This window comes from Phaseolus vulgaris, chromosome 2 (genome assembly GCF_000499845.2).
Source record: "Phaseolus vulgaris cultivar G19833 chromosome 2, P. vulgaris v2.0, whole genome shotgun sequence".
Taxonomy (NCBI): Eukaryota; Viridiplantae; Streptophyta; class Magnoliopsida; order Fabales; family Fabaceae; genus Phaseolus; species Phaseolus vulgaris.
Genome location: NC_023758.2, coordinates 15,869,175 through 15,941,263, shown reverse-complemented (window position 1 = coordinate 15,941,263; position 72,089 = coordinate 15,869,175). Strand labels below are relative to the sequence as shown.

The 72,089-nt window shown below is 38.9% G+C and overlaps 1 protein-coding gene across 1 annotated transcript; it reads left to right on the top strand.

Moving 5' to 3' along the window:
* The first annotated feature begins 55,146 nt into the window (after positions 1-55,146).
* LOC137810802 (uncharacterized) lies at positions 55,147-60,345 on the top strand. The gene is made up of 10 exons (XM_068612245.1): positions 55,147-55,480; positions 56,230-56,625; positions 57,013-57,096; positions 57,192-57,401; positions 57,686-57,821; positions 57,950-58,112; positions 58,240-58,368; positions 58,937-59,131; positions 59,482-59,604; positions 59,829-60,345. Exons 2-10 carry the CDS (start codon positions 56,307-56,309, stop codon positions 59,946-59,948), a joined length of 1,479 nt encoding a protein of 492 aa, XP_068468346.1. The 5' UTR covers positions 55,147-55,480; positions 56,230-56,306; the 3' UTR covers positions 59,949-60,345.
* The last annotated feature ends 11,744 nt before the right edge of the window (positions 60,346-72,089 follow it).

Sequence of the window (72,089 nt, the reverse complement as noted above, 5' to 3'; positions counted from 1 at the left end):
AAACAATGATGAGTTAAACCAAAACTCCTTTACTCGTTATTCCCCACGTTACATGGTTAACTACCTTTTGGATAAAACAAATATACAACATCATAGACATTGTTAGTGTTGTTTACCGATTGAAGTTTCATATAAAATTTTGATTGATGGACAATCAAAATATGCATGTGATTAAGATCTTCGTACGTAAACTAAGGAATGAAATTAATACATTATATTATAACTTTCTGATATACTTTTATCGCTCACATTAATTGCTCACTTATTTTTATTTAAATAAAAATATTCTTAATGGGTGAAAAAATATTAAGGTTGCTAGAAAAACATTTAATACATAATTAATTTTCTAAAATGATCATTTTCCCTCTAAAACCTTGAATTTAGTACGTTAGTAGAATGGAGGAAATTATATTTCACTTTTACCTAACAAGCACTGAAAAGAAAGTATTGAATAGGTGATGCTAACTCCACAAAGTTGTTCATAAAAAACTTAGCAAAAAGTTTGGTTTCTCATTAATCTAGTTTTTTTTTCTCAAGCGACTTTGCAAACTAATTTGTATCTTTTATAATCAAAAGGTCTTTGGTGAAAAAGTTACTATGTCCTAGCCATTCCTTTTGTGTATCCCTGAAATATCACTTCATATTTTATTTATAAGTTCTAAAATATCTATGTATAATTTTTTATAGGAATTATGAGTTTTTGCACGATAAAGAATTACGCGATTGTGAAATTTATTTCGTTGAAGTGAAGTCTTGCTAAATAGAGTGCATCTCTTACTTAGTTATAGTTATTGTATTTTTTTTACTATTAAATTCATGTAAGTAGTTCTTTGAATTTCATATGAGGGTCACAACCTTATGATTATTCAATACTTAATCTTATAATTCAACGATACAATATCAGAATTGATTAATATTAATACTTATTTCACATATTACTATTTATGTTATATTATTTTTTGTTTGTTTTGTTTTGATTAGTTACTATAGCGCATTGATTTTTTTATTCAAATTTAAATACAAAGTATAACACTCGATTAGTTTAATAATTTTGGTTACATGGAAGCCTTCCCACGAGAGAATTATTAGTGCACTATAATCATGAAATACTTAAATTTAGCCATGCCAAATTTACTAATAGCTATTGAGAGAGATTATCCTTGTGCACATTATAAGATGTTTCTTAAAGAGTGTACAAAAACAATTTCATTCTTTTGTAAATATTAGAAGCACAATATAGATATGCATTGGAGTGATGAAAAGAGAAACAAAAGGCGCAATTCATGGATAAAAGGGAAAAAAGGAGAATGGTGAAAAGGTTGAGAATAAGTTAATTTGGTGTTGGTGGCAAAATAATTGGTAACATAATCTCATTTAATGGAAAGGTAGGATCATAAGAAGAAGTGGGTCCATGATGATGAGCAAGAGGCATGAATACATAGATGAAAAGGCAAAGAGGAAGGGGTGATTGTGAATGATACATTTTGCTTGATGGGGAACAAAAGAGAGAAAGATAAAAGAGGAGGAGGTGGAGGTGATGGTGGCTAGAGGGTGGTGGGTGTGGTGGTTGTGACTCATTATGCAACTTTAGACAAACATGTGATGCATTTAATTATGCCTATGCTTCTCATTCTTGTGGTCCCTCCTCCCTTCATCTTATACACCATTTGCTAACATGAATTTATGTCTTAACTTTCAATTTGATTCTCTTCATGTTTGATAGACATGTCATTTGTTTGCTTTTGATTTTTGCATGGTTACATTTTTTAAATCAAAGAAACATGTTTGAGAATCAACCGAGTTCATTCATGTTTCATATGTTGGATATTTCATATCCTTTTTACCCTTCAAGACAATTCACACTTTTATAACTCCACTCAGTTGAAATCACACAAAACACAGTCGGTGACACACAAAAAAAGACAGTTTCTTCCTGCACCTCTATATATTCTTCTCTCACCTCCACAAAATTTTCATATTTCCAAAAATACTCCTCTATAATATTTTAGATAATCCAGAAGTCTTTTTTCAAATTCATAATTAGCTTTCAGATTATATAATCCGGAAGTCTTTTTTCATATGCATGATTAGTTTCCGGATTATATAATCTAGAAGTCTTTTTTAGCTTCCAAATTATATAATCCTGAAGTCTTTTTTTTCAAATACGTGTTCGAATTACACAAGAAGAATAAAAATGTATTTTCACATTTTGTATGGGGTGGCAGAAGAACCTATGGAGGTGCAGGAAGAAACAGTCCACAAAAATTGGGAACCCCATTTTGTGGGCCAAATTCGTAAAAGTTCAACTTTATGAATTGATCCATGACTTTTTCTTCTTGCACTCCCATAATTTTTGAATGCACCTCCAAATTTTTTTAATGATATTTTATCTCTTACTAAAAGGCGACTTTCGGATTACTGGTTTAAAAAACATTTAGGAAAAAGTTTTTGGAATTTCAAGAACATGATTTCTGAAACAAGATTTTCAGAACATATAAAATATGTTTAGAACAAACTTTTCAGAACATATTTTCTAGAACATATGAGATGTTTTTTTGGACTGAACTTTTTAAAACAAGTTTTTTGAAAACAAACTTTTTATAATATATAAAATACATTTTGGAATAAGCTTTCCATAATACATTACTGATTGAATTTTTTGGAACAACTCTGTTTCTCTCTTCTTCTTCATCTTAAAGAGAGCACCAGTGATGGAGAACAAAGTTGTAGTTTGAGGTGCAGAGGTGACAATGACGATACTGTAACACGACACAGTGATGGAGGATATTTTAGTTTTTTCTCTCTAAATGGAGGTGCTGTTAGTAATTATGATAGCATACAAAGGAAAAGCCTTGACCCATAATGAGAAGTGACGCACCATTATGAGCCAACACATATAGTTGGCAAAAAGTTTGAAAATTGCTATTCAAACTCCCACCAAATTAAAATTATCGTCATTTTAATAGTGTAACTTTTTTGCTGACATGATGCCATTGACATGACGTTGTACTAATGCGATACATGTGCACGTTAGTGTGATTATCTTTTAACATTTTTAATGAACTAAGCCAACAAAGCCAAAATATGAAAAAATTGAAAATTACACCATGGATAGAAAAAAAAATTAAAAACGCTAAAGTACATAAAATTACCTTAATTAAACCTTTTTTTATTAGAGTATAAATATTATTTTATGATTTTTGTTCCGTCCGGTTGACCTGGGACGTCTTCGTGCGTGACCTCAACCGTCAGCTAGGGACTCCTTCCCACTGGTTATATGTGGATTCCTGCAAAGAAGGAAAAAAGGACGCCCTAGCGGCCGTTTGCACTCCGACGCTCAAGTCAGCCAGCAAGAAACACCAAAAACTATGAACCTCCGTATCGGAGCACCGCGTATGGCACTCTCAAGGGGGTAAAAAGGAAACTGTGTCTAGTGTATGTTTTCTCCTTCTAGCAAAGATCTTTCCCCAGTCCCTTGTACGTAACCTCACGGCTCGAGCAAGCAACTAGAGAGTTTCTGGAAAATTTGCCAAAAGTTCCAACCCCGTTTCCAACATCCAAAGCGCTATTTAAGCTACCCTAGCATTTAAAGCGCCTTAAAGCGCTTTTAATCATAAAACGTAGCGCATTTAATTAGCGCGTTTAATTAGAAAACGTAGCGCATTTAAGACGTTGAAACGCTTGGGAGCCTTTATAGTACCTTAAACGCTCGAAACGGAAACTGTATTAAATAACTTTAATTACCTTGTACCTGACAAAGTAGCGTTTCTATTCTGACCTGGCTGCTGTACACGTGGAGGACCTCACAGCGCCGTGACCCCATCTGGGGGCGTTTCTTCGTGTGAGTCCTCCTACCTGGGAGTGCATCTGCGCTAGAGGTGACTTTTTGGGTGTCAACTCATACCCCCAAACATCTAGTCACTCACTTTGAGAGCGTATCTGCCTTCCTCTCGTACCCTGCGCCTGGCTACCCTAGGCGTGACCCTCCTCTTGAGTCGTATCTGTCCCAAAGGCGTCTCTGGGGCGACAGGGGTACTTCACGAGTCAGGCTGCCCTACACCGGTGCTACCACTATGACCTTGAAGCCACCTTTCTCTTCTCTTTATCACTACCCCGGATTTATCGGGACTTGAGGCCTTCTCACGGCGTCGCTCCCTCCATGGTCTTTCCTACCCATGGGTATCGGGGAACCACACTGTGATTGCCTTGCCTTAGTGATATTTAATCTTGGCGACGCCCTGGTTGGGCGACGCCTTCACCTAGGCGACGCCTTATGTTGACTTTGAGTCCAGATGTTGACTTTGACCTTGACTTTGTCAACGCCCGGATACAGGACAGTACACAAGCCCCCCAGTCTTAAGCCGAAGACTTGTCTTCATCGCAAAGACTAAGGCCTCGCCCACGCCGTCCACGTGTCACCCTGATGACGTGTCATTCCCTACTGACTCAACAATTCCCGAATTATTGACGTGACACTCTCTGAACCACAGAGGCGCTCTTAATGGCTGATTGGACATCCTCTTAGGCGGGGAAAGTAACACCTTTTGGGGTTACGCTTAATCGTGCGCCACGTGGCTCATCCCACGACCAGCCTCGAGAGTCCCTTGCGCTCCCCTTGGGCACTTAATCCTTTGACACGCGGCACGATCTCACGGCTCCTGATTAGCGCCTTTTGGGTTGCAAATGTAACGTTCAAGTTACCCCAAACCCCGCGCTCACACCACTGTTACATCCATTCTCTCTGCATCTCCGCACTGTTCATCGCCTTCAAGCCCTTTCTCTGCAACTTCTGCTCTTTCCTTCGTGCTCTCCTTCCTCCCTCACTTTGACATCAAAGGTATGATTTTTGCATCTCCACGACTCTTCTTCTTTGTCGCATTGCATCACTGAGTATTGAACTGCCTGAGACTGTTTACATTTATGCATTACTGTGTTCTTCCGCTTCTCCTTTCTTCTCCGCTCCTTTCTCCTTCTCTCTGGGTTTTCTCGCGTGGGTGGCATTTCCTGGGGTTTTACCCCCTTTCCTGTCTTGGCATCACTTGTTAAAACCCTTTTCCTTTCTTCTTTCTCCAGCTATTTATTCACATCATGACGCGCCCGAACTCAAAGTCTGGTTCTTCCCCCAAGACCCCCAAGTCCAACTACAAAGCCTTCTATTCATGGGCCCCCGACGAGCTCTTGAACGAATGTACCAGCCTGACAACCATTCAGGACCTGGAGAATCATCGTGGGGATCCTCACTTGTACAACTTTAATGCTTTCTGCCGCACCCATGACGCGCACATCTCTGTTCGTCCCGGCAGACCTGGGGAACCTGTCTGCGTGGATGACAGACCCAGAAAGGGGGATCCTTTCTTCTTCATGTACCAGACGGTATTTAAACGCGTCGGGGTGCGCCTCCCATTCACGCCCTTCGAGAGGGAACTCCTTACCGAGATTAACACAGTCCCCGCCCAGCTCCACCCCAACAGCTGGGCATTTGTAAGGGGTTTTCAAATTCTCTGCGGGTACCTGGGCATCCTTCCCTCTGTGGATGTCTTCCTGCATTTCTTCGAGGTGAAGAAACAGGGGAAAAGCTTTTGGGTAAGCTTCTCCGGGATTGCGGGTAGGATCCTTCTCTCCCTCTTCCAGAACTCCTACAAAAACTGGAAAGGAAAATTCTTTAGGGTGTGCTGCGCCAAGCACAACCCCACAGCCTTAGACGGCTTTCCCTTGTACTGGACGGAGCACCCCAAGTTGCTCAGGGCCAAGGCCCTGGATGAGCTATCCCCTGCTGATAGGGAGGTATGCAAGGCCTTGGCTGGCCTGGGGATTGTCTTCGATACGTTGAAGCTTATCGCGAGCGAATACAGCGCCCACTCCCTGACCACCTACTTTGGTAGGGAGACTCCTCTCTTACTATCTTTTGTTATCTGTACTTTACTACTTAATGTTTGTTCCTCTGGCCTCTTCCACCTGTTTTCCATTGTGCCATGTGACTTATGTCCCATTCATCTACGCGTTTTGTGGGTTTGTATAACTGCTTTGGCTTTGACTTCTGCTGCTTGGTTTATCTGAATGTAGGATCGGTGATGGATGCCTCCAAAAGGATGATGCTGGCGAAAGCGATGAAGGCCGCTCGTGCTGCCAAAGCTGGTGCCTCCTCCGCCCCTGTTGCTGACCCAAACCCCCCATCAACCCTGCCTCCGCCACCACCGACCACTACCGAAGCCCCACTAGGCTCATCTTCACCATCCCCACATAGCCCTGAGGCGCTTTAGACTCCCGGCTCTCCTTCGCCCATCGCCGCCGTCCCTCTGGCCGTGGCTTCATCACCGGCTCCAACCCCCCTTGACAAAGGAAAACGGGTCTTGGAGATTATATCCGATGATGAGGACTCCGATGGCGTGGCACCCTTCAAAAGGAGGAAAGCTGTGAGGGTTCCCCTCCTACCAGCGGCATCGCCCCAGGGAGAGGATTCCTTCAGGGACAACCCTCCAAGTGCTACTTCTCTTCCCCCCGCAATGGTCCAAGAGGAAGCAGGCGAAGATGCCGAATCTGCTCCACCCCCGCCACCAGCAGAGGTCTCTGCTTCTCCCGCCTCCGTTGTCGCCGCCCCCGATCTTATTGCCATCCCTCCTCCAATTATGCATCTGATGAGGGGCTTCAGCGGTGGGTCAATGCCAGAAGGCTCCGACAGGAAGGAGGGAATGCCCTTCTACTTGGGAGCCTTCTTGGCGGTGGCCCTTGAATGGCGCGCCCAAGCCAGAAACGCCGTTCTGCAGACTCAAACCCTCCAGGCCTTGGAAACAAGGGTAGCTGCCCTGGAGGAGGACGCCAAAACGAAACTTACCAAACCACCTTGAAGCAGGCGCAAGAGGCCAAGGAAGAGGCTGAAAAGCAACTGGCAGAGGCGGTGGAGCTGCAGGTTGACTCCTTCACTCGGGAAGTCACTCTTCAAGTCCAAGTAACAGGCCTCCAGGGCGTGGTCGAAGCTTACGATGAAGTCCAAAAGGTCTTGAAGAGTCGATGCTGCGAGCAGGCTGACAAACTGGAGCGGACGGAGGGGGAGATGGCTACCCAGGCCAAAGCTATGGGCCTTCTCCAGGTTGACTACGACAAACTGCAGGTCGAGGTCAGCCGGCTCCGTGTGGAGAAGGAAGGTTTGAAGAAACAGGTGGCTTCGGGGGACGCCATCATCGAGGAGTTAGAAAGGGATAAGAAGACCCTCGTCAACGACATGGCGGGTACCTTCGAGGAGGGGTTCAAAGAGGCTCTAGCCCAGGCCGTCTGTGAGAACCCGGGAATCGACGTTTCCAACTGTGATTCCACTCATCACATCGTTGACGGGAAGGTCGTGCCCTTGGAGATGGATGATTGAACTGCCGCCCTCAACCGCCACCTTTCTCCTTCACACTTTACACTTGTTTTTGACCCTCCTTGATAAGCTTGTAATTCTTTGAACTGTTTGCACTTTCGTCACAATTTGTGGGTTCTACATGACAATTTTGTATCTTGTAGTTATCGAATTCCGCCTGTATGATTTCACCCTCGTTTTTGCCTTCACGTGCTTCGATTGTTTTGCTTGTACTTTACCCGTTTCTTTCGCTGCGTTGGGCGACCCTGTATGTCCGACGCCTGCACTTTGTGAAGGCGTCAATGGCCTTACCATTGCCGCAACGCGAAAGTTGAGACCTACTCTGGGTCTTAAACACTTGGAATAGGGTTACGCGTTGATGCCCACGCCCACGGAGAGGCTAGCCTAACGGAGCCGTATCGTCCATGCGGTGTCTTAAACACCAAAGCGCTTCGTTCCCTCCATGGTCTTTCCTTCCCATGGGTATCGGGGAACAACCCTGCCAGCGGTCCACTGGCGTTTGGCGATCTCGTCTCCCTCCACAGTCTTTCCTACCTGTGGGTATCGGGGAGGCGACGCCGTTAGTAACTAGCTTCGACTTCTTCGATTTCATCTCCCTCCACAGTCTTTCCTACCTGTGGGTATCGAGGAGGCGGCACTGTTGATACTTGGGTTGGCGACGCTCGCAACGTCTCATGCTGGCGTCGCCCTCTTGCGCCTCTCCTGGCGACGCCTCGGGCGTCTCATGCTGGCGTCGCCCAGGGGCGTTAACTTTACCTTGGCATTGACTTTAACCTTGATAACGCGAAGAGCTCAAGATTTCGCCTGCGCTATCCACATGGCGCTTCCCGTATGGCTGATGGGACGTTCAGCCTCTTGACTTGGTCCTGACACCTATTGTGCCTCTGACCCACTCTCGACGGCGTATCGTACCCTCGGGCATTCTGTCGATACGACGTTTTCTGAGTGTTAACCAGTGGTGCTAGGGTCATCCTCCCATCCTCTGCCACGTGGCTCGATCGCACGGTGCATCCATTTGCGTCGTTTGGCGCTATAACTGCAACACTTCCATTTGCGTCGTTTGGCGCTCTAACCGCAATATTTAGTTCTTCCAAATCTTGAACCAGTCCTCATCATTTCTGCGGTAACCTGCTTGCACCCTTTCTCTTCTCACGAAGAGTTTTTCTAGTGTTCGTTCCTGCCAGTGTTTTGCCCTTGCGTTACCAGTGGGCCACTAACCTTCAAACCTCCCAGATTCTGTTCGAGCATGTCTTCTCGTATTCCTTCCCCCAGGATCAACCCCAAGGACTTGTATACTTGGGCTTTGAGCGAGCTTCTTGATGAATGCTCATGCTTACTCTCCACCAGGGCCATAAGGGAACACAAAGGGGATTCATACTCCTATAACCACCGTGCCTTCGCGAAGAGGCACGACGACGATATCGCTGTGCTCCCTTGCGCTCTAGGGGAACCAGTATGCGGAGACGAATGGGCCAACGACGGGGTCCCCTTCTTTTATTTCTATCAGGTGGTTTTCAAGACCATCGGCGTGCGCCTGCCCTTCTCCAGGTTTGAGAAGGAACTGTTAACGGAGATTAATGCTGCTCCGGCCCAATTATATCCCAATAGTTGGGCTTTCGTCAAGGCCTCCGACATCCTTTTCGGGTTTCTGGGTTGTGCACCCTTGGTTGATATCTTTCTTCACTTCTTTGAGGTGAAGAGGCAAAGGAATAAACTCTGGGTGACCCTCAGTAACGTTCCTGGCAGGGTTCTCCTGACCCCTTTCCAAAACTCATTCACTGGGTGGAAAGGCAGGTTCTTCAAGATCTGTTGCTCTGATCTCGTTCCCTCCGCCCTAGATGGTTTTCCACTATACTGGGTGAGGGAGACGAGGGCCCTCAAATCCAAACCCTTCAAGAAGCTATCCCCGAATGACCAGGTGGTTTGCCGGATTCTTGCTGAGGCGGGAGGTTTTGACTCCGCCACCTTGATCAGCTTGGAGTTCAACGCTGGAACCCTTGAGAAGTATATATGTATGAGTCACTGCCCTAGAAACTTCCGCCTTTGTTACTTTCTGTCTGTGTGTGTTTTGCTTCATGGTGTCTCTGACACGTTCATCTCCCTTGGTGCAGGTTCGAAGATAAACCAAGAGCGGAGGTCGCGACTTACCCAGGCTCTGCGGACTGAGAGCGGGGCTTCATCTTCCTCCCGTGCTGACTCCGGCGGCCACTGAAGAATGGTCCGTTTGTATTTTTTGTATGGGCACAGGGCTTGTAATGTTTGCCCTATCCGCATTACTCCCATTTGTATCGAACGCTGCTTGTAAATTTAATTTTACTATACCATGTTTCCGTAATGCTGCTTTACCTTTGCATACACCTCACATATTGTGCGTTTTTCCTCCGTCATGTTTCTTTACCCTGGCGACGCTTCTTCTTGGCGACACTTTCCTTTTGGCGACGCCTTTCTTTTTTGGCGACTCCTTCTTTCTTTGGCGACGCCTTCTTTTTTTTTTTTTTTTGGCGACGCCTTCTTTCATGGCGGCGCCTCCTTGCATGGCGACTCCTTCTTTATTGGCGACGCCTATCGCCGCCTCAAACGGGGGAAAGATAAAGACTGAAAACCAAGGCAAGGCTTTTTCTCAAACTTGTTTTTTTTTTCTTTTATTTGGGTGACCTCATTAAAAAACCCAGGGAGGGGAAAAAGAGCGTCCCCTTTAACAAGACTGTTACATCATTGCTTACATAAGTCAACTAAAATAAAACTTTAAGTTGGCTGCATTCCAACTGCGCGGGATGGGACCTCCTTCCAAGGTCTCTAGGCTGTACGAACCGTTGCCCTTAGCCTCGGTAACTCTGAAGGGTCCGGTCCACTTGGGAGACAGCTTATTCTCCAGCTCGTATGGGTGGGCTTTCCTCATAACTAGGTCGCCAATCTGAAACTGTCGCGGCTTTACCTTAGAGCTATATTGCCGCTCTACTCTTCTCTTTACCGCTTGGGCTTTTATTCTAGCTTCCTCCCTGGCTTCGTCGAGTAGATCCAGGTTTACCCGCCTTTCTTCGTTGGATTCTTCAACCACAAAGTTTTGAAAGCGTGGCGAGCTTTCGTGTATTTCTACCGGGATCATCGCATCCGACCCATACACCAAACTGAAAGGCGTTTCCATGGTTGAAGATTGGGGCGTGGTGTGGTATGCCCATACGATCCTTGGTACTTCCTCCGCCCACGCCCCTTTTGCCTTCTCTAACCTCCTCTTTAGCCCCCTCAGCAAAACTCCGTTTGCTAACTCTACTTGCCCGTTGGTCTGGGGGTGTTCGGCTGATGCGAACACTTGCTTGATGCTTAACTCAGCGCACAGATTTCTTAACTGCTGACTGGCAAATTGGGTTCCATTATCGGATATCAGCCGCCTGGGTACGCCAAAGCGACACACAATGTTTTTCCACACAAAGTGTTGCACCTTGTGCGCAGTGATCTGTGCCACGAGCTCTGCCTCTATCCACTTGGTGAAGTACTTGATGGCAACGATCAAATACTTCATCTGCCTTATCGCCAGTGGGAACGGACCTAGGATGTCAATCCCCCAGGTATGAAAAGGCCACGGGCTATATATGGATCGCAGCTCTTCTGGCGGCGCCTTGTGCCAGTCAGCGTGCTTTTGACATTGCTTGCAGCGCTGGGCGTGTCGCGCGTAATCCTCTTTTACCGTTGGCCAGAAAAACCCTGCGCGTATCACCTTGGAGGCTAAGGACCTTTCCCCTACGTGGCTCCCGCAAATGCCTTCGTGGAGCTCCGCCATTATCCTGGTACACTCGTCGCCACTTACACACGTTAAGATAGGGTGAGTGAACCCGTGCCTGAACAACACTCCGTCCACCAGAATGTATCTTGCGGCATTTCTCTTGACCTTCTTACCCTCTTCAGGCTCCACTGGGAGAGCCCCATCCGCTAGGTACCGTTTGTATGGCGTCATCCAGGTGTCTCCCTCGGCTAGGGCACATATCTGCATCTGCCTTCCCTCTTCGGGCGTGTCCGCGTATGTGCTGATGCGGGGCATCTTCAGCGTATCTTGGGTCAAAGAGCGATGACTCCTTGGCCTTTCTCTTGTTGTACAAATCTGGAGGACATCCACCCTGTTATCTTCCACGAATTTACGCAGAGCTTTGAGCGTCTCTTGGATCACTGTCCTCTGTCTACCCCCCTTGCCTGAGCTGGCCAGCTTGGCAAGCAGGTCGGCTCTGGCATTCTGCTCCCTTGGGACATGTATCAGCTCAAGAGCGTTGAATGCTCCCTTCAGTAACTGGACGTATTTCAGATACGCCGCCATCTGTGGGTCCTTCGCCTGGAACTCACCCGACACCTGCCCCGTAATCAGCTGGGAATCGCTTTTCACCAAAAGGTTTTGCGCGCCCATCTCCTTGGCCAGGAGCATTCCTGCGATCAGAGCTTCGTATTCCGCCTGATTATTACTTGCCTTAAAGGCGAAGCGCAGAGCTTGCTCAATCAGCACGCCATTGGGTCCCTCCAAGACTATTCCCGCACCACTCCCTTGTTGGTTGGAAGAGCCATCAACCGAGAGCAACCACTGCGAGCCCACCTCCACCTCTTGTTCACCTCCAGGCGAGAGTTCTGCTACAAAATCTGCATACACTTGCCCTTTGATGGATCCTCTAGGCTCATACTGGATGTCAAATTCTGACAGCTCCACCGCCCAGCGCACCATTCTTCCTGCCACGTCAGGCTTCTGCAGCCCCTTCTGTATAGGGAGGTTTGTCATCACTACCACCGTAAAACTGTGGAAGTAATGACGGAGCCTCCTGGCTGAAAACACCACTGCTAACGCTGCCTTTTCCAACGCCTGGTATCTCGTCTCTGCGCCTTGTAATGCCTTGCTCACGAAATAAATGGGCTTTTCGCTCTGGTCCTGCTCCTGGACCAGCACAGAGCTGATAGCCCGCTCCGTTACCGTGAAGTACAGCCCCCCACGGTGGGCGCCAAATGTTCCGTCCGGTTGACCTGGGACGTCTTCGTGCGCGACCTCAACCGTCAGCTAGGGACTCCTTCCCACTGGTTACCTGTGGATTCCTGCAAAGAAGGAAAAAAGGGCGCCCTAGCGGCCGTTTGCACTCCGACGCTCAAGTCAGCCAACAAGAAACACCAAAAACTATGAACCTCCGTATCGGAGCACCGCGTATGGCACTCTCAAGGGGGTAAAAAGGAAACTGTGTCTAGTGTATGTTTTCTCCTTCTGGCAAAGATCTTTCCCCAGTCCCTTGTACGTAACCTCACGGCTCGAGCAAGCAACTAGAGAGTTTCTGGAAAATTTGCCAAAAGTTCCAACCCCGTTTCCAACATCCAAAGCACTATTTAAGCTACCCTAGCATTTAAAGCGCCTTAAAGCGCTTTTAATCATAAAACGTAGCGCATTTAATTAGCGCGTTTAATTAGAAAACGTAGCGCATTTAAGACGTTGAAACGCTTGGGAGCCTTTATAGTACCTTAAACGCTCGAAACGGAAACTGTATTAAATAACTTTAATTACCTTGTAACTGACAAAGTGGCGTTTCTATTCTGACCTGGCTGTTGTACACGTGGAGGACCTCACAGCGCCGTGACCCCATCTGGGGGCGTTTCTTCGTGTGAGTCCTCCTACCTGGGAGTGCATCTGCGCTAGAGGTGACTTTTTGGGTGTCAACTCATACCCCCAAACATCTAGTCACTCACTTTGAGAGCGTATCTGCCTTCCTCTCGTACCCTGCGCCTGGCTACCCTGGGCGTGACCCTCCTCTTGAGTCGTATCTGTCCCAAAGGCGTCTCTGGGGCGACAGGGGTACTTCACGAGTCAGGCTGCCCTACACCGGTGCTACCAGTATGACCTTGAAGCCACCTTTCTCTTCTCTTTATCACTACCCCGGATTTATCGGGACTTAAGGCCTTCTCACGGCATCGCTCCCTCCACGGTCTTTCCTACCCATGGATATCGGGGAACCACACTGTGATTGCCTTGCCTTAGTGATATTTAATCTTGGCGACGACCTGGTTGGGCGACGCCTTCACCTAGGCGACGCCCTGCCTTGGCGACGCTTCCTCGTGACGATGCTGGCACTTGGTGTTTCTTCACCTAGGCGACGCCTTATGTTGACTTTGAGTCCAGATGTTGACTTTGACCTTGACTTTGTCAACGCCCGGATACGGGACGGTACAATTTTTTAATATTTATTTGTCAATGAAATTATTTAGATAATATATGAATTATATATAATATAAAATAAGATATTAATTCTGATTATATATTATTATTGAAGTTTTGACTTGGGTAATCTCAAAACCTAAATTATTACATATTTTTGTATTAAATTTAATCAATATTGTAGTTTATGACTATGTGTGACAAAATTAATGGGAGAGTCATCTAAAAACGCTAACAAGACTAACGAGAAGCTGAAAGTTTAAAATTTAATAGTTGTTAGCTGAAATATGATAAACCAAGTTATTAAATTATAAGGTTTTGGTTAAAATTTTAACCAAGAAATAATTTATTAAGTATTTATATTTTTAATTAATATTTTTCAAACTTTTAATTTTTTATTCACAGATGAATCATTTTGATTATATTTTTTAATATATTATTTATCTTAGATTATATTGGAAAACCTTTTTAATTAAATTTAAAATAAAAATTTATTTTTTAAGAGTAAATAGTTGATTCAATACTATAAATATGGATAAATAAGTATTAGTATATTCTTTTTATTTATAATAAAAAATAATATTATTCAAAAACTCCATTATTTTTTTAAGACTTGATCCTGCCTGTTGACCACGACGCAAGAACCTTGCCTCGTCAGATCTGGATCGACTCTGCGCCGTGTTAGCTTCCGTCCTTCGCTCTGATTCACCTCAAGAACCTGCAAAAAGACAGAACGGCGCCGCTGCGGCCGATCACGCTCCGATGCCCAAGTCAGCGACTGAATCACCAAATACTAAGAGAAAACTCAAGAACTCTCTGGAACCGTGCAAAATTCTCTCTCAGCGTACTCTAGTTCTCGCAAGCGTAAAAGAAGTAATCTAAAACGAACGTACCTCAGAAGTTCGTTAGAATCTCTTATATACCTGTGCACTTTCTCTTTCCTGACAGTTACACATCTGGACACGTGGCTCGCATCCAGCTGTACACGTGTCACCATCTGAAGCATCTTTGACTTGGACGCCACTTCTTACTCTTCAGGCTTTTGGCTAAGTTACTTACGCATGAAACAACTTAGCGCATAGCTGCCTTGGAGCGTGATCTCTTCTGTGTGGCGAGCACGGGTGCCTTCATACACACCTTCCCTGTGGTCTCGCCGTCCGCCTTCATGATCTACTTCACCTCTCTGATCCTTCGGCGATGTCCTCGTTTCGGCGATCTCTGATCACTTGGTCTCAACCCGGTGACCGCCTGTTTAGGTTTGCTAGAGATCGGAGCACGCCAACTTAAGGACTGGCGACTACACGAGCCCCCCGACTTCCCTCCCTTCTGCCAGCCATGAGCCCTGCTTAACACGCCTGCTGCCACGTCATCACTTCCGACTACCTGGGCGGTACACAAGCCCCCCAGTCTTAAGCGAAGACTTGTCCAGCGAAAAGACTAAGTGGTCACGTCACTGCCGATCTACGTGGCGCTGGCACAGAATTCCAAACGTTCGTACCTTCTGCTTTTCTGACGCTCCACCAAACACCTTTCCAATCGCGCGACACGTGGCTTCATCAACGGTTATCTTTAGCTGTCGTTTGCGCTTCCAAAATCGTTTGAAAAACCCTTAAACCCTTTTCATTTTTACTGTTTCATCATCTTTCTGCCTTCGAAACGCTCTGAGTCTTCTTTGCAAACCCACGACGCTCTTCGACTCTCTCAATCCCCAACTCCCTTCAATCGGTTATCTGATCATCGAAAGGTACCTCTTTTACTTCCTCTGTTGATATTTGTTGCATTTTAACCGATTCGCATCATCCATTAACTGTCTGGTGCATACGCTGTGGGTTGTTTCTTCCTCTCCTCCCTTTTCGTAACTTAGGGCATCGTCTTCCATCACAACGAACTTTCGTTCGTTCGTTTTTCATCCTTCGTTCACAATCGAGTCGACCTCTGCAACCTTCGCTCATCTTTCCCTTCCTTTTTCCTTTGCAGTTCCCGCGATGGCTCGTTCAAATATCACCGCGAATCCTCCTCCTTCGTCACGAAACCCTCCATCCCAAGCGCAAAACCTACCGCGAGCATCTGGTGCTCCCTCTTCCCAGGCCGAGAGGCTTGCAACCTCTCGTCCCGACCTTGCTCAGGCAACTCCCCCAGTCGCCGGAGGAGCCTCCATTCCCACTCCAGACTTCAAGAAACTCTACCCATGGGCCACCCCGACTTTGCTAAAGGAGACTTCTTCAGTAAACTCTGCGCTGGCGGTGCTAAGGTTGAAGAAAGGGGACCAACCCAATCTTTCGTTCCACAAGGAGCACGACGACAAACTGGTGGTGCTGCCTTGCCCCCCCGACGTGCCAATCTGCGCGGATGACGAGGGGAACAACGACGAACTGTTCTGCTTCCTTTATACCACTCTCTTCAAGAAGGTGAAACTCAGACTTCCCTTCACCCGTTTTGAACGGGAACTATTGACCGAGCTCAACATCGCCGTCGCCCAGCTCCATCCCAACAGCTGGGCATTCGTGCGGGCGTTCCAAATTATGTGCGCGCATTTGGGACTACCGGCCTCGGTAGATGTCTTCCTTTTCCTGTTCGAGGCCAAGAATCCTGGAGATCGCCTTTGGGTGAGCCTGAACGGAATTGCTGGGAGGTCGATCCTCTCTATCTTCCAGCAATCTTACAAAGATTGGAAGGGAAAGTTCGTCCAAGTGTGCCAGAATGATCGAGACCCTTCGCTGCTCGACGACTTTCCCTTGTACTGGGTAAACAAGGGAAATAAGGACTCCAAGGAAAGCTTCAGAAGGCCAAGAAGCCCCGACAACATGGGCGAGTTGGACAAGGACCTATGCCTCTTCTGGAAGAGCGTGGCAGCCGCTAACATCACCTTTCCCACCTCTTCAATAATCTCCTTCGAGTTCTTCGAGGACCAACTTGAAGCTCACATAGGTTAGTACTTACCTTGACATTTAGGTTTTTGCCCTGTGCTGCATCTCTGTTATCTATTATTGGGCGTCCTGTTTGTTGCGCACTATACTTGATTTTTATTTCCTGCACCATTTGTTTGTCTCATTTGCACACGTACTCACACATTTCACCTTTGCCTTTGTGCTTACTTGTATATTTTTGCACTATGCAGATCTCATGCTGGGCAAAGGCAAGTTAGCTGAATTGAGGGCGCTCGCCCGAACCCACAGATTGGCGTCGGGTTCCCAAACTGTGCCTAACTCAGTGGTGGAGATCGCCGCTGCTCAGGGTAGATCGCCCCCTCAAGGCCCAGCTCCTCCAGAAGCATCGCCCACTCCTCAACGAAAGAAACTCATCTTGAGGAAGCCAAAGAGGAAAACTCCTCAGGTGGTCCAAGAAGATGAAGAAGAGGACGATGAGGCGACTGAGGATGGCCTCATTACCAAAAGGAGAAGGGTGGCACCTTCTTCACCACCTGCTCCACCTACTCCACCTGCTCTACCAACACCAACACCAACACCAACACCACCTTCTCCCCCGGCTCCAACACCGCCAGTCCAAGCAGTGCCCTTGGCGGCTGCACTTCCTGCGGTTGAGGCCAACGAGCCCAACTTCATGGAGAACCCTCCGAGTGCCTCCACGCCATTCGTATCTGCTGGAGAGGGTCCTCCTTCAACTGCATCAATCGCCAAAGTTGCGCCAGGCGGGGATGAAGGCGCTCATAACTCGCCAATAATCATTACCGAGTCCCCCACGTCACCACCACGCCAAGAAACCCAACCTCAACAACTAATTCAAGAGGGTGGTGGCGAGAATCAGCACCAGGCTCCTCCAACACCTCCACCAACAGCGGCTGCAAGCCTTCCCCTCGCGGTCAAAGGAATCTGGGGGCCCTTCACGGCTAAGCTCAAAATGATGGCAGAGGATCTCCCCTCTATCATAACAAAATCTGTGGAGAGCTCCACCAAAAAACTTCAGGATGATATCTCCATACTCGAAGAGGAGAATCGCCTGATAAGAATCGAGGTGGAGAAGTTGTCTTGCAACCTCATGATGGCAGAGATCGACCACTCAAGGGTGGAGGATGCCATGAGCGCCGAGCTGCGGGTCGCACGCAAGGAGACTTCCGATCTACGCCAGAAACTGCACCTCCTTGCTCAAGAGAAGATCGAGCTGGAGAGTAAACTGGTTCCCTACCATCTCAAGGTGGCTGACCTGGAGGCATCACTCAAAGCAGATGTAGCCAAGGTAGAGAATCTTGAGAAAAGGTCGGTTGATCGGGAAGTACTCTTAGGAAAAGTTGAAAAAGAGAGGGATGACGCCGTGGCTGAGCTCGCCGAAGCCAGAGAGGGGAATGCAAAGATCGCTGCAGAGCTGGCCCAGGCGCGGGAAGAAAACAAGAACGTTGCTGAAGACCTCGCTCAGACTCGCAGGGAAATTGAAGAACTGAAGAAGCGAGCTGACGAGCTGAAGCAGCAAACCGAGGGGCTTAAAAAGCAAAACGAAGAGCTCGAACTGAGCTCCGCCCAAGTCCTCGCCGCTGGGTTCGACGCCGCCCTGGAGCAAATCACCTGCCAGTACCCCGATCTCGACCTCTCCATGGTGTCACTATACAATGAAGTGGTGGATGGGAAGATCGTGCCTTCTGAAGATTAGTCATCTCCCTCCACTGCTTATTCCCTGATACCTTTTTGCACAATGCTTGTAATATTTCTCCTCTATTCTGATGTACTTGAACTGATACCACTTTTATCATAAATTTTCTGCTTCTTCACTTGATCTCTTCTTTTGCTTTGCTTCTTCTTGTAAAAATCGCTTAAACGAACTTAACTTAGCGATTCTGCGGGCGCAACTGCTTACTTACTGCTTCGAACTCGATCCAACTATCAACTTTCGAACGATAGCATTTTAATAACTTGTGAATTTTAAGGCAATGAACTTCAGCGCGAAACTACTTACTAATCAGCGAGTTTCAACCCAACTGATAGTTTAAGACATAGTTCACCTGATCTGCCTCATCAAAATGGGTCCTTAATCTTGCCATCGCCTGAATCTCTTCTAATCGCCAGAGGGTCCCGGCGATGTAAGCCCCCTTTTGCCTTCGTAACTTGGCTATAGTTCCCTCATCTGGGGGGTAGAGGCGTCTTTCGAATCCTTCTTTACCTCTCTGAGTTACAGAACAATAAGCCGGACAGCTAGGCGTTCTCTTCGAACCTGCCTTAGCCATCCTTCAAACTTCTTCCACCCTCTACACCGTACCTGAACTCGTTCGAGACGAGAAGAATTTATCTTGCCTGAACTCGCTCGACGGCGAGAAGGTCTTTATCTCGCCTGAACTCGCTCGACGGCGAGAAGGTCTTTAACTCGCCTGAACTCGCTCGACGGCGAGAAGGTCTTTAACTCGCCTGAACTCGCTCGACGGCGAGAAGGTCTTTAACTCGTGCCTCTACATTGCCCCAGGGGCTACATCTTCTCTCCCCTGGAAGCACTGAGGACTTTTTATTGGTGCCTCTACATTGCCCCAGAGGCTACATCTTCTCTCCCCTGGAGGCACTGAGGACTTTTTACTCGTGCCTCTACATTGCCCCAGAGGCTACATCTTCTCTCCCCTGGAGGCACTGAGGACTTTTTCTCCTTCTCGCCTGCACTCGCTCGACGGCGAGGAGGTCTTTATCTCTTTCTCGCCTCAAGACGCGCGAGGGCGTTGAGGTCTTTAAACGCTGCTGGTGCCTCCGATCGCCGAAAGACGATGAGGACTTTCAACTTAACGGATGCCGCCAATCGTCGAAAAGCGATGGGAGCTTTTAACTTTTTAGAAAGCATGCAACATAACTCCAAACTCGCCTTAAGTCACATTCGAGTGACAAGGTCTTTTTTTAAAACTTTCGTAACAACAACAAGCATGCAATCTAAAACACTTTAAACTTCGAAAACTCTTCTTTATTGGGTGGCCTCATTAAAAACCCTCCTTAGGGAAAAAAGAGTGCCCCCTTCAAATTGTTTTAACAGAAAGCTTGCAAACTCTTCGTGTTTGTTTTTACTTACAAAGCTTTTAACTGTAATATAACTTGAGGTGCGTGGCGTTCCAAGTGCGAGGAATCGCCCCTCCTTCCAATGTTTCTAAGCGGTAGGCGCCGTTCCCGAGCGCCTCGGTTATTCTGAACGGTCCCGTCCACTTGGGCGACAACTTATTGTCCATCTCGTACTGGTGGGCCTTCCTCATCACCAGGTCGCCTTCTTTAAACTGCCTTGGCATCACCTTTGAGTTATACCTTCGTTCAATCCTTCTTTTCACTGCCTCAGCTTTTACTCTCGCCTCCTCCCTGACCTCATCCAGCAAATCCAGATTCAGCCTTCTTTCCTCATTCGAGTCTTCCGCTACAAAGTTCTGGAATCTCGGCGAGCTCTCTTGGATTTCCACTAGAATCATTGCGTCGCATCCATAGACCAAGCTAAACGGGGTCTCATGGGTTCATGACTGCTCGGTGGTGTGGTACGCCCAAACTATACGGGGTACCTCCTCAGCCCACGATCCCTTGGCTTTCTCTAGTCTTCTCTTCAGGCCTCTCAGCAGTACCCGGTTGGCTAACTCTACTTGGCCATTTGTCTGAGGGTGCTCGACGGATGCAAATACTTGTTGAATTCCCACCCCTTCGCACAACTTCTTCAACAGGTGACTTGCAAACTAAGTCCCGTTATCTGACACCAGGCGCTTAGGCACACCAAACCGGCACACGATATTCTTCCACACAAAGCTCTCGATCTTGTGTGCGGTGATCTGGGCCACTGGTTCTGCTTGAATCCACTTGGTGAAATATTCGATTGCCACCACCAAGTACTTCATTTGCCTGATCGCCAATGGAAAAGGTCCCAGAATGTCGATCCCCCATGTATGAAACGGCCAAGGGCTGTAAATCGACTTCAACTCCTCGGGAGGCGCTTTGTGCCAATCGGCGTGCTGCTGGCATTGCTTGCAACACTGTGCGTACTTCTTGCAGTCCTCCCTCATTGTTGGCCAGTAGTAACCTGCACGGAGGGTTCTTGAGGCCAGAGCTCGACCCCCGACATGACTTCCGCAAATCCCTTCATGGAGCTCGGCCATGATTCTTGTACATTTCTCTCCGTGCACACATTCCAGGAGTGGGTGTATGAACCCAAACCTATACAACTCGCCATCAATCATCGTGAACTTGCTGGAGTTCGTCTTTATCTTTCTGGCCTCCGTCGGATCCAGTGGGAGAAGGCCATCCGCCAGGCATCGCTTGTACTGTGTTACCCAGGTGTTTGGCTCATGGGTACCGCAGACCTGTGCCACGTTCACCTTCTCCCCCCGACATGCTCTTATTCGCGGCGATCTCAAGGTCTCCTGAGTTAAAGACCTGTGACTCCTCGCCGCTTTCTCTGTTGACTTGCTTATCTGAAGAACCAGGTGATCTGCCACAAATGCTCTGGGCGTCTTCAGAGTTTCTTGGATCACCGTCCTCTGCCTACCCCCCTTGCCTGAACTGGCGAGCTTAGCTAGCAAGTCAGCTCGGGCATTCTGCTCTCTGGGCACATGCACCACTTCAAAGGAGACAAAGGAACTCTTCAGCTCCTGTACATACTCCAGGTAAGCCGCCATTTGTGGATCCTTGGCCTGGAACTCGCCTGTTACTTGTCCCGTGACCAACAGCGAGTCACTCTTAGCCATTAGCACCCTAGCTCCCATCTCCTTGGCCAGCAAGATTCCGGCGATCAGCGCCTCATACTCTGCTTGATTGTTGTTGGCTTTGAAGGCAAACCTCAGGGACTGCTCAATCAGCACGCCATTGGGCCCTTCCAAGATGACTCCAGCACCGCTACCCTGCTGGTTCGACGATTCGTCCACCAAGAGCACCCAACGAAAATCATCCCCCTCAACTCGCGTTGCTTCTGACGAGAGCTCGACCACGAAATCAGCGAAAATCTGCCCCTTGATTGGACCTCGGGGCTCATACTTGATATCGAACTCCGACAGCTCCACCGCCCACTTCACCATCCTCCCAGCTACGTCGGGCTTCTTCAAGACTTTCTGGATGGGCAAGTCGGTCATCACCAGTATGGTAAAACTGTGAAAATAGTGGCGCAACCTTCTCGCCGAAAATATCACTGCCAGTGCAGCTTTCTCCAAGGCCTGATATCTCACTTCCGGGCCCTGCAACACCTTGCTGACGAAATAAATAGGCTTCTGAGCCTGATCTTGGTCTTGGGCGAGCACCGCACTCACCGCCCTCTCAGTCACAGCAAAGTACAACCTGAGAGGCGTCCCCACCAACGGTTTGCACAAAACCGGCAGGCTCACCAGGTACTCTTTAAGCTTGACGAAGGCCTCTTCACACTCCTTCGTCCAGGCAAACTTGTTGTTCCGCCTTAAACACTGGAAATACGAATGGCCCTTCTCTCCGCTAGCTGATACGAAACGAGACAGGGCAGCCATCCGACCTGTAAGTTGCTGCACCTCCTTCACGGTAGCCGGGCTCCTCATTGCCAAGATGGCAGCACACTTATCAGGATTAGCCTCTATTCCTCTTTCGGTCAAGAGGAAACCCAAGAACTTTCCCGCCTCCACGCCAAAAATGCACTTCTCGGGGTTCAGCTTTAACCTGAACTTGGCGATTGTGGTGAACAGCTCCTCCAAGTCCGCAACGTGCTTGCTCTTCTCCGGCAAGGTCACGACCATATCATCTACGTACGCTTGCACATTCCTCCCCAGCATTGGTGCAAGTACCCTGTCCATCAACCTCTGGTACGTGGCCTTCGCGTTCTTCAGCCCAAAGGGCATCACCTTGTAGCAGTAGCACGATCTCTCGGTCATGAAGGTGGTCTTCTCTTCATCCATGGGATGCATTTTTATCTGATTATACCTCGAGAAGGCGTCCAGGAAGCTCAGTAATTTGCACCCTGCAGCACTGTCGACCAGGGCGTCTATGCTTGGCAAAGGATACGAATCCTTTGGGCAAGCCTTGTTCAGATCAGTGAAATCGACGCACATGCGCCACTTCCCATTGCTTTTCTTCACCAGCACGACATTGGCCAGCCACTCAGGGTACTGGACTTCCCTGATATGGCCTGCAGCGAGGAGCTTCTATGTTTCATCCTTGATCGCCTGCCTTCTCTCCTCGTTAAACTTCCTTCTTCTCTGTCGTACTGGCCTGACCTGGTTGTCCATTGCTAGATGGTGGCACAAGAAGTCGGGGTCGATTCCTGGCATGTCTGAAGCAGACCATGCGAAAGTATCCAGATGCCGCTCTATCACCTTGGCAATCTGGTCTTGGAGCTCAGCCTCCAAGGATCTTCCCAACTTGAAGACCTTTCCCCCGATCTCCCATTCGAGCCACTCCTCGACGGGTTTGGGTCTAGCTTCCCTGGCGATCACCGCCCTGGCGATTCCCAGTTCCCTCGCTTCCTCTGGGCGGTTCCTCGCCTCTTCTTCCCGCTCGGCGTTCTCTCCCTCAGCCTCAGCGTCCATCATGGCGACGTCGCCCCCGACGGCCACCTCCATCGCTGCACCGACAACTCGCCATTCTGTTGGCTTGGGCTTCACACCGGGAGGCGGCGTCGTTGTGATGTAACTTACTGACCTCTTGTTTTTCAGGCTATTCTCATAGCATTTCTTCGCTTCCTTCTGGTCAGATTTGATGGTGATCACCAGCCCTTCCATCGATGGCAACTTCACCTTCATGTGCCTGGTTGAAGGCACAACTCCTATTCTGTTGAGTGTTGGTCTTCCCAACAGAATGTTATATGCTGAGGGAGCATTCACGACGAGGTACTTGATTTTCTCCGTCCTCGAGCCCGCCTCATCCGTGAAGGTAGTTCTTAACTCTATATACCCCCTGACCTCCACCTGATCGCCAGCGAAACCATACAAGCACCCTCCATAGGGCCTCAGCTGGTCAAGGGGCGACTGCAACTGTGTGAAAGTCGGCCAGAACATCACATCTGCCGAGCTTCCTTGGTCCACCAGGACCCTGTGGACCTTCCTTCCCGCCGTAACAAGCGAGATGACTATTGGATCGTTGTCATGAGGCACAACGTCCTTGAGATCTTCCCTTGTGAACGTGATGTCCACGTCTGGCGAGTGGTCCTCGAACATGTCCACCGTCATCACAGACCTCGCATACTTCTTCCTCTGTGACGCGGTGCATCTACCACCCGAGAAACCTCCTGCAATGGTGTGGATCTCTCCGTGAGTGGGCATTTCGTGCTGCTGAGCCTCACCACCTGCCGGCTGGGAGCTCGACGCTCCCCCCGCCCTCCTGTCCAGCAAGTAATCATTCAGAAACCCGCTCTTGACCAGGTCGTCGAGCTGGTATCCTAATGCCAAACATGAGTCCACGGTGTGGCCAAAGCCCTGGTGGAATTCGCACCAGGCGTCTGGCTTTGGTCCCAACACCTTGTCGCCCACCTTCTCGGGTGCCTTAAGCCTGGTTGCTATATTGGGAATGGCGATCAGGTCCGCCAACCCCATGACAAACTTATGCTTTGGCGGGCGATTGTACTCCCTGGGCCGCCCTGGGCCCCTGCCCTTGTTTTTCCTTGGATCATAAGGATGGCGGGTCCTTTGATCCCTCTTGGCCGCCGCTGTCTCCAGCACCCTCTGTGGCTGGATCCTGGTATGGGCACGTGGCCTAGCCGGGGCCACGCTTCCTCTCTTCTCGGCGACCTCACTTTCATCGGCGATGTGGGCCACCGCAAGTCGCCTAACCTCTGCAAACGTGGCGGGGTGAGCCCTGATCAACGCCTCGCAGAAAGGTCCCGACAGCACGCCCTTCTTGAAGGCGTAGACCAACATCTCTTCGTCCTTGGCCGGCGAGCGGACCATCTGTGCCCCAAAATGGTTCAAGTAGTCCCTGAGGGACTCTCCCTGGTACTGCCTTATGTCGAACAGATCATAAGACACCCTTGGCGGCGCCTTGTTTACTATGTACTGCTCAACGAAAAGCTTCGAAAACTGCTGGAAGTTGGTTATGTGACTTGTAGGCAGGCTCACAAACCATTCCAGTGCTGTCCCCTGGAGCGTGCTCACAAACATCTTGCAATACACAACATCCGAGCCTCCTGACAGCATCATCTGCGTGTGGAACGTGGTGAGATGTGCTTCAGGATCCTCCACGCCGGTGAAAGTAGCCTTCACGGGTACCACACTCGCAGGGATAGGCGTGTTCGTGATCGCCTGAGCAAATGGCATGGGGAAAACGCGAGGTGGCGACGACGGCGCGACCTCTTCAGCGACTGGGCGCCCTCTCTGCTCCTGAAGAGCTTGGCGCAACTCCTCAGTCACTTTGCTGAGCTCTTCATTCCTGGCCTGAGAGGCGACCAGGTCCTCATGCATCCTTGCCTGCTCTATGCGCGAGGCTTCCACATTCGCCTGCAGCGCACGCATAATCTCCACCATCTGCGCCATAGTCATGGCGCCTTCAGCAGCAACTGGCGCAACTGGACTTGAGCGGTTGCTTCTCATCTTTCTCATGAAAACTTGACAGATCACAATGAGCGACGAACAAAACCTCCTTCAACAACGATCGATCCAACAATCAATCGGTCAGAACTTCGAAAACTCCAAAGAACTTCAAGAACACAACCTCAACAGCAAAACCTTCGCAGAAACTCGCAACTTCACCACAGACCACCGCTTCTCCACCGAAACCTCTGATTTACCGGTCAAAACAGAGAAAAACTTCGATCTCACCGATTAAAACTCGCGTAAACAGCGAAAAACTTCACCTCACCGAACGAGAACGAAAGAAACTTCAAACGAACGGTGGAAACGCGAATTTACCAAACGAAACTTCGACGAACAGCGGGAAATGGTTGCACCAGCACACAACCACACAGGAACTGCAGAAACCTCCAAGAACTCACGCTGCGGATGGGAACAGGTTTTACACGGCCCCACGGTGGGCGCCTGATGATCCTGTCAGTTGACCAGGACGCAAGAACCTTGCCTCGTTAGATCTGGATCGACTCTGCGCCGTGTTAGCTTCCGTCCTTCGCTCTGATTCACCTCAAGAACCTGCAAAAAGACAGAACGGCGCCGCTGCGGCCGATCACGCTCCGACGCCCAAGTCAGCGACTGAATCACCAAATACTAAGAGAAAACTCAAGAACTCTCTGGAACCGTGCAAAATTCTCTCTCAGCGTACTCTAGTTCTCGCAAGCGTAAAAGAAGTAATCTAAAACGCACGTACCTCAGAAGTTCGTCAGAATCTCTTATATACCTGTGCACTTTCTCTTTCCTGACAATTACACATCTGGACACGTGGCTCGCATCCAGTTGTACATGTGTCACCATCTGGAGTATCTTTGACTTGGACGCCACTTCTTACTCTTCAGGCTTTTGGCTAAGTTACTTACGCATGAAACAACTTAGCGCATAGCTGCCTTGGAGCGTGATCTCTTCTGTGTGGCAAGCACGGGTGCCTTCTTACACACCTTCCCTGTGGTCTCGCCGTCCGCCTTCATGATCTACTTCACCTCTGTGATCCTTCGGCGATGTCCTTGTTTCGGCGATCTCTGATCACTTGGTCTCAACCCGGTGACCGCCGGTTTAGGTTTGCTAGAGATCGGAGCACGCCAACTTAAGGACTGGCGACTACACGAGCCCCCCGACTTCCCTCCCTTCTGCCAGCCATGAGCCCTGCTTAACACGTCTGCTGCCACGTCAAGACTATAATGATTATTGTTCTTGCCGGTTGAACTTGTCGTCGGTTGACTCTGGTAACAAGTTCTAGCTCCGGTCTATCTCTTATGACTCATTGATGTCAGAGCCTTCAGCCACACACACAACCACATAATAAGGAGGATGAAGACCTAGACTTGTTTATGGATTTATTTGCAAATACGAGTCTAATTGGGGTTCGGTTTATTTTTGTAGGCCCAATCAAGAGGACAACTCTATGATGAAGGAATGTACAAAAATATCCAAGAAGACCTCCTACTCATCAAAACACAAACTAGAGCATTGGTCAGAAGAACACAAGAAGACTAAGTTTCGGTTGACTAGTCAACATTATTTTTGGGTCAAGCTTTAGCTTAAATAAATTGTATAAATTTGTTTAGGATTTCATGGTCCATGTATTGGGCCTAGTAGCATAAAATAACTGGACCAAATATTTGGGCCAAATAGCATAGGTTTTGGGCCTTGTATTTGGGCCAATAGTAAAATAGGTCTAGTCAGGGTTAAAAGTGACTAGTTAGGGTAACAATTGAGCTTCTTTGAGCCTAATATAACCTTAAAACGTCTGGGATATATTAGACGAAAATTACCTGGTGGCATGGAGCACATGGACATCCACATGGCGGCCTAGGAGTGGATAGGATTTAGCATGGAAGGTGTGAGCTAAACATGGAAAGCATGAGTCCACATGACACATTCTCATTGGAGAGTTTTATATTGAATTTTTAAATTTTGGCTCCAAAATGTTCATCCCTCTCTCCTATAAATTAAGGTGCTTGGCTCATGAATTAATAAGATCAATTTTAGAGTGTTATGCTGCCAAGTTGTTAGCCTACTCACTCTCTTGTCTAAACCTCTTTAGGATAAACACCTTTGGTCTTCTTCTTCACCTCTCCAAGTGATATGACTCAACCAATCACTCTCCATATTCTTCATGCACCTTTAAGGAATCACTAGCTCTATTGGAGCCATCCTTGTTCCATTCCATACATCAAGCTTCCGCAAATCCTCTAAAAAGTCCAAGGATACAATTCAGAATGAAGGCACACACCATCACTCAGTACATGATACAACAAGAGAAAAGGTTGTTAGACGAAACAATGTACACATTGAAGAGACAAGCATCGAAGAGAACATATTAAGAAAGACCGATATGGAGAAAAGGGCATCAAATGTAATAACATCACATAAGACAAAACACTTGAAAGAATGTATCAGATGATGCTCGAAGAGAGAACACATTAGATGAAGGATAAGACGATAGATCTTAGAATGATCATATCAGACGACCAAATATTGATGGACACTTTAAAAGCTCACATTAGACGAAACCTCTTGAACAACAACAAAACAGGTGCATACACTTAGCATAAAAAACACGTTGAAAACTATACACATCAAATGATACAAGCATCGTCTAATCGTCATATAGAATGCGATAAACAAAGAAGTGTCCATGCTTAATCATTTACATTCTTGGAATGTTTTATGAAACTGCATTTATGTTTAACAAATCTTATTTGGCATTTCTAAATTATAGAAAACATTATTTTTAATTAAGATTTAAGAAATAAATGTTTTAGAAAAAATTTGATTAAAGTATATCACTGTAAAAGCTTTCCAAAAACAAAGTTTGAATTGTTTCTATATTAAAGGTTTTACAAAATATAATTAATGACATGATATCTGAGTTAAATTTAATTAGGCTTCAACATTCCAATTCAATGTTAAATTTGGAAATTTTATGAAAACATAATTAACTAAGAAATATCTAAGCATGGAAATTTAATATAATTCACATATATTCAAAATACTGTTTCAGTGATACCCACAATTTAGTTACAAATTATATTGTTCATTGCTACTCATTTTGTTCCCAAAAATTATTAAGGGGACTCTGAGACGTGCACAAAGTTGGAAGTATAAGTTTCCTTTCTCAGTGTATGATAGGAAAGAGATGAAGCTGACAAATATGAATCATGCAAATGATTATCCAACAACATCAAGGATGTACAAAAGAAAAGATATTCAGAAGGAAAAATTATTCGAAGTACAAGCACGTGGAAAAACACATTGAAAGTTGATATCATAACATTATGTTAGAATGAGTTGTTGAACAAGATGCTTTGATGTCTCCAAATCCAAGAGGAAAGCTTGAAGACCTTGCTCCTGGGTGTGTGTGTGTTGTCTAATTGTTTGGAACTTGTTAATTCACTCCTTAAGATGATCCAAGTTCATTTGAATCTTTAACCTTTTGAAAATATGAGTTTTCTAAAATGTTATTGAAATTTCAACCGGTTGTGTTTTGAAACAACAGGTTGTTTTACCTTGGTAGTTTTTGAAAAGCTTGACTTTGCTGTCAAGTGAATTCAACCGATTGTTTCGACAAAACAATCGATTGTTTTTCTGAAAACCTTAACATAATTTTGTCAAGTGGTTTTAATATGTTTTAAATGATCCTAACTAACTTGGCTCCTTTATTAAATGCTTTTGACCACTTGGTTGGTCTATATAAAGGTGGCTTTACGCTCCTAATCTTGGAGTAAGAGAAAGAGTTTATCAAAAGAGTTTTTCCAAGATTTGAAAGAGCTTTGGATCATTCTTAAGTGTGTGGAATAGGATTGGGTTGTAATTCTGAACTTTAAGCTTTGTAATACCCAGGTGTATTCTATTCCCTCCTTCATTGATTACTGTAAGCTTTGTAATACCCAGGTGTATTCTATTCCCTACTTTGGTGTGTGATGTTTGTAATCTGGTTTTGATTGCATAGTGGATTACCCAGTGGTTTATGGGGACTAGATATAGCTCTTGGTGTAAGAGTGAACCAGTATAAATCTGTTTGTGTGATTCTCTCTTTCCCTAATCTCACATATATCTGTTTTAAGTTGTTTTTATTAACTGCTGATAAAAAACAACCGATTATTTCGACAAAACAACCGATTGTTTCGACAAAACAACCGATTGTTTCGACTAAACAACCGATTGTTTTTCTGATATCATCTTAAAACAGTTTTGGGTATTTGTTTCCTTGATTCTTTTCTCTGTAATTCAACATTGAATTTCATTATACCTTCAAAGTTTGCGAAAATCTCTTATAAACAATTCACCCCCTATTGTTTAAAGTCAGATATTCTAACATGAGTGGCTTAAAACAAGAGGGAGGTTGAATTGTTTTTACAAGATTTTTGCAAATATTGGAGTTAGAGTGAAAACTGAATAAAATCAACTAATTGATTTATCTGTTCAACTGATTATAAAAAACAAAACAAAAATTTATTCAAAAATATAAACTAGTTGTTCCTAGAATTCATCCTATTGATTTAACGTAAAGTAATTTATAAAAATGATATTAGAGTGAAAGAGAGAGAGATTTAACTAGAGATTTATATTAGTTCGCTCTTAACTAAGAGTTATATCTAGTCCCATCAAACCACTGGGAATTCACTAAATCAAACTCATAAGGTTTACAAAAACAGTCAAGAGTGTTAATCTTGAACCCTACAAAAACACACAACATTTTAACCACACACATAATTCAGAAACCCTATTTGGATCTGCTTACAACAACATACAATGAAGCATAACATAAATGTAAACCCAGAACAAGAATGATCCAAAAAGCAAATTTAATCTCCAAGAATGAAATTTTTTTGTTTTAAATTACCAAATTACACCCTTATATAAGGTAATAATGATTATTAAAACAATTTAATCATTTAATGAAAACAATTTTATCAATTAAAAATAGTTTGGTTAGCATAAGAGACTATTTTCTTTATAGAAGAAATCACCAGATTTTAAATCGGTTCTTTTATCGAAATATCTGGTTGATTTCACTTAACAAAAAAGAAAAAAATAGAAAACAAATAATTTTTAAATTCTTAAAAACTTTAAGTGTTTCAATCGGTTCATACGATAAATCTATTTGTTAAAAATGCTTACTCTATAGACTTTAATAGAAGTAATTTCATCTTATTAATATGAATAAACTAATTAAAATTAACACTAATTTGGAAAACAAAACATTTCAAGGTGATTGCTATAACTGGGATCATAATGTAATGCAAAGTTACATAACAAAGTCTACTTAACTAAATACACATAACAACAATAAGTCTTTAAGACAAATTTGGTTTCATCAAAGCTTCTTGGTCAACAATCTCCCTTATTTGATGAAGACATCCTTGGTGTTGTGTTGAAGATTTTGACACAAGGAGATCCTGCACAAACATAAGGAAAGATCAAATAATTCAGAATATACAAGTACAACAGGATAAGCAAAATTTATTCAAATATGAAATCATAAAACAGTAAAAAATTATGCAGAAATAAAAAAGTAAAAAAATTACAAACATCCAAATATTTTCCCCCTTTTGTCTTCAACAAATAGACATATAGCCTAGAGACTTGTTACAAAGAAAAAAAAACATTATACACAGGAAATACAAAGTCATATTTGCTTAGATACAACTCAAAATCTAGTACCGTATATAGCATATTGAAAAATTATAAGCCTAGCTAGTAAAACATGAAAAAGTAACAGAAAAAAGAATGTAGAAATTATTTTTGATAGAAAGAACAACTATGAACTTGCATTTGTATATCAATTTCTTTGAACTAATAATATTTACATCTCCATCACCATTCACTCTGCATCCTCTCCCTTTAATTTAGGTTGGTTAGCATTTTTTTTTCAATTATTGCTTAGTTAGTAAGATCTACTAGAATTTAAGGGTGTAGTTACTTGTTAATTGATTATACTTATTATAATCAAATGTTGCAATAGTCAATTTGTGCGAAACATAAACATTACCCAAATATGGATGACTTATGGAAATCCATATATGGTTGAAATAGGCAGAGTTTGTAACACGAACTCTTAGATGCTTGTTTGTAACAAAGATGACATTTATAACAATAACAAATTTGCAAATACAATTTATGACAATCTAGTCTTCGAAGGTTTGTCTTAAAAATTTGTTGACATTTTTTCAATTGCTTTATATACAAAACATGGATCACTTTCCATCAAATCGTGGATGGATGTATGATAGGTGTCACAGAGGAAGAGGTGCTTTGAAAGAGTCTTTTATATTAGGAGTTGAAAATTTTAAAACCAAAGCTTGCCAACAAGAATTTATCAAAATGATGGGGAAATACGATGTTCGTGTAGTAAGTGTGATTGTACAAGAATTTTGGAGGAAAGACTTGTACACCTCTACAAACACCTAATTATTCGATTTGGACTGATCATGGTGAAGACAAGCTAGAAGTTGACTTGTGTAATGACGTAATTATATGGCTTTGGGAATGGATGGTGCACACAATCAGTCACAACATGACCAATTTATGTAGATGGAAGACATGGTGTATGATGCTCTTAGGCAACAAGAGTCATTCCAAGTACCAAATGTAGATAACATGGAAAATCCTCCAAATAAAGAAACTCAAAGATTTTATAAGCTTTTGTTGGATGCAAATATGCCATTGTATGAAGGGGCATCAGAGTCCAGATTATCAATGTGTGTCAAGCTATTATCTTACAAATCCAGTTGGAATGTTCCTGACTAATGCTTAGAGTTTATTTCAAAAATACTTTTGGATGTAACACCCACCAAAACAGATTTGCCTAAAAGTTATTATGGTGCAAAAAGGCTAGTGTCGAAGTTGGGATTACAGGCTAAAAGGATTGATTGTTATGTTGATGGTTTCATGCTCTTCTATGATAAAGAATATGATAAAAGTGATGGAGCGTTGCTTGAATGAAAATTTTGTCATAAGCCAATGTGTCATCACCATAACACCGAAGCAAGTAACAAAAAAACCAATTCCTATAAAGGAAATGTTGTATTTGCCAATAATTCCAAGCTTGCGAAGAACGTATGCTTCAACACAGACTGCGGGAGAAATGACATGACACTATGATAATAAAAGCACTAATGGTGTTTTGCGTCATCCATGTGATGGCGAGGCTTGGAAGCACTTTGATAGAGTATATCCCGATTTTTCTACAAAGGCACGCAATGTGCGATTGGGTTTATGCTCTGATGGTTTCAATCCATATGTGCAAGCATAAAATGCACCCTATTCATGTTGGCCAATAATTGTGACCCCGTATAATCTCCTCTCGAAATGTGCATGTCTAAACCTTATATCCTTTTTAGTTGTCTCATACCAAGCCCATTCAATCCAAAGGCTGGTATTGATGTATTTTTAGTCCCTCGATAGACGACTTGAAGAAATTGTGGAGTGGTGTCAACCATACAATATTTCAAGGAAAAAAACTTCAGGATGAGGGCAACATTAATGTGAACGATTAATGTTTTTCTTGCTTATGGTATGTTGTTTGGCGGGGGAACTCATGGTAAATTGGCATGCTCACATTGCATGGAGCATTCAAAGGCATTTAGATTACATCATGGGGAAAAAATTCTTGGTTTAAATTGCATCGTAGAACTTTAACGAATGATCATGCATTTAGAAGGAACAAGAATGTGTTCAAGAAGAGGGAAGTAGACATGGGTCCCCCACCACCTAAGTAGACACCTACAAAAGTTTTGAATAGCGTCAAGACTTATCTTAAAGTAACTGAAAGTGGTGTGCAAAGAATGCATGGTTACAGGGAGTGGCATAATTGGACAAAAAGAAACATCTTTTGGGATCTTCCATACTAGAAAGACAATATATTAAGACATAATCTTGATGTCATGCATATTGAAAAAAATTCTTCGATAACATCTTTAACACTGTGATGAATTTCACTGGGAAGACAAAGGACAATGAGAAAGCACGAATGGACTTAAGTTTGTATTGTAGGCGAAAAGAATTGGAACTAAAGTCACATCCTAATGGAAAGAAATTCAAACCAAAAGCAAAGTACACACTTGCACTTGAGTAAATAAAGCATGTGTGCCAATGGCTAAAAGATCTTAGGATGCCTGACAGATATTCTTCCAACATGGCTAGATGTTATGATGTCAACAAAGGAAGGGTGCTTGGGATGAAAAACAATGATTGTCATGTATTCATGGAATGCCTACTTCTCATACCATTTAGTTCGTTACCAACTCATGTTCTAAATCCCATTATCGAGGTAAGTATTTTTTTCAAAGATTCATGTTCTATGACACTAAAGAAGGATGACCTTACTAGGATGGAACAAAACATTCCAATAACTCTTTCTAAGTTGGAAAGAATATTTCTCCCAACATTTTTTTATTCTATGGAACATCTCCCTGTTCATCTAGCATATGAAGCAAGACTTGGTGTACTTGTACATAATAGGTGGATGTACCCATTTGAAAGGTAATAATAATAGTTATTAGTCTTTATAAAATGTGAAGTATAATTATCAATCATAACATATTTATTTTATTATAGATTCATGGAATATGTTAAACGATCAATGAAGAATAAGGCTAGGGTAGAAGGATCTATTTGCGTATCTTATTTGCATCGTGAGACGACTCATTTTTGTTCACACTATTTCAACAACTTTATGTTAAGACCACAAAATAGTAAAATGAAGTCAAGATTGAAAGTGAAAGGCTTTCATCAATGTTATCAGTCTTTGACCAACATGGACGTTATTCTGGGAGGGAGTTCACTTGTTGGTTAAGTGATGAAGAATTTAACTCAGCACATGTTCATGTTTTGATCAACTGTAATGAATTTAAATCATACTTTGAGTAAGCCTCATGCAAGATATTCTTTTAAAAAAGTGTTATTCATTCATTAAGTTATCGTTAACCTAATGCATTGACACCTATTGGCAGTTCCTTCTTACATTCTAATTAAATTACTGAATCACATGCTTTGGCTCGTATACATGCAGATTTTCCTTTGTGGTTTAGGGGACAAGTATGTATCTTCAAATTCTATAATTTACTTTTTGTTGACTTATTTGACCATTTCATCAAATTTTTAATGACATTGATATATTTATAGGTTCATAAAGACCCTTTAAGTGTGAGGAGTCAACACCTAAGAGGTTTACCACTTGGTCCTTTAAGGTGTGTAAAAGAATGGCATACATTCTTTGTGAATGGGTACAAATTTCACACTCATGCATGGAGCGAGGGAAAGAAAACAATAAATAGTGGGGTCCATGTAAATGGCCTTACAGAAGAAGGTGATGATGATTTTTATGATGTGATTCAACACATGTATGAGGTGGAGTACAATTCTTCGACCTCAAATAAGATAGTTGTATTATTTTACTGTGATTGGTTTGATCCATCAACCAGAGGTGCACGAGTGGATTCCAAATATGGTATTGTGGATATTCTAATGGATAGAAGATATGTGCCATTTGATCCTTTTACCATTGCACATAATGTTCAACAAGTATATTATGTACCATATCCAACCTCACGCAGAGACAAACGTGGTTGGTGTGTTGCAATCCAAATGAAGCACAGAGGTTGTATAGATTCTAATGATGTAGAAGTTGAAGTGCCATACCAAGTTGATGAAATGTCATGTGATTGAAGTTGAACAAATTTTAGGATTACAAGATTTAGAGGCTGAGCTTGAAGAAGTGGACATAAACAATGTATCACTGTTTGAAGATCAAATAGATGAAGAAACAAATGAATGGGAAGAAGACAATGAAGAGGGAGAAAGTGAAGATGAATATGGAGATGACTTTACATCTCTAGCTTTGAATAGACTTAGGAAACTAGTGATGTAGGAACTAGTGTTGTACTGTTGTTTTTAACATACTCTTTATTACATTACTTATTTTGATGTCATATTCTTTATGTTCGGTTTTGAAATTTCTACATGTTTATTTGAAATTTTCTATAAACTACATTTTGCATATTTTTCTCCTTTGATAAACTTATATTACCTTCATTATCATTTCATGCCATAATATAGATGTCATCAGGAGGTTGTGATCAACCATCACCGAGTGCCAATAAAAAAGGGAAAGAAACATTATGTGATAAAATTGTTATCACGAATAAACAACCTAAGTTCATCATCCACTCAACCCACTACACCTATTCCATCTTCAACTCATGCATCTACCCCCATTAATACAAAATGCTACTGCATCCACAACATATCCACGTCTTGTTGTTGGATCCACCCCATCACTAGCAGATGCTACTGCATCCACCCCACTAGTAGCAAATGTTATTGGATCAACACCATCTTCATGTGTTGTTGTTGGATCCACCCCTTTAGTAGCAAATGCTATTGCATCCACACCATCTTTATTCGTCATGTCATCAATACCCGATCAATCCACCTCATCCATTTCTCCACATGTTGGTTCTAATGCATCAACCCCAAACCCAGATATTACACCATCCCCATATACAAAATTTGGAGGGACGCATTCAACTTCTGCAACCAATAACTTAGAGGAGGAGGTTCTCTCAGTTGGTGATCACCTTATGATTCAACCTATTGGGGGACTGTAAGAATATAATAAAATTCAATTTATATAATTTACTATTATTGTCTTATAATTTTTACTAAATTTGTTTTGGTATTTAGGTTTTCTCCATAAAAAATTTCATCAAAAGCCATCACTGTCACCATTAAGTAACAATTTGGTGAGCCATGGCTAACATGGGGGGAAATCCTAAAGGTTGATCAGGATCTATTTTTTCAACGTATTAAGGTACTTGTTTTTTATTCCCTATAAAAATGCTTATATTTTACAATTTGGATTGATGATTTTTGTTGTTTTGTAAATGAAGGTCACATGGAGGGTTAAGGATGAGGAAAAAGTTAAGAAAAAATTTCATTCGAAGGATTCTCAAACCCTTTCACAAAAGTTTGAAATGACTCGGTAAGTGTTAGAATATATGGCCTTAAACGAGAGGGGGGGGTGAATTGTTTAAGAAAGATTTTCGTAAACCTTTAAGCCTAGAATGAAAATACTTCAAGAAAACCTTGATTAAGGAATCAGTTTTTCAAAACATAAAGCAAAAACACAATACTGGAAAAACAATCGGTTGTTTTACCGAAACAATCGTTTGTTTATACCAGTTATCAAATAACAAAACTGAATTTAAAGAGATAGGGAAAGAGAGATTGTACACAGATGTTTATACTGGTTCACTCCAAACCCAGAGCTACATCCAGTCTTCTCAAAAACCCTGAGGAAATCCACTAAGCAATCACAACTTGATCACTTACACAACAACCAAGAGAATGACCTTGAACACCTCAAGAAACACACTCTCCTTGGTCAACACACCTACACCAAGATTGCTGAACTTGATCCCCTCAAGAACACACAACCAATCTTAACAAACACAGAAACGAAACTTGTTTCACACAGAATACAAGGATTACACTTGTTACAGAAGATAATATGAAATCAATACAAGAAGAATCCTATTCCACAGACTTTGATCAATCACTAACTCTTAGCAATCTCAGCTCTTTGAGAAACTCAAAAACTCTTAGTGAAAACTTGTCAAAGATTAATTGTCAAATCTGTTTTTCTAAATTTATTCAAAGATGTAGTTTGTTATCAAATCTTAACAAACTGTTAAATTGCATTAAAAGATTGGTCAAAGCATTTAATGACTGGAGGGTAAGCAGTTAAAACATTTAAAGCTCAGTCAAACATAAAACAGTTTTTCTGTTATGGTCCCAAAACAAACAATCGGTTGTTTCCTCGAATCAATCGGTTGTTTTGGTTCTTAACAGTTCAACCATTTGAAAAACAGTTTTCAATCTTTTTCTCAAAACACCTAAGTACAAACAATCGGTTGTTTCGACAAAACAATCGGTTGTTTTAACTTAGTTTGAAAACATTTTACTTTCACAAAGATTGAGATGCTTATGCTTTAGATTTAATCAAAGGGTGGATTACAAAACTCAAACTACCCCAGAACTAAGCTAAACCAGCACAGCAACACCAAGCACAGCAAAGGCTTCAACATCCTTCAAAGGGTTTGGATTCTTCAAAGCTTGAACACCTCTTGGTTCAACAATCTCCCCCTATTTGATGAAGACAAATCCTTGGTGCTTGTGTTTGTTCTGATTGAATCTGAAGCAGTACCTGCAAAAATAGCATTTATACTACCCAATGCTTCTTACAGCAGCAAGTTAGATTTTTACATATTCCAAGCATAAAGCATGATAAACAATCAGTTGTTTATACGAAACAATCGGTTGTTTTTATCAGCAGCAGAAAACCTTTTATATCAGAGATTTTAACAGATTATACAGTATCATATAAAGATACAAGAACCAATTAATTCTTCCCATATTTGTCTTCACAAATAGACTTTAGCATGTATCAAAAACAGATTTAGGAGAGATTATTAAGATCAAGGATACCTAACTCATTTCTTAAGAAGAAAAACCTCTCTTTTGGTAAAGGCTTTGTGAAGATGTCAGCTAACTGTAGTTTGGTCTCCACAAACTTCACTTCACAGTTCCCATTGTTTACATGATCCCTGATGAAATGATGCCTTATCTCAATATGTTTGGTCCTTGAGTGCTGAATCTGATTTTTGGTAAGATTGATGACACTTGTGTTATCACACATCAAAGGAACCTTGCTGATTTGCAAACCAAAATCTGCAAGTTGTTGCTTGAGCCATAGAATCTGTGCACAACAACTTCCAGCAGCAATATACTAAGCCTCAGTAGTAGAGAGAGCAACACATGCTTGCTTCTTGCTATGCCATGAGATTAGGCTTGAGCCAAGAAGGTGACAAGTGCCACTTGTGCTCTTTCTATCTAGCTTGCAACCTGCAAATTCAGAATCTGAATAACCAATTAAATGAATTGGAGAGTGAGAAGGATACCATAATCCTACAGATGATGTTCCTTTGAGATATTTCAGAATTCTTTTTGCAGCTTTGAAGTGTGACTCCTTAGGATTTGCTTGATATCTTGCACATACACACACCGCAAACATGATATCCGGCCTACTAGCTGTTAGATAAAGCAAAGATCCAATCAATCCTCTGTATTTTGTTTGATCTACACATTTTCCAGCAGCATCCGCATCCATGTAGCAGCTTGATGGCATTGGAGTGCTTGCTTCTTTGCAACTCTCCATTTCAAATTTCTTGAGAATCTCCTTTGATTGACTCAAGAAGATCCCATCCTTTGTTTGCTTAACCTGCAATTCAAGAAAGAAAGATAGTTCTCCCATCATAGACATTTCAAACTCACCTTTCATTGCAGCCACAAATTCTTCACACAATCTATCTTGTGTAGCACCAAAGATGATATCATCATCATAGATTTGCACAAGAATTATTTCTGCATTTGATTTCTTGATGAAGAGAGTCTTGTCTACCATTCCTCTTTCATAACCATGAGATAGCAGAAAGTTGCTAAGCCTCTCATACCACTGCCTTGGAGCTTGTTTCAGTCCATACAAAGCTTTCTTCAACTTGAAGACATGGTTGGGATACTTATGATCTTCAAAACCCGGTGATTGATCTACATAGACTTCCTCATTGATGTAGCCATTCAAGAAGGCACTCTTGACATCCATTTGAAAGAGTTTAAAACCACTCATACACGCAAACGCCAACAACAGCCTCACAACCTCCAATCTAGCAATAGGAGCAAAGGTCTCACCATAATATATGCCCTCTTCTTGATTGTAGCCTTTTGCAACTAGCCTTGCTTTGTTCCTTGTGATCACACCATCCTCATCTAGCTTGTTCCTGAAAACCCATTTCAAACCAATAATATTCATTTCATTAGTTTTAGAGACAAGAAACCATACCTCATTCCTTGCAAACTGATTAAGCTCTTCATGCATAGCTTCAACCCATTTCTCATCCTTGAGAGCTTCCTCAATTGATTTTGGTTCAATTTGAGAGACAAAAGATGTGTGCCTGCAGAAGTTTGAGATGGAGCTACGTGTGGAGACACCTTCCTTTATCTGCCCTATGATGTTATCCAGTGATAGATCTCTAGGAATCCTCCACTCTTTGGGCAGCTCACTCTGTTGCAGAATTTCAATCGGTTGTTTCTGCGAATCAACCGGTTGTTTTTCTGCACAGATTTCCAGCTTCTCCAAACTGATGCTCTGTTCATCTTCCTCAGCACTGGTCTTTGGGATTTCATTGACTCTGCGATCTACCTCATCAAAGACAACGTGAACTGATTCTTCTACAGTCATCAACCTCTTGTTGTAGACTCTATATGCATGACTTGTGAGTGAATAACCAATGAAGATACCAAGGTCCGCTTTCTCATCAAACTTTCCCAAGTTTTCCTTTCCATTGTTGAGAACGAAACAGCTGCAGCCAAAGTGATGTGATTCCAATAGCCACATAGAACAAGATTCTTGACACTTTGAGGAATCACCTTGAGCTGGAAAATGTAGAGGCACTTTCTTAGAAGTTGGATCATGGTTCTAAGATCAAGAACTCACCAATAACAAGTACCAAATCCCAAACTCATTTGGATGAACCAAATATTGTCAAATTGAATCAACAAAGGAATAGAAACTAGATTAACCGAACAGAATTAGCTACTAATCATATGAACCGAACAGAATTAAAAACAAAACAGAATATAGGTGCTGAAAATAGAAAAACCGAAAGCTAGACAACTCAAAAACACAAGGCAACAAGAACAATTGAAGAAGAAGAAAGGAAGGAGAAGAGAATGCTCATGAAGATGGAAGATAGGTTGGATGATCACGCCACTAGAAGTATGGATGCTCCTAGATGAGTGTGGAAGCCGCCACTTGAGGAAACCATGGTCCTTCAAGATAAGACTAGAGTAGAAGCTCAAAAGCTCTCCAAATGCTCACTCCAATTTTGAGTATAGTTTCTTTAGATAAATTCAAATCTGAATTTTACAAAGAGAGCACCTCTATTTATAGCCTAAGGTGCTGAAATGTAAGCTACACAAATTCAAAAAAACTCCCTCCCAAAAAGCTTCTAGAATTTGCGCCTAAAACAAGGCATGAGGAAGGTGTGATCCTTTCTCTCACTTTGGCACCTCCTTATTTACTCCTACACCTATCTACTAATACACCCCCCCTAAGACTCTTAACTAAAGACTAAAAGATGCTTTAACAATAGAGGTTTCTAATGTTTCCCTCTAAGCACCTTTCTAAACAATATTTATTTAAAACTTGGCATTGCCCTTCATGGGATGGTCTTTGGGCTTTTGTGGGCTTTGGCCTTCTTGGGCTTGGGCTTGGGCTTTATCTTTTGCAAAGATTAACAAGAAAAACTTTAAATGTGAAGGCGAATGATCTTGTTCTTCATTATAAAAAGCCACCTTTAGTTGATTCTCATCATACTCCCCGAGTTGGAGAGAATTCGCCCACGAATTCTGAATCCCTGCATATAACAAAGTCAGTGTACTTTTACAATCAAAAGAGTAAGAAAAAGGAATACATGACTTAGTAGAGGGAATCAAAGGGATTGCAGAAAGGGAGGTCCTATGAATCAACCAAGTTGGAAAAATTTGTTTGGGAATGATGATATTTTTTGGAAAAAGACCTCTTAAATGGTGAAACCCATTAGGAGGTATGAAAAAATCATCCCTAACATATTTTAACCAAGGTGGTGTTGAAATAGGAACCTTGGGTAATGAAAAAGATAAAGAAGAAGAAGACCTTGGAGGGTCCATTTGAGGTATAGCACGAGTCAACATGATGGATTTAGAGGAGAAAATGGTGTGACTCGGTGTAGTACTTACTTCTTTTTCTTTCTCATTTTCTCTTTTAGTTTTCATTTTTATTTGGTCCTCATGAACCTCTTTGGGAGAGAGGGGTTTTAATATAACCTTGCGCCCTAGGAAGGAAAAAGACATTGTATTGGATAGGCCATCATGTAAAACATGTCTATCATATTGCCAAGGCCTTCCTAAAAGAAGATGAGAAGCTTCCATGGGCACAACATCACATAAAACCTCATCTTTATACTTTCCTATAGCAAAGTTAATGAGGACTTGTTTATTCACCATGATTTCACCTACTTCACTAAGCCATTGTAATTTGTAGGGCTTGGTATGAGAGATAGTGGGTAAAGCTAACTTCTCCACAACTCTTGTACTAGCCACATTAGTGCAACTTCCCCCATCAATAATCAAGGAACATAACTTGTTGTTGATAAGACATCGGGTGTGAAAAATATTTTCTCTTTGAGTATCATTCAAAGATTTTGGAATTGTGCCCAACATACGTCTTACCATCAATAAGTCACCTTCGCAAGGACTTTGACTCTCATTTTCACTTGAAGGTCTAGAAGGTGAAGAATGCCTAGGTGAATTGGAATCATGCTCACTAACTACAATGCCTTCATGCATGTACATACTTCGTTTAGAAGGGCAATTAGCAGCAATGTGACCATATCCCAAACATTTAAAACACTTTTGACTAGACGATTTAATTGGGGATTTAGGCCTAGAAGTAGATGGCATAGGATCCTTGGGTTTGAAAGAAGAATCTTTGGAAGGATGTTTAGAAAAAGAATTTTTGTTTTTCCAAGACTTGGAGTAGTATCCATCATTGGAAGCATTTTTGAAAGAGTTTTTCTTAGCAAGTTGGGCTTCCACCTTCATTGCAAGATGAACTAAAGAGCCCAATGATGAATACTCTTGTAACTCAACAATGTCTTGAATATCCTTCCTAAGACCACTCACAAACCTAGCAATCATAGCTTCCTCACTTTCCTCTAATTCAATTTTAAGCACAAGCGTTTCTAGCTCCTTATAATATTCATCCACATTTAGCGTGCCTTGTTGAAACCGTTGGAGTCTCAACATGAGGTCTTTCCTAAAATGTGGGGGCACAAATCTAGCGCGCATTTGATCCTTTAAAGAGTTCCAAGAGTCCACGGGAGGACCCTTGTGATAGATAATGTCCTTTACAATTCCATGCCACCATTTCATGGCATAATCACTAAACTCTAGGGTGGCTAGCTTAAGCTTATGCTCATCTTGGATCTCATGGATCTCAAATATTTCTTCACATTTAGCCTCCCAATCTAAATATACATTAGGATCACTAGAGCCATTAAAACAAGGAAGCTTGACCGAAGGTAGCCTAGCCTTTGCATCTTGGTAGTAACCATTGCCGTAGTGATGTCTTTCTCCTTGAAGATGAGGTCTTTGTCCATGAAATTGTGGTGGATTCCTCCTTCTCCTATGCTCTTCTTCACGGCCAAAATCATTTGAAGAGGCTCTTGAGGATGGTCTATGAGAATGATGCCCATCATGGATAGAAGGAGATGGTCTAGCTTGTTGGACCTCCATCTTTTGCATTTTCTCTTCCAAGCGTCTAATAGTTCTTTGTGCTTCATGTAATTCACCAAGGATTGAAGCTTTGGAAGGAGAATTCTGCTTGTAGGATGCATCACTTGAAAATCCAGCCATTTGTAATTAAAAACAGCAAACACACAAAAACAGCAAACAAGTTAAAAATTAGCAAAAACAGTGAGCTTGGTAATTGAAACTGCCGAAGTGAATTTAAGGCTGAAAAAAGATATCACTCTCAAAGAAATAATGTTCTTGCTCCAATCTGATCTTGAGGCCTTGGAATCCTCAAAAGAAATATGTCAAAGCAAGCACACCAATCTTAAGAGCAAACCACCACAAAACCAAAGAAACAATAAAGACAAACAAGAAAAGGTATAAGCAAGGAAAGGTAATTGCAAAAGGAATACTATATGTAAGACAAACTCAAAGAGTAAGAATGAAAGACAATCAAGAAAATAAAGAACTCAATGAGAAAAGTAGGCACACAAAAGAATACCTAAGGAAAAGCACTAGAGTAGATGAAGAAAACAAAAAAATTTAACTACTGGAAATTTTTTTTTATGCAAACTGTGTTTGATATTCACTGATTTAACTGGAACGTTGTAGAGCGAACTGGATTATGAAATTTATACCACAGAAACTTCAAGATGTTAACTCAATAATGGCACTGGAATCAATTAAAAACAGTAAGCCAATTGAGAGAAATAAATTTTTTAAAATCACTGCCAGATTACCGTATTTTTTTCGGCAGGAATGTACACTTTTTTTATTTTATTTATCATTTTTTGTGTACTTCATATTTTTGAATGATTCTTTTTTCTATTCTTTTCTAACACTTTGAATATCTCAAATCCAGAATTTCAGAATTTTACAGTACGTAAATCAGTTGCAATAAGGAAAAACAGTAAGCACTTTTTTCAGAAACAGAGGAATCCTAATAGGAATAAAAAACAGGATGATGAACTAGCAAAGACATAATAGAAAATGATGTATTGGAACTTGTATAGGTCTAGAATACAAGTATGAACTCAATTCTAAAAAGAAAATGCACAAAGGATCAACATCAATTCAGAAAATTATATGACACCAAAGCAAGAAACAATCAAAACAATAAAAGTACTACTAGAAGTAATGACATATATGGAATAACATGACTAAGACAAAACTTGACAAGATTCAAAAATTAAAAGACACAACACAAATTGTAACAAGTGGAAGGAAGCTTAAGGTAAACTCTAGGAAGGATAATGCCATTCCAAAAGAGCAACCATACTCATAAGAATTATGAGTGCCATAAACCTTTCCACAAACACTTGGAGCAAAAGAAAAACAGCAAGAATACTCAATTAAAATTCTAAAACAGAAACTTAAATTGCAAGAAAAATTAAAGAGCTCTTGAAATAAAGTGCACACAACTCAACAATTAAACAAGAATGAACCTAAGACTCATGATACCACATGATGTGATTCCAATAGCCACATAGAACAAGATTCTTGACACTTTGAGGAATCACCTTGAGCTGGAAAATGTAGAGGCACTTTCTTAGAAGTTGGATCATGGTTCTAAGATCAAGAACTCACCAATAACAAGTACCAAATCCCAAACTCATTTGGATGAACCAAATATTGTCAAATTGAATCAACAAAGGAATAGAAACTAGATTAACCGAACAGAATTAGCTACTAATCATATGAACCGAACAGAATTAAAAACAAAACAGAATATAGGTGCTGAAAATAGAAAAACCGAAAGCTAGACAACTCAAAAACACAAGGCAACAAGAACAATTGAAGAAGAAGAAAGGAAGGAGAAGAGAATGCTCATGAAGATGGAAGATAGGTTGGATGATCACGCCACTAGAAGTATGGATGCTCCTAGATGAGTGTGGAAGCCGCCACTTGAGGAAACCATGGTCCTTCAAGATAAGACTAGAGTAGAAGCTCAAAAGCTCTCCAAATGCTCACTCCAATTTTGAGTATAGTTTCTTTAGATAAATTCAAATCTGAATTTTACAAAGAGAGCACCTCTATTTATAGCCTAAGGTGCTGAAATGTAAGCTACACAAATTCAAAAAAACTCCCTCCCAAAAAGCTTCTAGAATTTGCGCCTAAAACAAGGCATGAGGAAGGTGTGATCCTTTCTCTCACTTTGGCACCTCCTTATTTACTCCTACACCTATCTACTAATACACCCCCCCTAAGACTCTTAACTAAAGACTAAAAGATGCTTTAACAATAGAGGTTTCTAATGTTTCCCTCTAAGCACCTTTCTAAACAATATTTATTTAAAACTTGGCATTGCCCTTCATGGGATGGTCTTTGGGCTTTTGTGGGCTTTGGCCTTCTTGGGCTTGGGCTTGGGCTTGGGCTTGGGCTTTATCTTTTGCAAAGATTAACAAGAAAAACTTTAAATGTGAAGGCGAATGATCTTGTTCTTCATTATAAAAAGCCACCTTTAGTTGATTCTCATCACAAAGACTTTGAGATGACTGATGTTAGGCTTCCTTCCATTGAAGAGTTCATATGGAGTTTTCTTCAAAATGGGCCTTATAAGCACCCTATTCATCACATAACAAGAGGTGCTCACTGCATCTGCCCAAAAATACTTAGGAAGTGATGATTCACTAAGTATTGTCCTTGCAAGCTCTTCAAGAGACTTGTTCTTCCTTTCTACCACTTCATTCTGCTTGGTGTTCTTGGAGCAGAGAAATTGTGCAAAATTCCCAACTTCTCACAGAAATTGCTAAACTTCTCATTCTGAAATTATCCTCCATGATCACTCCTAATAGAACCTATGTTGCTGTTCTTTGTGTTTTGTAGTCTTCTTGCTAGCTTTTTGAATGCAGCAAAGGCATCACTCTTTGATTCCAAGAAAAGAGTCCAAGTGTACCTAGAAAAGTCATCAACAATAACAAGAGCATAATAATTTCCACCAAGACTCATAGTTCTTGAGGGTCCAAAGAGATCCATGTGAAGAAGTTCAAGAGGTCTCAAAGATGAAACAACATTTTTAATTTTGAAAGAACTTTTCACTTGTTTCCCTTTTTGGCATGCTTCACAAATGTGATCCCTCTCAAACTTGAGTTTTGGCAGCCCAATCACAAGATCCTTTGAAATTAGCTTGTTCAAATGATTCATGTGAATATGAGCAATTCTTCTATGCCAAGGCCAAGATTCATCTTGCTTGGATAGAAGACATCCAATTGAACATGGTGAAGAGATATCTAGAAGATACACATTATTAACTCTCTTACCTACCAACATTACCTCTTTGGTGTTAGGTAGACAGATTTCACATGTGTTTGTCTTGAACATCACTTGATACCCCTTGTCACATAGTTGGCTAATGCTCAACAGATTATGCTTTAGGCCTTCAACAAAAAGTACATCATGGATTACCAAGATGTTCTCATCTCCTATGGATCCTCTCCCAAGAATTCTTCCTTTGTTGTTGTCTCCATAGGTGACATGACCCTCTTGCTTGAAGGAGATACTCAGGAACTTTGATTTGTCCCTTGTCATATGCTTGGAGCATCCACTATCCAAGTACCATAGTTGCTTGCTCTCCTCCAAGTTTTCCTACAAAAGAGATTTTCAAGTACAAAGATTTGGTCCCCTTATGAATGTGGGTCCATCTGGTTTATACTCATTAATTAAAGCTTTATTTCCCTTAGGAATCCACTTCATAAGACCTTTAGGAACAACATGTTTTCTGATTTTACAGAACCTCACAGAATGACCTCTTTTCATGCAATAGAAGCATGTAACAATCGGTTGTTTCGATGGTCCAATTTGTTTTTCTAGCATTTTCGAAAAAGATTTTGAAAATCTATCTTGTTTGTTTTGTGGATTAAAACCCAATCCAGATTTTCCAAAAACACAGTTTTGAGATGCTAGAACACTCTCAAAGTTGGATTGGCCTTTAGAAAGCTTATCCACTGTTTTAACAAGATAGTGGACCTTCTTTTCAAGATTTTCACAATTTTCACAAACTAGAGTATGACACTTGCAAAAGGAGTTTTTGTAAATGATTTCCAGATTTTCAAAATCTGTTCTTGAATGTTCTAAATCCTCTTCCAGTGCCTTTACTCTGTTTTCAAGCCAGCTGTTCTTTTCTTTTAACTGATTGTTCAAGAGAGCCAATCGGTTGGCTTCTTCATGTGTTTCTTGAAAGGCTTGAAGCAATTGACCATAATTTTCAGAGTTTGAGGAGTTTGATGAACTTACACTACTTGAGTCATCCTCCCTTCTGGCCATGAAGCAAAGATTGAGGCTTTTCTTATTTTGCCTTCTTTTCCTTCTTGCTTGATTCTTTTTCATTGCTTCCTTTGGTTCATGAGCAGCCTTGAGTGTGTCCCACATATCCTTAGCAGTTTTTGCACTTTGATATCCTAAAAAATTCATTAGTATCTAGTGCAAAAGCTATAATGTTTTGAGCAGACCTATCAAGTTGGGCCATCTTACATTCATCATTTGTCCATTTGGACAAAGGTTTTGCAATGAAAGAATTATCCTTTTTGAACTTTGGAATGTAAGGACCATTCTCAATTGAATCCCAAATTCTTTGATCAATAGATTCAATAAAGATTTTCATTCTTGCTTCCCAAAACTTATAATTCAATCCACAGAATAAAGGTGGTTTGTAGATTGAAGCACCTTCCTCAAAAGATAGTTTTCCAGCCAAAGAAAAAAGATTTTTAGATCAACTTGAATAACTTTCAAGAACCAAGCTCTTGATGCCAATTGTTAGAATATATGGCCTTAAACGAGAGGGGGGGGTGAATTGTTTAAGAAAGATTTTCGTAAAATTTTAAGCCTAGAATGAAAATACTTCAAGAAAACCTTGATTAAGGAATCAGTTTTTCAAAACATAAAGCAAAAGCACAATACTGGAAAAACAATCGGTTGTTTTACCGAAACAATCGTTTGTTTATACCAGTTATCAAATAACAAAACTGAATTTAAAGAGATAGGGAAAGAGAGATTGTACACAGATGTTTATACTGGTTCACTCCAAACCCAGAGCTACATCCAGTCTTCTCAAAAACCCTGAGGAAATCCACTAAGCAATCACAACTTGATCACTTACACAACAACCAAGAGAATGACCTTGAACACCTCAAGAAACACACTCTCCTTGGTCAACACACCTACACCAAGATTGCTGATCTTGATCCCCTCAAGAACACACAACCAATCTTAGCAAACACAGAAACGAAACTTGTTTCACAGAGAATACAAGGATTACACTTGGTACAGAAGATAATCTGAAATCAATACAAGCATAATCCTATTCCACAGACTTTGATCAATCACTAACTCTTAGCAATCTCAGCTCTTTGAAAAACTCAAAAACTCTTAGTGAAAACTTGTCAAAGATTAATTGTCAAATCTGTTTTTCTGAATTTATTCAAAGATGTAGTTTGTTATCAAATCTTAACAAACTGTTAAATTGCATTAAAAGATTGGTCAAAGCATTTAATGACTGGAGCGTAAGCAGTTAAAACATTTAAAGCCCAGTCAAAGATAAAACAGTTTTTCTGTTATGGTCCCAAAACAAACAATCGGTTGTTTCCTCGAATCAATCGGTTGTTTTGGTTCTTAACAGTTCAACCATTTGAAAAACAGTTTTCAATCTTTTTCTCAAAACACCTAAGTACAAACAATCGGTTGTTTCGATAAAACAATCGGTTGTTTTAACTTAGTTTGAAAACATTTTACTTTCACAAATATTGAGATGCTTATGCTTTAGATTTAATCAAAGGGTGGATTACACAACTCAAACTACCCCAGAACTAAGCTAAACCAGCACAGCAACACCAAGCACAGCAAAGACTTCAACATCATTCAAAGGGTTTGGATTCTTCAAAGCTTGAACACCTCTTGGTTCAACAGTAAGAAGGTAAACAACTTGAATGGATTGAAAATAGTATTTGGAACAACCTCTTTGGAGAGTGGAACATGCCTGTGTATCGATCAAAATGTGATACAACTAAAAAGAATCGTTTATCCAAAAAAGGTGTATGTTTGCACAGTGGAGGATCCATTAGCGTGCATGAACACGCGATTCGTTTGGTATGACTTCTCTATAAAATTTTGGATTAATCTATGATTAATTATTATCACCTTAATTTATAAAAATGTTTTGTTTATAGACAGAGGATTTTGACCGCTCGATGAAGTGTTTCAACAAACACATATACGTAAAAGCATTGGAGATTTTGTTGATGATAGATCGAGGCGGACACATGTTAGTTTTTTTCAACTTTTTTCCAACTTTTTTGTACATGTACATTAATTACTATTTTATAACAAATATTTATCATTTTAATAGGAAGATTTTGAAAGTAGATTCTCTCGATCATTATCTGAGTCATCATCTGTGTGTACCTCGATATCCACTCCATTAGATCCTACTGAGGAGGAAAGATTAAGAAACAGTTGTTGGTTAGAAGTTGCAGGTGAAAGGTAGAAGGGACGAGTGTACGGGGTTGGATGTGTCGATCATCAGGACGACTGTGTTGATTGTTACCTACAAAAAACACAAGCATATTCTAGTAAGAAAGTTGATTTTGAAGAAATTGTTGAACTTAGACAACGACTATCAACAAGTGAGAAGCAGACTCGACACATGAATTCCCGGTTTCAATCCTTTCAAGAACTTATGATTCAATATCTACTGCCTAAAGCAGTAGTGGCTCCACAACATATTTTTCAACAGCCAAATACTCCGCAGTCAAATACTCAACAAGTAAATACTCCACAAAATCAAATGCAAGATAATGATGAAGTGCAAGATGACAACAATCATGATGAGCAACACAATTCACCTGCTCAAGATTATAATAATTATTAGTTTTTTCAAAACTTTGTAATGAATTGAATTTCTTATTATTAGATGTTTTCTTTGGTTTGAATGAAATACATTTGAATATTTTGAACATTTGGAAATAATATATTATCATGCTTTTCAAAATATGGGAGGTTTGAATGTTTCATGAATATGTCTCTCAATGTTTTCAGTATATCCAGGTCTGGAAAATTGATTTTTCAATACTTTCAGATGTACGAAAAAAAAATTACATTTACATATGGATATAACCGTATTTGATATATTAGTAATTACATACGAATATTTTTGTATGTAACTTTCTGGTGTAATTACGTGTGTAACAACCTACGACAGTTTTACATATGGATTTTTTTTTCTGTATGTAATTCGTAGGTAACTATGTTTTACATATGATTTAGTGTCTTACATACAGATTGGTGTTGTATGTAATACCAAATTTTCTTGTAGTGTATGGCTACTACGTGATGTAGTAGATGAGAAGCATTATTTGAACTAGTATTATTAACTCTTGAACAAATGTAACACATTTAAACATAGGATCATTTTTATTTTACCTTTATGATGACTCATAATCACATGCGTGAAATATTTCATGTTTTCAATGATCAATCTCCACTATCTCGAAATAACATCCAAAAAGCTTAAGAGAAAAATGTGTTACTTTCCTTCTCTGACATAGATAATATAGTTTTACTTTCTTATTCATAAAACTTTCAGGTTAAATTAGATGATTTTGTATAGAAGTTTTAGTTGAAATGTTTATTTATTATTGTTTGAATTGTTATTGAGAATTCTTTTACTTGGTTTGAAGTCAAAACCAATTTAATTTAAAAAAATATCCAAAATTTGTGTTGGTTAACGTATGATACAACATAAAGTTTTTTGGACTCTTTTTTACCTCTGTTTCTATTATAATTTTATGTCTGTTGTGTTACGGTCCAACGTAAATGCAAAAATTTTACATCAAATTTGTGATCCACCTAAATTTACATCACTCACATCTACCTCAGACTATTAAAAGAAATAAATAAATAAAAACTTTTAATAACAAACATAAAATTTTCTTTTACATATGTAACTCTTAAAATATATTAAATTAAAATAAAATAAAAGTTAAGACACAAAATAAATATTTTAAAGAGTTATTCTTGATATTTGTCCTATTTTTTAAATCTATTATAACTATTAGATTAAAAGAAAAAAAAAATACTTTGAGTGCTACTTAATAACTTATCCCTCCTATACACACAAGTGAAAAAGTTAAGAGAATATAATCTACTGGCCTAAAGGATGCAATATTTTCTATTATATACAACAAAAACAAAAACTAGAACATGTAACTAACACAATTCATGGCATGAATGGTCTCCAATGAAAATTTAAATACAACAGCAACGTAAATATTTCTATATTGTTATCATTCAGTCAATTGCATTATTATACACACGTTGGAGATCCCACATCGACTAGAGATTAGAACCTTTCATTGTATATACGTGGGTGCAAACCTCAACCTTATGAGCCGGTTTTATGAAGTTGAGTTAGGCTTAAAGTCCACTTCGTAACACACAAATAAATAAATATTATTATTTTCAGAATATTTAATTACAAATTATATATATTAAGATTATTTTTATTTAATTCTTATGTTAAAATATTTATATCAATAATGTATCAAAAGAAACCCAAGCGTCTCTAAAACAACCCTCATTCCCCTTCATCTATATGCAATTAAACTGATTTTGAAGTCATAGTAAGTACTTTTAAAGTCCCTATTTTTCTTCTAATTAATGCAGGTTGTTGAAGTGGAAGTGGTGCAAGATAATGAAAGAACTTCTTCCATGGGGAGACAAAGTCTTTTAGAGGAATCTTGTTATTGCTGAGAGTGGCTGAGTGCCTAAATCAATGATTGGTTTGGTGAAGTGTGTTCTTATTGGAAAACCTAAATATATGAATTCAATATTGTTGGGGTTGAGATTCTTAAACAATAATAATTTATGTTGTTGTGTATCACTTGAAAAGGGCTTTTGGATTGTTGGGCAAAGGAGGGTTTGCTTTGATTTGGTCTAAAAATAAAATGTTTAAAATAATTTAAGAATGATGATTAGAATTTTTATGGTTAATATTTAATTAATTATAGTACGTAGTTGTTAGCCACTGTCTGCCCTGGCTGTTTTCACTTGTCGCAATGCCTTTGTTGCTGGTTCAACAATATTGGTACACATGTAATATAATCATAATAATAATGTATCCTTTAATACATTCTTTTTATCATAATTTTTTATTATAAATTAAAATTTATTAAAAATCGTATGATTATTATTTAATAAATCATACTTGTGGTTTTATAATTTTCAACGGAACAAAAAAATAATAATTACTAACACTGATATATAAATTATCAAAAATTTATATACAATAAACTCTTATAGTTGGATCAACATTTTAGGTTGTTCTAATGTCAAATCGAATTGAGATAATATTGTAGGACGAGGATTAAGGGAAGATATATTTATTTATTTTTATTATGATTTTAAGTAAGGAATTTTTTAAACCGCTTTTCTATTCTCATATACGTGTTAATGTTCTGACATTAAGTGCATTGAGATAATATCGTTAGATTCATTCATCGCATTTGAGGTACTGTCCACTTTGAAGTTTGAAACTTATTAGAGTTTTGTCCTTATAAAAAGTGCATCAGAGAGTTAAAGACGGAGATATATTTACATTGTATTTGATATCGACTACTAAGTAATGTGAGACTATCAAAACAAGTCTTCTCAATCAAGGTCTAAGGGAACAAAAGTTTGTCTTTAGAACGACTTTTATAGTAATATTTTAGTCCATTGAGATAATATCGTTATGATTAATAACCACATTCGAGGTATTGTCCTCTTTAAAATTTAGAGTTTCATCAAGGTTTTATTATTAAAAAATGTTTTAAAAGATTAAGGAAGAAAAAATATATTTAAATTAGTCTTTGCTTGTAAATAACATGAAAGAGACTTAGATTTTCGTCCAAGTTTATGAAATTGTATCAGTGAGGAAAATTAAAATCAATTCCTAAAAAAAAATATGTTGAATTCATGAGAACCATTTTTGAAACATTGTACCAAACGACAAATTTAACCTAACATGAAAAATTTAAAAGAATCTCCATCAAAATATTAGGTAAGAATATCTTTAGAATGATTATTCTAAAATGACTTTAGGATAATTTTAATTTCTCTTAAGATAGGAGAAAAAAACAACTATATTACATAAATTGCATTTATATGACATGTTTACTTATTGATGAGAATAGTTAAATTAACTACGAATATCAAATAGGAAGTTATTTTTTGAAATAGTTTTTTTTGCTGGTTAAATAAATTTTGTTCATTCGGACTTGAAAAAAAAATTACAAGATCGAACTCTCTTTTTTTCATTTAGCACCCTTAGTTAAAATAATTTCTCCTTAATACTTTGATAACCTGAGATGCTTTTTTATTGTTTATTTTTCTGTATATGCTCACAAAAATAATCCAACGTTAAAGTCAGTAATAACTATATTGTGTAATAATAAATGTGCAAAATTTAATAGTACAACCCATCCCAATATTTGATTTGTTAATTAATTAATCTCGAGACCTTGATTATATTGTTAATATGGTATGATGTTATTTTTGTTTACTTGACATTTGGATGTTCAAGTCTCTTTGGCATCTCAATGTACTTCACATAACATATATGGTATTATTTTGTTTTTTAATCATATAAATAACTTTTATAAAAAAATTATATGAATTATTAATTTGAAGATTTTGGTAGGTAAGGAGACAAATTCAATAATTCATGACAAAGAAGTGGCCATGCCATCTTACAAAGTTAGGACAAGAGAGATATTAGTTATTTAGATACTTTGTCTTTGGTTACAATTTTTTAATATCATGATACTTTCCCATTCATATAAACTAAACATTAATTCAAATAATAATATTGTAGTCTTTCAAACTTGAAAGAGACACTTATATATATTAATTTGAGAACAAAAGACAATTGCTAATCGTATAGAGCGTATCTTAGAAAATATTAAAACGCACAAAACTTATACAGTAAATATATTATTTTGCAATTTTTTTGTACTTTATTTATTAATATTTTATGTATTTAATAAAATTAATTATCACATAAATTATTGAGATAAAACTTTAACATTAACCGCATATAACATTGTATATAACTATTTTCCTATTAATTAGTGTCAATAAAACTTTAAATGTAAACACTAATTACAATGTATACTATTGGAAATTTTATGTTATGTTTCAATTTAAAATAAAAATTTGTGTTTTATTTTATGTTAGGTGTAATATTGGATGGTGTTTGTGTAATAAATTGTCCAACTAGTATATGTAGGATTACTTCATATGTTCAATGTGTGTGAGATATTTTAAATATTTAAGACATTCATTTAAATGTTTGAATGAATATTTTGATGCATGTAGAATTATTTATGAAATATAGTTAGTGAGTAATGTGTATATAGATTTTACCTACAAACTGGAATTGGTAGATATTACTTACGAGCTGAAATTGGTAGATATTAGCTACAAACTGGAGTTGGTGGATATTATCTACAGACTGGAGTTGTTGACTATTACATATAGATTGTTGTTAGTGAGTATTACCTATGGACTATTATTGGTAGATATTACTTACAGACTGTTGTTACCCACAGACTCAACATCTGCAAGTAAATTACCTACGCCTACTTTATCTATAATTTTTTTTTCCATAAAAAATCCTAAATAATGTTGATTTATCTATGAATTTTTGTTACAAAACATAAATTTCACATTAAAAGAGAATAAACATGAAGATAAATATAATTTTTTTATCTGGAAAACATACCCTCTACCACTTTGTTATCCTAAGTAAATCCTTCTTGTCAAGTTGTGGACTTTTTGAAGTTCTCATAATGAAAGTTGTCCTATAAAAAAACTTTTTAATATTTAAATAAATAAGAATTCAAAGTAATAATTTATATAGTTTTTTAGTCTCAAAATTAAAATAAAATATTAATAGATTTATTATTATGATAAATGTAACAATCTTATAAAATATTAAGATATATTCTTTTGAAATAAAACATATTAAAATGGGTTGATAAGTGAATAATTAATTATATTATGTATAAGGCAAAGGTGGCGTGTATTTTGTGTTCTTTTTAAATCTAAATGTATTTGATCTTCTCCATAACAAGATATTTGTAATTTTACTCCAACATTCAAGTTAATTTAAATCTAAGAAAATGTGTTAGTTCTATATTAAATTTTTCTATTTTGTGTTCTGAAATGTTATCTATTTATAATAATAATTTTGAACTTTTAGTTGTACAGCTAATTAAGTTAAGCTCCCGATCCAATCAATTTCTAATCATAATTTGAGGTGTTTAATATGATTTGATGCAAATAATTACACAGTTATATTGTTGGAATGGTAGGATTATGATGTGTCGAGATGTCGAATGAGTACTAAACATCTAGACTTTTCGGTATTCGGTAGTACAATATATAATTTTATTTTTACATTCGAGTACCTAAATATTTGCTTTTAATTAAAGCCATAAATTTTATTTATTACATTGGTTTATATTTCAATTGTATTAAGAATTAAATAAGTTTTTGGTGTATTAAGAAATATAGAAAAGCATTTATATATAGTAATGTAAAAAAAATCATATTATGAATCAACTATAAAGCATGTTAACAAAAGTACCATAAATGACAATTTTTATTGGTTAAAAGACCTCTTAACAGTTGTATAGAAAAGACAGTTTAAAATTATTAATCTTAAAAAGACGAGTGTTTGAGAAGAGGTGGGTTAATATTTAATAAGATGTTTGAATACCTATTTTTACCCTTAGCATGCATCATTTGAAACTGGTTACTATCCATGATAAGAAAAAAGGTATTTATAGTTTGTGAGAATGAAGAAGACTTTGACAACGAAGTAGGATCCGACTAGATCGGAGGTTTGTGTTGTGTTGGGTACTTGTCAAAATCTTTCGTGCTTTCGGAGTCTCTCTCTTTATTTTGGTTGGAACAACCTCTTTCTTCTCTTTCCTTGTCTCTTTTTTTCTCTCATCTCAAACCAGTTAAAGGACAAAGGAAATCACAACCAACACGTAAAGAGAGGAATCCTAGTTCCTTTCTGGGAACGACGGATCCTCCATTCATGCAGAGTACCCCTCATCAGGTGATTCAATTCTATTCTTTTGTTATCATCAATCCTTTTAGCAACTGCCCTTTTATCATTTTCTTCATTCATACAACCACCTTTTCATTCTTTGTGCATGCATGTGCTGTTTATGTATTCATACATATAAATGCCTTCTTTTCCCTCATGTGTGCTTTTGTTTTCACGTGTGGTGTCCCTGATGTGTTGTTGTGTTGTGTCCGTCGGTTATCCCTTCAACATACGTACTTGTTGGAGGTTTGTGTTCATGTGAACACGTACCATGAGTCCAGGTCAACGTAATTATCCTTTGATACATCTTGTTTTTGTCAACTCTTGCGAGCCAAATCATTGTGTGAATCTTTCTTCTTTCTTTTATTTTTTTACAAATGGTATATATTTATATTCTTGTGTTCAGGTATTTTTCTTCAGAATGAGGTGGTGTATGGTAGGCACAGTATGTAACACTTTGATGGAGTCCATGTTATAATCAATCGTAGGTGTATCATTGTCTAGAGTGCTGTTTCTAAAACAAATTAACTTGAGGTGTATATATATATATATATACACTCACGTATATGTGTGTGTGCAGGCTGTTGCTAGATTTAATTGATTATTAGGAAAAGCCAATTCTATTAAACTGAGTTGGCTTTCAAATCCTAGTTCATATATTGATTAACCATTACTCTGCCTTTTCTTTTTTATGTATTTTTCTTCCATGTTTTGATGCTAATCTAAAACTATAATTTGATTGTTTGTGTGGCTGCTAGGTTCTAATTTTTCCCAGGGGGATTAATCATAGACACACTTCCTAATCCTTTTTGTGGTGAAATATAAGAAAGTCAAAATGTTGGCTGGATTAGTGAAGAAGATCGCTTCCACCACAATGGGGAGCTGTGCCTCAAATCCAAATAGAAAAGGCAGTGGTCACAAAAGAAGAAAACACAAGTCTGGCAAACGCAGAGGAAATATTCCCACAGCACTTCCTGAGATGCCTTTGAAAAGGGTAAGCAATGCTGGAAGCCTTGTGGGAGATTTCAATCTCAGTGACTTTGTTCACCTGGACTTTGAGAATGGTGCTTCAGCCCCCTGCAGAAGATCAGAGGTTTCAAACATGAAGTTTCATCTCACACAGCTTCAATACCATAGTCAAATTGATGCAAATGGTATACATGTTTTCTTTTCTCCCCCTCCTCCTTTCTGCAATGCAAAACTATTAAGAATTTTTTTGTTAATTAATGAATTCCTTAAAGAGAACTTGCAGCGATTTAATTATATCAGGTACTCATTTGGCGCTTTGGTTATTTATGATTTTAATGTTTGTGCCTTTGATGGTTTATGATTGTTTGGTTGATTAGACATTGCTAAAACTGTAGTCTTTAATTGAGTCAAACGGCGCTGTGTGATCAATGTAGCTAACCATAACTGAGATAAGGCTTGGTGTCGTGGTCTTTGATGATGTTTCTTATGGTATTTAGCTTGATGAATTTCATGGAGTTGACATTTCTCCCTATGCTAAACATGCTTGACGAATATATACATATATTATGCAGGAAAATATCAAGAAGAAGCATGGTTTGATTCAGTCAGCATTATAGAATCTGATTCAGATGATGACTTCAGCAGTGTGCATGGAGGTGATGCCTTTATTGCTTGCAGTTCCTAGTGTCCATTTCAGAATCGGTTCTTGTTATCTTAATGGAACTTATGTGTTTTTCTTTTATGGTGACAGATTGTTTTCCCTTTACCAGCAATGCTTTGACAAATGGCCCAAATACTCAGTTACTTCAGTATGAAACCGCATCTTGCTACCTCAAAATAGATGGAGCTAACTGTAAGAATGGGGAGAAAACTCAAGAAACCAACTCAAAACAATCAACAGTTATCATGCTTTCTGTAAAAAGGTCATCAATTGATGGATATGACAAGATGACCGAATCCTGTAAGTGCATAATATGTAGTATTTTCCATTGTTTTATTCAATGACTGGGCTGTTTGCTTTTCATACAGACTTTATCTTTAAAAATCTCTCAATGTTAAATTATGAACATCTTGGAGGCTTTCCTTGTCCAACAATGAGAATGTAATCTGTACTTATTACATATCAGTTGATAATCTTTTGTGTGTGGCACTATTTGTTACAGCTACATTGCTACTTTTCTTATATTAATAAATGCATTCATTCTTCTCAGAATTATGACGATACTATAATGATTGGATGGGCAGGTTCATCAGAGAAATTTATTTATCGTCCCAGGGCAGGGCTTCAAATTCCAGGTTCAACTCAAGAAAAGCCATCACCTTGTACATGGTCTGTGATTGCACCATCAGTGTTCAAGCTTCGTGGTGAAAACTTTTTCAGGCACGTGAGATTGTGTTTGTCAATATTCTGTCATTTTATGCTCATATTCATCCATCAGTTATAGTCCATTGGTTTTCTTCTTTGTTTCTTCTAAACGATTGATATTATATGTGAAATAATTTATGCAGAGACAAGCAAAAGTGCCCTGCTCCTGACACCTGTCCTTATATACCAATAGGTGTTGATTTATTTTCCTGTCCGAAGAAGATAAATCACATTGCTAGGTATCTTGAACTTCCATCTGTCAAAGAAAATGAGAAATTACCTTCCCTCCTCATTGTTAATATACAGGTTTGCTCCTTTTACACTCACAAGTCACAAATATTCTTCACTTTTGATGTGGTCTATAGCTGTTAGTTTTCTACTTATACAACGTTAAAGAATGCTTACTTACATAATTATGTTTCTTTTGCCTTAGTTGCCAACATATGCTGCTAGCGTGTTCCTTGGTGATGCCGATGGGGAAGGCTTGAGTCTTGTGCTGTATTTTAAATTGTCCGAGAATTTTGAGAATGAGATCTCAAAAAATTTCCAGGGCATGATTAAGGTATTTATTTTCATTAGTAGCTAGCTACCTGATTAAACTTCTAGTTCTGCCAGGTTACAGTATTGTTACTTTATGACATCACTAGTTCCACTGTGTTTTGTTCAAGGCGAATGCAATTGCCAACCCAAATAGGAGGCCAGGTTTTAAAACTTGACTTAGCAGTAAATACAAGTGGTTTCTGTAATTTAGAAACTTGACAAGTTAGTTTAAAACCAAAATGGCTGCTTAGAACATGCTTGCCTAGGCTACCCTCATAACTATTGGTAAAACATATATCCTCTTTGAGAAGGACCTTCATCCTAATCCTGTTAACCAGAGTAATCTTTTTTGGTTTACTTCACCTTAAAATGTGCATGGATATATGTGTTACAAATTGAGGTACCCTTTTGAAGTAGGTTCTTAGTATGACATGCTCATAAGCTTTCTAGTAGTTTCCTTCTCAAGTTTGCTATATATTGTCAATTATAGTCTTCCAAACTTAAGGGAAAACAAGTGAAATCCAATATGATCTTGCTGTAGATTGAGCATTTCTTTTTTTTCTAGCTAAACAACAGTATTGGTTTGACAGAGATTAATGGATGATGAGATGGAAAAGGTGAAAGGGTATACAAAGGAAAGCACGGTTCCCTATAGGGAGAGACTAAAAATTTTGGCCGGGGTTGTGAATCCTGAGGACCTTAACCTGTATTCTGCAGAGAAAAAGCTTATAAATGCTTACAATGGCAAGCCTGTGTTGTCACGTCCTCAGCATGAATTCCATAAGGTATATATACTCAGATCTTCCTTGGCTTAAAATATGTCTAGTTCTCAACTTAAGAAGGAGCCTATGAAATAGCAATATATTACATATGACATCAGAATTGAGTTAATTTGGTAAGTACATTTTTATTTTTGCTGTTAGTTAAAATGTCTGGCCTAATGCAATAAAACCTTAGGATTTTGAGGTGGAATGATCAATAAGAAGTTGTTTGAAGAAAACACTATTTTCTTAGTAGCAAAGATCCTTCTGAAGTTCCTTTGATTTTGCATTAAGGCATAAAGCTCACTTTAGCATGTAGAATGATTCTTCTGCTCCCCTTATCTGTACACATTATTCATGTATTTTAATTACAGGGACCTAACTACTTTGAGATAGATCTGGATATACATCGCTTTAGCTACATATCAAGGAAAGGACTTGATTCACTGCGAGACCGTGTAAAGCTTGGAATACTTGATGTTGGCCTAACTATCCAGGTATATTCTGGTCTTGCTATATCCTGCTACTATCTCTATTAGACAAACAAAGTGCTTACAACAAAATCCTAACACTTATTTTTCTATTAGTTAAAAGGCTTAATTATACTTTTAATCTATGAAAAATGAGAGAGTTTTTATTTTGGTTAGGTTTATATGGAATAAAAACATACTTTAGTTTAATTAAATATACTATTTGATACTCATTTGTTATGGTTTTGCAGGCACAAAAGCAAGAGGAACTTCCAGAGGAGGTGTTGTGCTGCTTACGATTGAACAAAATTGATTTTGTTAACCATGGCCAAATTCCTACTCTTGTGACTCTTGAGGATAACTCAAGTTGATGGATGAGGGAGAAAAAGTAATGAAAAAAAGAAGAAGCTTGGTGAATAGTTTCAAAGACTGGGGTGCCAAATCTATTTAATTAACATGGGAAATAAAAAAAGGGAAGAAAAGAAGCAAAATTGAAGAAATTTGAGCTTTCTCCAACATTTAAGATTCATTTTTTTAAAATTATTATTTATGAGATGATGCTATCAAAGTCCTACATATTGTTACTTTGCATCACAATTATCTTCTCCTTCGTGTTGTTCTGAGGAAGGCTAATTAAAAATTGTAATTGGGATATTCTTTTAGGAGAAAAGGAAAATGTTTTCTAACATTTTAGTTTGTACATTTATTTTCTCTTTAAAGTTTATTCTACATAAGAAGGTTAACCCTTGAGGATTCTTTTGATTCTTATGGTTGTTTTACTTTTCATTTCAGTATTTGATATCTTCTTTCCTTTTTTTTTTCTACATACGCAATTAGACGCAGTGACGGAGCTACAAATCTCGCTTCAAGGGGGTCAAGAAAAAAGAATTTAATAAAAAGTTTCATATATATATATATATAACATTATTTAATTTTATTATTTATGTAAAATTTAAATAGATATATTTGTTTTCTAACATTATCAAAAAAAAATATATACACTTATTTTCAAATATACTAATTATATATTTATATATCTATATACACTACAAGAAATAATTAGTTGCAATAGTAATTAAATTAGAGACCATTTTAAAAATTAAAAAAATTGGTTTCTAAATTAGTTTATATTATTGTTAAATAGTTTCTAAATTGGTATTTAATTAACAATCAAGGTTTTTCTACCAATTAGCAAAAATCTTGGTTGCTATTTAGATATCAATTTAAAAATTATTTAACAATAGTAGAAACTAATTTAGAAACCAAATTTATTTTAGTTTCTAAAATGGTTTCTAATTTAGTTACTATTACAACTAATTATTTTGGTATTTAAAAATTAGTTTCTATTTCATGGTTTTCTTGTAAGAATATATTTAATATATTATGACTATAATTTACAATGATATTTATTGATAAAATTTATTGATAAGAGCTCAAATTTTCATATCTAACTGGATATTTTTATTAATCTATTAATTTAAGTTAATCCGTGAAAGAAATAATATATTAGAAGAAATAAGTTATGCATAACATAATTTTAAATCATTTTATATGGATATACTTCAACATATGTAATTCATATAAGACAAAATATTTAATTGAAAATTTTACATGTAGCATCTTATCACTAGTACACATAATTTTTAAAACCGGTTGGAAGCCACATTTACATTTCATTAATTAAGCATTTAGAAGAGAAATTCTGGACTGATTGGTTATAAATAGCCATGCACGTGTAAGTTTACTCTTAAATATATGAAATTATGAGACATATGAAATTTTTTTTTATCGACAATAAATTAATAAAATTAAAATAAAACACTTAAGGATGTCTCAATCCTTATACAAAACATACTCTTAGTTTATTAGTTTATGTATTTAATAATCAAAGCAAAATAAATGACCCACCACCTAATACACCAAACTTAAACTAGTTACAAGATGATTTTGTACTGAAAATTCCAGCAAGTTAGCCATCTCTATTGTCCACACATATCCTTCTGACCAGGTCATTGGTATAGCTTTTGCTAGGTTTCTCGAGCCAACCATTAGAACCTAATCAACAACCATAAGTTGTTCCCCAACGACAATTCTACTATACAGCTGAAGTTGACTGATATGGTTCCTTTTTCTTCATTTTGAAGCATCAAAATGTCCAATTTATGGGTACTAAAACAAATAGCCAATTACCAGCAAAATGTATAAATAACTCCCACCCTCCCCATAGGTTATATTCGGGACCAACTTAACTTAAACAACAATTGAATTATCAAAGAATTCAGACCCTGCTATCAAACCACTTCCATGTCCATTTTGCTACCTTTACTCACATCACCCTTCTTTTGCTTCCTGTATAACATAAAACCTGCATAATAGAGAGGCAAAACAGAGTGCAACAATACACCCCTGAGCAACATCAAAATATCACACCAGGTTGCACCATAAGACTATGTATGACATCAGTGTTGCCTTAGTTCGAACTATGTTAGCAGCGCCTCCACCAGCTTACTGTACCTATATAAATACCAGCTAGAGATTGTGTTGACAGATGCTGCCACGACATACATTAGCTCTATCGGGATTCCTTCATAAACACCCAAGATAATCATGTTTAGAGGTGAAAAGGGCTTTTGATTCACCATATACCTGCATGAATCAATTTTTCCTTTACCGCTTCTTCGGTTAACTATAATCGAACATGGCCAAAAGGAATCTGCTTCAGCCCAGCCACAGACCAATGCCTCTCCCGGCTATACTGACCTCTGTATATAAACAACCATGCCTTCACATATGCCTTCACCCCTGCATACTCCATGACAGAACTGTTCACTTATAGACCAGAACAGACCAACAAAACAGACTTTAAAAGGTCTTAGACTTCTCCCCCCTCACTGTATTTTGCCGGAACTTACCGTCTTACTCAATGAATACAGAGGAGGCCCTGATTAGGATTGACATGTCAATCGGAGGAAGAGTATGAAAAAGAGCCTTCCTCCTGTGTTTCAATTGCAACCATGAAAGAAGTTGAGCAACTTGGAATATTTCCTTAGAATCAGGAACCCTTGTACAAAAATCACCATATTCCTGTGCTCCCAAAAACAACGTACGATCGCCACTCATTCAACCTTCCACACCTAATTTTTTTTCTCGGATAAATGAACTAGATGAAAGTTCACAAAGTGACTACAAATATTCTTATTTTGGGCTCCCACAATGCCTATCCATATGAAGCAAAGAATCCAAACCCGGTATGCATAAGCACAATCCAAGAACAGGTGTTGGACGGATTCCTCTGACTAGTTACAAAAGGCACATAAAGAGGAGTTCACTACAACTCCTCGTGTCACAAGGTTTTGCCTAGTTGGAAGGAATTCTGTCTAAAAGAATTCTCCAGGCAGTGAATAGAACTTTTGGAAAAGCTTTGGTCTTCCATAGAAGACTAAATACACCATTACTTGATACGATGCCTTGGTTGACCAAAAGGGTATATACTGATTTCACAAAAAAAAACCCCTTGGAATCCCCTCTCCATGCAATATAATCCTTGGAGTCCTTGTACAAAACACTCATAGACAAGATTGTTGATAACTCTTCCTCCAAAACCGACTCCCATTGGAACCTCTCCCTCCTCCATTTTAAGAGTCAATGCCACCCATAATCATCCCAAACACCAGTCTCACCCACCTTCATCCCTTGATTTAGAGACAAAGAATATAATATAGGGTATAAACTCTTAAGATTATTGTTTTCAATCTAGGAATCCTCCCAAAATCTGACTAGGTCCCCAGATCTGACTTTCCATGCTATAGCTTTTTTAAACCAACCTGCGCCCTCACCCTCCCTGCATACTCTATCTAAGTCTCTCCACCACCAAGAATGGCTATTCAAACATACGTGGTTAATACCAGATTCCACTAAATATTTAGACTCCATAATATCTTTCCACTTCCCTTTCTCGTCGCTCATCAACCTCCATTTCCATTTCGCCATTAGAGCATAGTTAAATTTCCTGATATCTTTGATTCCTAACCCACCTTCTTCCAAAGGTTTACAAATATTCTCCCAACTTACCCAGGGTATAAACCTGTTATCTTTGCCCCAAGCCCATAGGAATCTCCTTTGTATACTTGTAATTTTGTTACAAATCGAGATCGGGGCTTTAAAGAAAGACAAATAGAAAAGAGGAATGGATGTAAAGACTGATTTGAGTAAGCAACACCTGCCTGCCATAGACAAAAATCTCCCTTTCCATGTGCTAAGTTTGGTATTAATTTTATCCACAACAGACTCCCAAAACTGAATCTTCCTTGGGTTACCTCTGTTGATCAAGAGTGATCAAGTGCTTTGAAGAATCCAAATCCAAGATGTTTGATGAAAAGTTGGTGTTGTTGTTGTTTTTGGGTGGGTTCAGGGTAGAATAGAATGTGATCCACTCCTTTGTTGAATCTAAAAATGATGTGATTTAAAACCTTTTTGAAATCAAGTGTTTTTCCAACTAAGTGAAACATAACTTGTTGTTTTGTCGAATCAACCCATTGTTTTACTCTTAGGAGTTTTGAAAAGGTTGAAAACTGTTTTAGTTTGGTTGACTTAACTGTCAAGCCAAACAATCGGTTGTTTCGTGGTTTCAACCGATTGTTTCTTTGAAAATCCTAATAGAATTCTGTTTTGAATGTTGAATCTGCTTTAAATGCTTTTCAACTAAATACGCTCCTTTATTAATTGCTTTGACCAATCTTTGGAAAATATAAATGGTTTGTTTATGTTTTAAAGAAAAAGAGAAACAGTTTTGAGTTTTTCAGTTGCGAAAAGATTGATTCTAAGATGTGAACATTCACATCAAACTTTGGGTTTTCAAAGAGAGTGGAATAAGATTGCTATTGTATTGATTTCAGTTTGTACTGTGAACAAGAGTAATCCTTTCTAAACCTATTGTATTTCTGGTATTGTGTTGCCAAGGAGTGTTGTGTGTTCTTGAGGTGGTCAAGATCAATACTCTTGGTGTGTTTTGCCAAAGGTAGTATGTTTCTTGAAGGGTTCAAGGTACTTTGGTGGTTTGTGTTTTGTAATCTGGTTTGATTGCTTAGTGGATTACCCAGTGGTATTCTGGGGACCGTATGTAGCTCTTGGCTTAAGAGTGAACCAATATAAACTGTTGGTGTATCTCTCTCTTACTCTAAACTCATTTAATTTCTGTTTTAAGCTTTGCTGATATAAACAACCAATTGTTTCAAAGAAACAACCGATTGTTTTTCTGTTGCTTTGTTGTTTTATTGCTTAAATTCTTGGCAAACTTGATTCCTGTTCTGGATTCACACAAACCTGAAAAAGTTTTCAAAAACCTCTCTTAAACAATTCACCCCCTCTCGTTTAATGTCATATATTCTAACAATTGACATCAAGTGCTTGGTACTTGAAAAATATTCAAGTTTGATCCTAAAATATTTTTTCTATGGCTGAAAAACTACCTTTTGAGGAGGGTGCTTCAATTAAGAAACCACCTTTGTTTTGCAATTTGAATTATAAGTATTGGAAAGCTTGAATGAAAATCTTTGTTGAATCTATTGATCAAGGAATTTGGGATGCAATTGAAAATGGCCCTTTCATTCCTAAATTTGAAAAGGATGGATATTTTGCTAAAAAACCTTGGTCCCAATGGACTAATGAAGAAAGTGAAAAGGCCAAATTTGATTGCATTGCCAAGAATATCATAACATCTGCTGTGAACTCTAATGAATTTTTCAGGATTTCGCAATGTGAATTAGCTAAAGAGATGTGGGATACTTTAGAAGTCATTCATGAATGGACAAATGAGAATGAAGAGGGAGTGCTTAGCATGTTGTTCAAGAAACTCAGAAAATTCTTAAAGGAAAGAATCAACAAAAGGGACTCATCTAAAAGGTATGATAACAAAAACTCTACCAAGGTTAAAACTAACAATTATGCATACCTTGAATATGGTCAGCAGGAACGTACTAAAGCTAAATGTCTAAACAAAGAAAAGAAGAACTTCAAGAAAAATGAGAAGAAAGGAAAATCAAGAAAAGCTTGCAATGATGACTCATCAAGCACCTCTTCAAGTAAAGTTGAAAAAGACCATCTTTGTTTAATGGCTAAAAAGGAAGATGATTCAAGCATTGAAAGCAATGTAAGTTCTTGTGCCTCCTTAAATGCTGAAAACTCTAGTCAATTACTTCAAGCGTTTAAAGAAACTCATGAAGAAGCTAACTGATTAGTTGTCTTGAACAACCGTTTGAAAGGAATGAACAATTGGCTTGAAAATAGAGTCAAGGCACTGGAAGAAGAATTGGAAAATTCAAAAATAGATTTTGAAAATCTTGAAATGCTTTACAAAAACTCTTCTTGCAAGTGTGACTCTCTTGTTTGTGAAAACTGTGAATCTCTTGAAAAGAAGGTTCATTACCTTGTAAAAAATGTGGATAAGCTTTCAAAAGGTAAATCCAACTTTGAGAGTGTCTTGGCATCTCAAAATTATGTTTTTTGGAAAAGCTGGATTGGGTTTTAATCCACAGAACAAGTTTTCAAACTCTTTTTCAAAAGTGCCAGAAAAACAACCGATTGAAAAATCAAAACAATCGGTTGTTACATGTTTTTACTGCATGAAAAGAGGCCACTCAGTTAGGTTCTGTAAAATTAGGAAATATTTTGTTCCTAAAGGTATTATGAGATGGATTCCCAAAAGTTATGAAGTTCCCATTGATAAAACTGAATCAAAAGGACCCACATTTGTAAGGGGACCAAATATTGTTGCTTGAATTTATTGTGTTGTAGGGATACTAAAAGAAGCATGGAGTCATGAGTTATCTGATCAAACTTTTGGAAGAAAAGGAGTTTGTCTGGAATTGAATTAAGGTTATGTACCAACTCAAGGAGTCTTGAAAGCCAAAAGAAGCATTCTTGATCATAAATAATGACTCATTGAAGGGACTTCATGACAAAAGGATAAGACCTTCCTTTTATTTGCTTTTCTATTATAAGTTCATACTAATTTCTTCATATGTATATGTACAATTACATTTTGATTATTCTCTTCTTTTGTTTTAAATCTCAAACATTGTTGCTTCTGCAGAAAAATAACCGATTGTTTTCTTGAAACAACCGATTGTTTCTTCTCTGACAACACTATAAAATTGATTTAATCTCTTTATTAATTCTATCTGTTATAGATTTCTTTTCTCAAGGGATTATGAGTCAATAAAGCAGTTATGAGGTCTGATTTGGTTCAGGAGAAAATTGCCTCTTGTCATAAAAGGAATATATTCCATATCTTGGAAATTCGAGTGCCTTTATGACTAGTCAAATCAACATGTGTTGACCATGTGTTTTTCTGGTAAGGGCAGACGTGGTTCTGTGCAAGAGCTACATGGTGAATAGGCTAGATGGTTTTGCTGAAAACCAAAGGAATCTTCATGATCCATGTGTTACAAATTTTCATAACTTTGATAATAGATTTCAAAGCATGGATACACGTTTTCGGACCCTTGATGAACAGATTGAAGTTGTTCAAAATCAGTTGTTTGAGCTGTAGTATGGAAAAGAAGATTGAAGAAAAACAAACGGTTGATATCACGAAACAACCGATTGTGAAGCTTGGAAAACAAGTCTTTATTGTTCTTTCTATGTTTGTATTGCTTTATTTTGGACTATTATGTTTTTATCTCTTCCTAAAGTCTATTTGTGAAGACAAATAGGGGGCGCATATAGATTTTGTGTTGTCCTACAAACTGTTATAACTTTGCTATATCTCTATTTTAAGTTTCTATTGCATCATTGGTTTGTATGGAGCTGTTTTGTGGTTAGTTTTGGCTGGTTTTTCTTCTTTTTGATTTATGCAGAAAACTAGTTGTTGTATGATCATAACCTGCTATAAGAAATGCTCTATATTGCATAGCGTTTTGTTTTGCAAGTGTTGTTTCAGATTCAATCAAGATTAACACAAGCAACCAGGGATTTGTCTTCATCAAATAGGGGGAGATTGTTAATCAAGAATGATCAAGTGCTTTGAAGAATCCAAATCCAAGATGTTTGATGAAAGGCTGGTGTTGTTGTTTCTGGGTGGGTTCTGGGTAGAATAGAATGTCATGCACTCCTTTGTTGAATCTAAAACTGATGTGATTTAAAACCTTTTTGAAATCAAGTGTTTTTCCAACTAAGTGAAAAACAACCTGTTGTTTTGTCGAATCAACCGGTTGTTTTACTCTTAGGAGTTTTGAAAAGGTTGAAAACTGTTTTAGTTTGGTTGACTTAACTGTCAAGCCAAACAATCGGTTGTTTCGTGGTTTCAGCCGATTGTTTCTTTGAAAATCCTAACAGAATTCTGTTTTGAATGTTGAATCTGCTTTAAATGCTTTTCAACTGAATACGCTCCTTTATTAATTGCTTTAACCAATCTTTGGAAAATATAAATGGTTTGTTTATGTTTTCAAACAAGAAAAAGAGAAACAAATTTGATTTTTCAGTTGTGAAAAGATTGATTCTAAGATTTGAACATTCACATCAAGCTTTGGGTTTTCAAAGAGAGTGGAATAGGATATCTATTGTATTGATTTCAGTTTGTACTGTGAATAAGAGTAATCCTTTCTAAACCTATTGTATTTCTAGTATTGTGTTGCCAAGGAGTGTTGTGTGTTCTTGAGGTGGTCAAGATCAATACTCTTGGTGTGTTTTGCCAAAGGTAGTGTGTTTCTTGAAGGGTTCAAGGTCACTACTTTGGTGTTTTGTGTTTTGTAATCTAGTTTGATTGCTTAGTGGATTACCCAGTGGTATTCTGGGGACTGGATGTAGCTCTGGGCTTAAGAGTGAACCAGTATAAACTGTTGGTATATCTCTCTCTTACTCTGAACTCATTTAATTTCTGTTTTAAGCTTTGTTGATATAAACAACCGATTGTTTTTCTGTTGCTTTGCTGTTTTATTGCTTAAATTCTTGGCAAACTTGATTCCTGTTCTGATTCACACAAAGAATTTTGTTAAACCTGAAAAAGCTTTCAAAAAACACTCTTAAATAATTCACCCCCCTCTTGTTTAAGGCCATATATTCTAACAACCTCCTATTTCCAGCTCCAAGTACTTAAAAGGGATCCACATAGTATTGCAATTTAAAGTCTTTGCATAGGTTTCCAATGTATTCCTATCAACATTTACACCCACCAACTTCGATTTGTGAAAATTTATTTTCATACCGGTAACTAGTTTAAAGCATCTTAGGATCGTCTTAATAGTTAAAATATTGGAGAAAGAGTTTTCACACATAAAAAGAGTATCGTCTGCGAATTGTAATATACAACATTCGATTTCCTTCCTTCCCACCTTCACACCTGTGAGCATATTTTGCTTAGACACTTGTCTCACTAGCCCAACCAAACCTTCAGCGACCACAAGAAACAGAAACGGGGCCAAAGTGTAAGGACCGAGAAAAATCGTCTTAGAGTAGAAATGGTACAATTAAAATGACACCTGAATATTTTATTATTAAAGTGAAAATGCTATATAAATAGAAAATTAGTTATTCAGGTTTCATTTTAAAAGAACCACCATCTCTCTAGAAGTTTCATTTTCTTTCCTCTCCCTTCTCTCGAAGATTCTGACTTCCTCGCTCATCTGTTTAACGATCGAAGTCCACCATTAGACTCCTGGCAGCGAGATCTACAAGATTGCCCGATCAGAATATTAGATAGAGTAAGTTAATTTTTGGCTCATTTTCCTTTGAGTTAGTTTTGATATAGTTAGGGTGCCTTTTAGTTTAAGTTTGCATGTGAGGTTTTTATCTTCAAAATTAGTCTCTGTTAGATCAGGGTCCTAGTGATATAGTTAGATTTGTGATCAAGACTTTGTGGTGTAGGTTAGGTTATCCTTAAGCTTTTGGTGGGTTGGAGCTCTTAGTGAGCATATGCTCAAGTCCAGGTAAGGGAAGCTAGTTTTATTTTTATATAGAACCCTAAGTTAGAAGATCTGGATGTGGGAGTGACGTGGTCACCAGTTCAAATTTCTGCTTGCAGGATTGTCTCTTTTGAAGAGTAAAGTAATATATTGATTGAAATGGTTAATTCTGAATATTTTATATTGATTTTAAGGTGAATAAGTTGTTGAAAGTGTTTGAATGATAATATAAATGAGTTGAACTGTTTTTGAATATTTTGTTGAATTACTTAAAGGAGATGTTTTATGAGAAGTGGTTGTTTGATTTTAGACAATGATTGATTTAGAAAGCATATATTTGGAACTTAATTATGTGTTTAAGTGAATTTTTAGATATAATTGAATTGTTTAGAAAAGTTTAAAATATTTATATGATTAGTGAATGAATTGTTGTGTGATTTGGAAATTCTAAACTTTGGTATGATTTGATTGTGTGATTTAGATATTGTGAGAGTCAGAATATGAATTTTAATCAAGACATAGTATTTTCAAGAAAGAAAATACCGTGTTAAGATTGTTTATGATGTGCATTGACTAGGGATTCGTCTAGAAGGAGATATCCTAACTCTCCTGGGATAATGGAATCATATAGATTAAGTTATTCAGGTGGTGAGAGTCGAAGGAGGTTCATATGAATGGGTAAGTTGTTTGAAAGATAATTAACTTGACCTGTTATATGAATTAACCCTGTCATATTAGGAAAGAGATGATATTGAGATTATTTATGCGCATAGCTGTGTGGATTTCACAGTGAGATAGTATGACAGGTGTAGATCTCTAAGTCTAAGTCAACGCACGAGTCTTCCAGAAGTAGAGTCAAGTGTCTGTGGGTTGTGAGTCAGTAGATGACTGACATGAGAAAGATGAATATTGAAATTGTTGATAAACACTTGATGGTTATGTGAAATGTTTGAGAAATTGTATGAAAATTATGAATTTTGTGTATTAATTTGAAATTTAAATTATATAGAAAATTTTGTTATAGCTAGCTTACCATGTTATTTGTTTGTGTTTGTTTCTTTATCTGTGATGATCGTGTTGTATACGGGAGCAGATGAGATTGCAGGTAATAGAGCTCCTAAGTGAGCAACTGAAGGATGTGATAGTTTTAATTTGAATGTTCTGTTTGTTTTTAAAACTTTTGATGTATATATTAAAATCCCTATGAAGAGGGATATTTATTTTAGATACAATTATGAGATAGTTATATATATTCATATGTTAAGTAGATAGTGTTTGTTTTACTTTTATTTTATTATATATATGGGTAAAAATTTAGGAATGTTACACAAAGGGTCACGTTGTCTCAGCCCTCTTGACGGTTTAAATTCCTCTGTTGGACTTCCATTTATTAACACTGAAATTGAGGATGATTCCAAACACCCTCTAACCCACCTTACTCATTTGTTGTGAAAACCCAACCTATGTAACATTTCAAGTAGGAAATTCCATCTTACTGAATCATATGCCTTCTCGTAGTCCACCTTGAAGCAAATTCCGCTCCTCCAACTCCTCCTCTACCACCTTGTTTGTCATAAGAACGCTATCTAACATACCTTTATCCCTCAGGAAGGCAGACTGGCTTTTTTCAATAACTAGAGAGAGAACTTCTTTCATTCGACCCGCTAACACCTTAGTAACGATCTTATAAAAAATTCCTACAAGGGAAATGGTGTTAGAATGGATGGCTTTAAACTAGAGGGGGTGTGAATTGTTTAAAGAGGGTTTTCGCAAACTTTTAAAAGAAGAATGAAATTATCTCAAGAAACAATTGATAAGAAATTCAGTTTGCCAAAACAGCAATCAAAAAACAGCAGTACCAGAAAAACAATCGGTTGTTTCACAGAAACAATCGGTTGTTTATACCAGCAAACAACAAACAAAACTGAATTTAAAGAGTTAGGGATAGAGAGATTGCACACAGATGTTTATACTGGTTCACTCCAAATTCAGAGCTACATCCAGTCTTCTCAGAAAACCTTTGAGGAAATCCACCAAGCAATCACACTTTGATCACTTACACCACAACCAAGAAAGTGACCTTGAACACCTCAAGACACACACTCTTCTTGGCCAACACACCAATACTAAGATTGCTGATCTTGATCCCCTCAAGAACACACAACCAATCTCAGCAAACACAGAAATGAAACTTGTTCAACAGCATACAAGGATTACACTTGTTACAGAAGATAATCTGAAATCAATACAAGAAGAATCATATTCCACACACTTTGATCCATCACAAACTCTAAGCAATCTCAACTCTTTGAAAAACTCTTATTCAAAAACTTATTATTCACAAATCTGTTTTTCTGAATATATTCAAAGATGTTGTTTGTTATCAAATCTTAACAAACTCTTTTATTGCATTTAATGATTGGTCAAAGCATTTAAAGACTGGAACGTAAGCAGTTAAATCATTTAAAGCTTAGTAAAAGATAAAACAGTTTTTCTGTTATGGTACCAAAACAAACAATCGGTTGTTTCCTCGAATCAATCGGTTGTTTTGGTTTAGGGATCTAAACTGATCGAGAGGAGAGGGATCTCTCACTTTAGGTACCATGGTTATGG

Coding starts and splice junctions, on each gene's coding strand:
- LOC137810802 (XM_068612245.1), top strand. CDS start 56,307: ATGTTGGCTGGATTAGTGAAGAAGATCGCTTCCACCACAATGGGGAGC. Junction 58,113..58,239: donor TCCTCATTGTTAATATACAG/GTTTGCTCCTTT, acceptor CTTTTGCCTTAG/TTGCCAACATATGCTGCTAG. Junction 59,605..59,828: donor ATGTTGGCCTAACTATCCAG/GTATATTCTGGT, acceptor ATGGTTTTGCAG/GCACAAAAGCAAGAGGAACT.